Source organism: Mustela erminea, chromosome 17, assembly GCF_009829155.1.
Source record: "Mustela erminea isolate mMusErm1 chromosome 17, mMusErm1.Pri, whole genome shotgun sequence".
NCBI classification, from domain to species: Eukaryota; Metazoa; Chordata; class Mammalia; order Carnivora; family Mustelidae; genus Mustela; species Mustela erminea.
Window position 1 is genome coordinate 44396482 of NC_045630.1, and position 63350 is coordinate 44459831.

Sequence of the window (63350 nt, forward strand, 5' to 3'; positions counted from 1 at the left end):
GTGGCTCAGTCTGTTAGGGGCTGCCTTTGGCTCAAGTCATGATCCCAGTGTCCTCGGATCGAGTCCCTCATTGGGCTCCTTGCTCTGCGGCAAGCCTGCTTCTCCCTCTGCCTCTGCCTGCCTGTGCTCTCTCTCTCACTCTAATAAATAAATAAATAAAATCTTTTTTTTTTTTAAATGTTAAAACAGTACTGATAACAGAACCAGATTCCTGGCCTCTCCTGTCCCTATCATTTTAAACCCATCATCTGAGCTCTGGCTTGACTTACGGCCTTGATTTGTTATTGTGTTTGTGAACCAGTGTTCAGGTGTTAATTTATGCATCCCACTGTTGTGGGCAGTGCCTCTGGGCTCTACTCAGGGATGGCTTGCTTTTTCTTTCTGCATCTGGCTAACCGAGGTGCTGTGCTCCATTTTCCCCTAGTTGGTCCCAAAGCGTCCTCCTCAAAGACTTTTTCCCAGAGCCCTGGGGAAAGGCTAATTGGCAAGAAGATCCCCACTTCACACCAGCCACGTCTCTTCCAGCATAGGAGCCATTCCATGGGTTGTGATTGCGTTCCACTGGGAGACACTCCTCTGGGTGGCTGCCTTTGTTTAAGATGCAGGAACTTAAGCCCACAAGTTGCTCTGAAGGCTTTTCCAAACTTCTCTTCCGCACGTTGGGTAGGGACATTTTTCTAGGCTTCCGAAGGTACTTCCTACTTTCTGGAAATAGTCTCCCAGATCTGGCCACAGCTAGAAGGATGAAACTAACAAAGCATCTGAGCTGGAACAGAACTGGGGGAAAGAGGGACGCCTGGGTGGCCCAGTGGGTTAAGCATCTGTCTTTGGCTCAGGTCATGATCACAGGGTCCTGGGACGGAGCCTCGTTTCAGACGCCCTGCTCCTCGGGGAGTCTGCTTCTCCCTCTGCCTGCCGCTCCCCTGCTTATGTTCGCTCACTCTCACTCTCTATGTGACAAACAAATAAAATAATAAAATAAAAATCAGCAAAATTTAGAGTTGAGGTTGAAGGAAAACTTGACCCCAAAAAGTTGAGAGTTTAGTGTCTAGGACAAATGTTCAGGTAGGAGGGTGCTAAAGCCAGTGACTAGCAGGAGCTATTTGAATAGAGTTAATTCTTCACACTCTCTAGCCTCTGCTTGTGGGAAAGAGACCCTTTGGATGGGGACAACTCGTGGGCTGTTACAGTCCTGGCAAGGTGAGTAAAGACAGTTACTTAAACAATTTTCTTCCACTTTGGCAAATCATGGTACCGGATTTGTGGGGTTCTAGTGGGCTCCCAAGATGCTAACCTTCCGGAGGTGGTTGTTGCCATATACCCCATACCTGGGATCAGGCTACTTTGAAGGTTAATTGTCATGTCACCAATCTACAGCTCAGAGGGCCCTTGCAGATCTGGGAAAAGAGATACCATCAGCACTGGTTTCTGCAGAACATTGAGCCCCAGAACACTGAGTCAAGCTGGAGAGGAAGGCAAGCAGAGGGGGCTCCTGCAGGAAGCCGGGAGAGTATGTTTTTATACCCTTCAGAACCTACATCTTGGTGTAAAACAAGGAGCATAGGGGCACCTGGGTGGCTCAGGGGGTTAAAGCCACTGCCTTCGGCTCAGGTCATGATCCCAGGGTCCTGGGATCGAGCCCCACATCGGTCTCTCTGCTCAGCAGGGAGCCTGCCTCTTCCTTTACTCTCTCTCTGCCTGCCTCTCTGCCTACTTGTGATCTGTCAAATAAATAAATATTAAAAAAAAAAAAAACCAGGGAGCATAAGATTGATGCCAGTTACTCAACTGCACACCATGCCATAGACAAAAGCAGGACCTCAATTATTCTGGATCCGCCCTTTACAAGGTGACCCCTCCCTCCCCAGTCTTTGCCCATAACAAGGGAAAGTCCTTGGGATCTGACCGGCCGTGGAACTAATAAGAACTTCCGGTCCTCCCTTTTGGCTTGCATGCCTTTCCACGCCTTTGAACAATTTATTTTATATTATGAATCATATGTAATAAACAAGAATAAACAAAAATTATTTATGAAATACCCCCAACAATATGTAGATATTATACTAGACCTTGTAGGAGATGCAAAGAAAATTATGAAATGGGTACTTTAATAAATCTTAATACTTTCCAAAGTACTTTCAGATCCTTGCAGGGTCTCACCCTTATAACCTCTGCTTAGCCTTCCTAAGACACTTTCTCCCATTAACTTTACTTTGCTATATTTATTCTAATAGCTGTGCGTATCAGTTGTTGAAGTAACGTGCATCTGTCCTTGTCAATCTTTCATTTACAGGTGTGCACCTAACATTTGCCCGTTCCTTAGAGCGGGCACCTTCATTTCACCAGCTGCACTAAAATTCCCCCGAGGGTTGGAACTCTGTTTTATCCGAGAGATGGTAGAGACAGAACATTTTTTTAAAAATTATTTGCTTTTTAAAATTTACATGTAATAAAACTCACTTTTGTAGGTGCCTATGAGTTTTGACACATGCATAGCTACGTCAACAGCACCGCAATTACGATATGGAACTTGATCCGCCCCTTCCCACAAATCCCTTCCTGCTGCCCATTCCTAGTCAGTCTGCCCTCTGCCCGCCCTCTCCCCGAGCCCCGGACAACCGCTGATCGGCCTTGTATCCCTATCATTTTGTTGGGTGAGTGGAATCACACATATGTAGGTTTGCACACGTGACTTCCCTCACTTACCGGAACGCCTTTGGGCTGCATCCGTATTGTTGCTCGTATCCACGGCTTTTAATGCTTGGTGGTATCTCATTCCGCAGAGGTATCATCGTCTGTTTATGCTTCTACCCACTTAAGGATTCAGGCTGTTTCCAATTTTTTGTCATTATGAATAAAACTACCATAAACATCTATGTACAAGTGTTTTTGGTTTTGTTTTTGTTTTAAGATTTTATTTATTGGGACGCCTGGGTGGCTCAGTGGGTTAAAGCCTCTGCCTTTGGCTCAGGTCATGGTCTCAGGGTCCTGGGATCGAGCCCCACATTGGGCTCTCTGCTCAGCGGGGAGCCTGTTTCCTCCTCTCTCTCTGCATGCCTCTCTGACTACTTGTGATCTGTTAAATAAATAAATAAAAATCTTTAAAAAAAAAAGATTTTATTTATTCACAGAAAGTGAAAAAATCTTTTTTTTTTTAAAGATTTTTATTTATTCACAGAAAGTGAGAGCACAAGCAAGGGGAGTGACTGGCAGAGGGAGACATGGGCTCCCTGCTGAGCAGGAAGAGGGACATGAGGCTGGATCCCTGGACCCTTGATCCTGATCTGAGTCAAAGGCAAATGCCCGACCAGCTGAGACACTCAGGTGCCTCCATCTTCAAGGTTTTGTGTGAATATAAATTTTCATCTCTCTTGGATAAATACCTAAGAGTGGGATTGCTGGAACATATGGTAATTATGTTTAACTTTAAAAGAAGCTGTCTGTGAACCTAAAACATCTCCAAAAATATAGTCTTTAGTAAGAAAAAAAAAAAACCTGTCAAACTGTTCTCCAAAGTGGCTGTTCCGGTTTGGATTCCTGCCAGCATTGTGTGAGAATTCTAGTTGCTCTGCATCTTCGTCAACACTTGGTATTGTCGGTTTTTTAATTCTAGCCATTCTAATAGGTGTGCAATAGATTTTCACTGTGGTTTGAATTTTCTCCTGATAACTAATGGCGTTGATCATCTTTTCTTGTGCTTATTTGTTATCTGTATATTTTCCCTTGTGAAGTGTCTGTCTCTTCAAGTCTTTTGCCCATTTTCTTAATTGGGTTATTAATTATTCTATTGTTGAGCCGATTATATATTATGCAATCAGGTCTCTTGTTGGATATGTGTTTTTTGAGACAAAGGAAAAACCTCAAAACAGGCTGAAATGATAAAGATGATTTATTGGGTCACATAATTGTAAGATGCAGAGGTATAATGCACAGTCTTTGAGACTGGTGGAATTTGGTTTCTCACTGTCTTCCCATATCTCCACCCTACATCCTGCTGTGCTAGCTGTATCTCGGACACAGCTTTTCCCCTAGCATCAGCATTGCTGCAGTAATTCCAAACCTCACCCATAAACCACACTGTCCAGAAAAAGAGATGGCTAGATTGCAATACACCTTTAAAATGAGACGTCTTCTCTTACAACAACCGTTGGAAATCTCTCCAACATCATCTTGGTGTGAAATGGGCCAGGGGCCTATTGTAAAACAATCTCAGTGACCAGAGAATGCCGCAGGGATGACCAGGTTAAGCCATGATGTGGAGGCTATACTTTGAGGTTTCCAGCATCTTTGATCACTCTTCCCTTGTGGGGTTTTTTTTTTCCCTCCTCTGACACTATGAGTCCTACCTTACTAAAACAGAGGCCACCTCCTCACTGTCTCAGTGACTCTTGTAACTAAGGCACAGGCATGAAAGCAGACTCACCAATTAGATGCTCCTGTGTGATATTTTGATTAGGAAAGGAACAGGATGAAGAAGCAAGGGACATGCAGAATCACTTTCTTACCAGAGCGGCAACAGAGGTCCAATCATTTATTTGTTAAGTTAAGTTTGGGCCCTATTGAAGTCATCCCATGTAAAATTAAGTCAATGTGGTACTTTTTTTTTTTTTAAGATTTTATTTATTTATTTGACAGAGAGATCACAAGTAGGCAGAGAAAGAGAGAGGAGGAAGCAGGCTCCCTGCCGAGCAGAGAGCCTGATGCAGGGCTTGATCCCAGGACCCTGGGATCATGACCTGAGCGGAAGGCAGAGGCTTAACCCACTGAGCAACCCAGGCGCCCCACACGTCATGTTTTACAATGCATGGACCGCATCCAAGTTTGAGACTTAGGCTCCAAATGTGAGTAGTGATGCCATTTACTGTGATGAGGAGCCCTGAAGGCAAAGGTTTAAGAGGAAAGACGATGACGATTTTGAGGTGTCTTTGAGATATCCTGTCAGGCAGTTGGATCTATGAATGTAGGTGCTCAGGAGATACAGAGTCACAGGCAACTTGTTAACATGAAAAGGTGCGTGCTGAGAGTTTCCGGGCCCTTTTCTTGGCTTGTTTCATATATACCTTATAGGAATGCATAATAAGTTTTATTTTAGTTATTAATTTTCAGATAGGCTCCACACCCGATGTGTGGCTTGAACTGAGGACCCTGACATTGAGAGTCACATGCTGTACCGACAGCCAGCCAGGCAGGCCTCTTGGTTGCAAGAGACAGAAACCCTACTTTAACTAGCTTGGACAAAACCAAGAATTTATTGGTATAGTTCTCTTGGTCAAGGAAGAATTGATGAACCAAATTTTATAAGAAATGCAAAAATGGGGGCACCTGGGTGGCTCAGTTGGTTGAACAGCTGCCTTGGGCTCAGGTCATGATCCCTGAGTCCCGGGATCAATCCCCACATCAGGCTCCCTGCTCAGAGGGGAGCCTGCTTCCCCCTTCGCTCCTCCCCCTGTTTATGCTGACTCTCTCTCTCTCTCTTTCTGTTGAATAAATAAAGATTTTAAAAAAATTTTTTTTTAAGATTATATTTATTTGACAGAGAGAAACACAGCAAGAGAGGGAACACAAGCAGAGGGAATGGGAGAAGGAGAAGCAGGCCTCCCACCAAGGAGGCTGCCCAATGTGGGGCTCCAACTCAGGACCCCAGGATCATGACCTGAGCCAAACGCAGATGCCTAACGACTGAGGCACCCAGGTACCCCCATAAATGAAGAGCTTTAAAAAAAAGGGGAAGGCAAAAATGCAGTTGGGCTGCAGGAACAACCAAAAAGACAGAATTTCTATAGCACTCATCCTTTCTTCCCTCTTCCGTGTTCTTTCTTAGTGCATACTGACTTCTTTCCTATGGAAGTATGGAAACACAATTGTAAAGAGATAAAATTGCCAGGAGATCCCATGCTTCACAGCTTAAAGTGCAGGTAACCAAGGAGACTGACTCTATAGTCCCAGTTCAAAGATCATGGGCGAGGAGTTATTGGTCTGGCCTGTGTCAGGCCTTCCCTGGGTCAGTTGACTCTGGTGGTGGTGGTCTTGTATGCCCATGGCAGAATAAAACTTCAACATTCTGTATCACTTCCCCCTCCCTGGCTTGGGTAGGATCTCAGGGTCCTAGGATGGAGTCCGGAGTCAGGCTCTCTGCTCAGCAGGGATCCTGCTTCCCTCTCTCCCTCTGCCTGCCTCTTTACCTACTTGTGATCTCTCCCTCTCTCTGTGTCAAATAAATAAATTTTAAAATTTTTTAAAATAAAATATTAAAAAAACTGTAGCTGCCACTCTGAGGTCAGATCCTTACTACTTAAAGAAATTTCTGATGAGATCAGTGGTAATGTAAATGAAAGAGATTTTTTTAAATATTGATTAATAATATATGTTAACATTTGGAAGACAGGCATAACTCAGTAGACCAATAATTTCCAAATGACCAAATGCATGATGTTGCAAAATTATGCCTGGGTAAAAAATTCATTTCATGTGAAAGATAGATCAATAGATTCTAATTTAAAAGAGTATGAATGTTCATTGATATGGTTTTAGATTCCACATTGAAATTAATCTTTAGGAAACGACCATTTGCTGACTTCTGGTACAGTATTAAAGAAGAACATCCAAAATTATCTGAAAAGATTATTAAAATACTCTCCCTCCTCAAAATACTTTTCCCTTTTCCAATTGCACATTGGTGTGAGGCCGGATTTTCTTCCTATATTCTAACTAAAACAACATATTACAACAGGATGCAGAAATGTATGAGCTTCTATTAAGATAGACATTAAACATATTTGCAAAACAGTAGTTTATAACGAAGCAAACAAATGTTCCTGAGTAAAGACAAATGTATTCTTAGATATGTAAGGATTCAGTAAATAGACTTACCTGCCCTGCCCTTCTAAAGTAAGTTACTTGGTTTTTTTTTGTTGTTTTTTAGATTTTATTCATGTATTTATGTATTTATTTGAGACTGTCATCATGTTGCAGATGGGGGCTGGTGGCACCTGGGCAGAAGGGGAGGGAGAGAAGAATCCCACAGCGACTCCTTCGGAGTGCAGAGTCCATTTGGGGCTAGATCCCAGGACTCTGAGATCATGACCTGCGCTGAAACCAAGAGTCGGATGCTCAAATGAGTCACCCAGGCGCCCCTTAAAAATCACTTGAGGTTTATTTCTGCCATTAAATATGTGAATAGTTATGACCACAAGAATGGAGAAGTTGGGTGATAAAGAGATTGCTTTCTGAATTATAAATTGCCTCCAAATTATATGTACTATGGTTGTAAAGGAGCAGTTCCTCAGAAGAGGGAAGATCCCCTTTGGGTAGACAAACCAAAAACTAGGAATCAGTGCATCACCTTATCGAAGCCCCTCCCTTTAGAATGTCCTCCTCCTTCTATGCTCATCCAGTTCCCATTATATTTCAATATAAAGCTCAGACCCCAGGTAGAATTGTAGAAGGTCAGTATTGGAAAGGAGCAGGATAGAGGAAAATCATTTATACTGAGATCTATGATTATGTACTGATCTGGGAGTTCAAAATTCATTCACATTTGGTGTGCCTGGGTGCCTCAGTGGGTTAAAGCCTCTGCCTTCGGCTTGGGTCATGAACCCAGGGTCCTGGGATTGAGCCCCGCATCGGGCTCTCTGCTCAGCAGGGAGCCTGCTTCCTCCTCTCTCCCCACCTGCCTGTCTGCGTACTTGGGATCTCTCTCTGTCAAATAAATAAATAAAATCTTTTTTTAAAAATTCATTCACATTTACTCTTTATAGAAAATCGGAGGACTAGGTTTTGCTATCCCCATTTTATAGACAAAGAAATTGAGGGTCAGAGAGAGTAAACCACTTGCCCATGGTCATCCTACCAGCTAGAGGTAGAATTTGGATGCAAACCCAAATCTTTTTACTTTGAAGTTCACGACCTTTGCATTTCAGTATACTATCTTAAGGTTCATCTAATCTAAGTAAGCCCTGCCCAATCTGGTGTTTAAATCCTCATCAAGACATCCCCATGAATGGTTAACAGCCCAATCCCCTCCAACAGCGGAATTCCACACATTCTAATGCTGTCCATTATATCCATTGACTGCACTAAAAGTTTCTTCTCAATAATAAGCTGACATAGTTCTTCTGAATCCCTTACCCATAAGTCTTAACAATACCCTTTGGGGTTATGCATAATGAGCTAGTGGGAGAGACCATTAATGGGATATTGATTCTCTTCTTCTTTCAAATGTTTTATTTCTTTATTATTATTTTTTAAAGTAGGCCCCACACGCAATGTGGGCCTTGACCTCACCACCCTGAGACCAAGAGCCACATGCTCTACCCACTGAGCTAGTCAGGTGCCCTTTTCTTTTACATAGGAATAGAATTTTTTTGCCTCAGCGCAGAAGCAGATGTACCATGAAGCTAACAAAACTGAAGCTTTAGAGTCCCTCACCTTCCAGGGCTCTGACAGTTGCTGGGAGTTGTGGAGTGTTCTAGATGGAGAGGGGAACAGACTGAAACATTTCTGATGAATTGGCTGAACAGATCGTAAAAGAAAGGCACCTGAAACTCCAATTATTTGTTGTAATTTCTTTCCTCATACTTAACAAATATTTTTGTACTTGATTTTATTATTTATTATAATTTCTTTCCTCATACTTAACAAATATATTTGTACTTAATTTTATGCTGGAAATCTTGAGAGGCAGGCAGAGAGAGAGAGGAAGCAAAGCAGGCTCCCTGCCGAGCAGAGAGCCAGACGTGGGGCTTGATCCCAGGACCCTGAGATCATGACCTGAGCCAAAGGCAGGCCCAATCCACCGAGCCACCCAGGCGCCCCTCTAATATTTTAATTTTCACTTGAAATCTCAGATTTTGGGGGGCACCCGGGTGGCTCAGTCATTAAGCGTCCTCCTTCAGATCAGTGGTCCTGGGATCAAGCTCTGTGTTGGGCTCTCTATTGGGGGGGGACCCGCTTCTCCCTCTCCCACTCCCCCTGCTTGTGTTCCCTCTCTCACTGTGTCTCTCTCTGTCAAATAAATAAATAAAATCTTAGAAAGAAATAAAGAAAGAAAGAAAGAAAGAGAAATCTCAAATTTTTAATGGCAAAATATAGTCAATTGTTTTCCTTGAAGAGATAAGCTTGTTTTGTTCATTTTCAAGAAAATGTCTGCCAGTACCTAAGTCTCAATAGCAATGGTTTGTCTGTCAGCCTTTCTTTCAAGTAGCGAGGGTAGAACGCAGAAAGGTAGCTGGTTCAGCTTGTGACCCAGATGCACAAATGCTTTTCCTCAAGACAACCCTCAGACTTCACCAAACAGCAGCAGTGCCTTATATGTACTTCCTCTGTGCTGCACAGAATATTTTAAAATGTGCATTTAATATTCAAAAGATTTAGGGGCACCTGGGTGGCTCCGTGGGTTAAAGCCTCTGCCTTCGGCTCAGATCATGATCCCAGGGTCCTGGCATCGAGCCCCACATCGGGCTCTCTGCTCAGCGGGGAGCCTGCTTCCCCCCTCTCTCGGCCTGCCTCTCTGCCTACTTGTGATCACTCTCTGTCAAATAAATAAATAAAATCTTTAAAAAAAAAAAAAAAAAGACCACTTAAAAAAAAAGATTAAAAAGATTTAGTAAAATTAATATTTTTTATTGTTTCATCAAGGACACATGGGAGGATGGGGCAGTGAAGAACGCTGTTACTAGCACACTTGGTGCCATGACATTGATTTGTGCTGAGCTGCCTGCAATTTTACCCACTATTGTTTTTGCATCGACAGTGCAAATATTAACAAAGTAGAAAGCCAAATAATGTCTTAGTATTATTACAAAAATAGCTTTGACCTTGTAGGTACCCTGAAAAGATTTCTAAGACCCCAAGGAGTCGGGGCATCTGAGTGGCTTCATCCATTAAACATCTGCCTTCACCTCAGGTCATGATCTCAGGGTATTAGGATCGAGCCCCGTGAGCAGGAAGCCTGCTACTCTCTCTTCTCTCCATTTATGCTCTCTCTTACTATCTCTGTCTCTCTCTCTCTCTCAAATAAATAAATCTTTTTTTTTTTTAAGATTTATTTATTTATTTGACAGACAGAGATCACAAGTAGGCAGAGAGGCAGGCAGAGAAACAGGAGGAAACAGGCTCCCTTCTGAGCAGAAAGCCCGATGTGGGGCTCGATCCCAGGAGCCTGGAATCATGACTGGAGCTGAAGGCAGAGGCCCAACCCATTGAGTCACCCAAGAGCCCCTCAAATAAATAAATCTTTAAAAAAAAAAAAAAAAACCCCAAGGAGTCCATGGACTAGACTAAACTTTAAAAATGTCTGTTCTTGGGGCGCCTGGGTGGCTCAGTGGGTTAAGCCGCTGCCTTCGGCTCAGGTCATGATCTCGGGGTCCTGGGATCGAGCCCCGCATCGGGCTCTCTCCTCAGCGGGGGGCCTGCTTCCCTTCCTTTCTCTGACTGCCTTTCTGCCTACTTGTGATCTCTGTCTGTCAAATAAATAAATAAAAATTCTTTAAAAAAAAAAAAGTCTGTTCTTGTGCACGTTTTTTTTTTTTTTAAGATTTTATTTATTTATTTATTTGACAGAGACCACAAGTAGGCAGAGAGGCAGAGAGAGGAAGGAAGCAGACTCCCCGCCGAGCAGAGAGCCCGATGCGGGGCTCGATGCGGGGCTCCATCCCAGGACGCTGGAACCATGACCTGAGCCAAAGGCAGAGGCCTTAACCCACTGAGCCACCCAGGCGCCCCGTACATGTATTTTGTAGACTCACGGCTATGTCAGATAGTTTTCCCCTAAAAATTCTGTATCTGTTGTTCCACTGTACTTAGTATTCCAGAAAAAAATAAAATCAAACATAATTTTTTTTCTTTATACCTAAACTATTTATTCGTTTTAGGTTGGAGCATTTATTTTTTTGTAATTAAAAAATTTTTGCTAGAGTATGTCTGTGTAGGTCTGTTTGTTCATTTTTATTCAACACAGTGATCCCCTTTAGTCTTAGTACTTAGAGTTTTTTCTAGCTCCTAAAACTTTCAATTTTGACTTCTTTTTTCTTTTTCCTCCCTTAGGGCCAGCAGTAATTCTTTTCTTTTCTTTTTTAAGATTTTATTTTAAGTAATCTCTATACCCAGTGTGGGGCTCGAACTCATACCCCCTGAGAACAAGAATCACATGCTCCACCAGCTGAGCCAGCCAGGCGCCCCAGAACAGCAGTAATCCTTGATTTAAATCTGTTCTTTGTTAGGTTGCCTGGCTGGCTCAGTCTGTATAGCATGTGACTCTTGACCTTAGGGTCATGAGTTGGAGCCCCATGTTGGGTGTAGAGATTACTTAAATAAATAAAACTTTTTTTTTTTAATCAGTCTGTTCTTTGTCCTCTATTGCTATCATCTTTTCTCTTATTATTTCATCCTTTCTCCTTTTCCTCCACATTTTAAGGTACTTTCTCATATTTATTATTGCATTGTCTATAATGTGACTTCTTTGCCTCTTTTTGTTGTATATTAATGCATAGACTTCCTGTAGCTCTCCCATATCTTACACAACTCCCTTTTCATCTCTCTTGTGGCTTTGTATTTCATGTTCTGTCCTTTCATCTCCTTTGTTTCCTCTTTATGACCTTTTGCTCCCTTTCTGTAAAGAACATGACTTCTTATATCCTAATAAAGACCCAGCTATTTTCAGACAGTAGGAAGCGTGGAATTTCCTTGCCTCCATTACTGCTTGCTTCTAGATTTTCTGAGCACCTTGTCAGAGCTCTAGCTTTTTGGCAAGTCAGGTGCGTAAGTCCTGACTCCCTTCCCTGGGTCTGGTACACATTCTCCTAGAGGAATTTTGTCCTGCTAAGATGAAATTGACTCCTCACTTCCAATGCATGGTTTTTTGTTTTTTTGGGGTTTTTTAAGATTTTATTTTTTATTTATTTGACAGACAGAGATCAGAAGTAGGCAGAGGGGCAGGCAGAGAGAGAGGAAGGGAAGCAGGCTCTCTGCTAAGCAGAGAGCCCAATGAGGGACTCGATCCCAGAACCCTGGGATCATGACCTGAGCTGAAGGCAAAGGCTTAACAACTGAGCCACCCAGGCACCCCAATACATGGTTTTCTGATACTTTGAACCAATTGGTTTGGGGAGAGTACTTTTCTCCATCACTTGGTGTTCCTTCACTGTGAGGAGAGGTTCCCTAGGATAATTTTCCTGGCCTCTCTCTTCTCCTTCACTCTTAGCTTCCGTGGAAGGAGGAGCAGGGGGTACCTAAGTGATAAGTTTGGGAAAATAGGCATAGATATCCCTTCATCTAGGAAGCTGCCTTGCTGGGAAAGAGTAGAATCTTCTGATTTCTATTGTGTTCCATGCTATAAGAGATGCACGGGCAGGCCTTGCCTCTGGAATAAACAGACTGACATTACTTCAAAAGACCCCAACATCTGAAATGCTGGGTGTGAACATCGGGAAATAAATAGGGATTTAATTTCTGGGTGACAAAATTTCTACAGAAGAGACATTTGTGAAGTGGAGTAAGTATCTTTGAGCTTTAGACTTTAGAGTGTACTTAGTAGGTTTTGACTGGGACAATTTAAGAGGTTATGTTAAAGCCAGGTAAGTTCTGAGTTGTGCAGATAAAACTTTTTAACTTCTGCAAGAGCTTTGAAGTCATAAGGCGCCTCCTGTTCTGATCTTGGCAGGTGACTACAGCTTACGTCAGGATATTACAGCTTATACTTCTATAGAGCAAGGCTGCACACATGGGACCTTAAGCAAAGATGTGGTCCCTAGCAAGACCCTTCGGCAAAGCCGCTTCAGTGGCCTCAGTGGCCTCAGTGTGTAGGCGACTGCCGCATCCCCAGACTTCCACTGTGGCCCTGGTCTCAGTCCACACGCGCAGACCTCCTGGAAACCTCCGTGCACACTGGTGGATCTAGAGAACGCAGTTAGCAGGCATAGCTGAGGCCAGAATGTGAATTTTAGGGGCCAACGAACATTTCAGTTCATAGCTCTGTTAGGATTTAGCGGGGGCAGGAAAATGTGTGTGCTTTTAATGTACAAGCCAGAGGCCCCTGGGTGGCTCAGTGGGTTAAAGCCTCCACTTTCAGCTCAGGTCATGATCCCAGAGTCCTGGGATCGAGTCCCGCATCAGGCTTTCTGCTTGGCAGGGAGCCTGCTTCCCTTCCTCTCTCTCTGCCTGCCTCTCTACCTACTTGTGATCTCTGTCAAATAAATAAATAAAATCGTAAAAAAAAAAATACAAGGCAGTTGAATCCACATGGACTGAAAGAACATTTGAGGGTTAAGCTTTAAATAATTACTGCCACAGGAGGTTTCTGTTTTATAGAAATGTCCCCTATTTTGATCTGGGTGATGGCTACTTGGTTGTGTTCACTTTATGAAAAAACTATATTGAGATATATACTTGATCTGTGCACTTTTCTTTATATAATGTTTTACTAAAAAAAAAAAGTAGGGGCACCTGGGTGGCTCAGATGGTTGAGCATCTGCCTGCAGCTCAGGTCATGATCTCAGGGTTCTGGAATCAAGCCCTGCATCGGGCTCTCTGCTCGTCGAGGAGCCTGCTTCTCCCTCTCCCTCTGCCTCTCCACCTGTTCATGCCCTCTTTGTCTCTCTCTCTCTCTCTCAAATAAATGAATAAAATCTTAAAAAAAAATAAAGTAAAGAAAAAGTTGTATGAAAAATAATTAGTTCCGGGGCACCTGGGTGGCTCAGTGGGTTGAAGCCTCTGCCTTCGGCTCGGGTCATGGTCTCAGGGTCCTGGGATCGAGCCCCGCATAGGGCTCTCTGCTCAGCAGGAAGCCTGCTTCCCTCTCTCTCTGTGCCTGCCTCTCTGCCTCCTTGTGATCTCTCTGTCAAATAAATAAATAAAGTATTTTAAAAAATAATAATAATAATTAGTTCCAAACCTACATGAAAGCATTTGTCTGTCTGCCCAGATTCGTCTTTATTTTAATTAAATATCTTATTGTTCTGGGGCGCCTAGGTGGCTCAGTGGGTTAAGCCTCTGCCTTTAGCTCAGGTCATGGTCTCAGGTTCCTGGGATCAAGCCCCGCATTGGGCTCTCTGCTCAGCAGGGAGCCTGCTTCCCCCTCTCTCTCTGTCTGCCTGCCTCTCTGCCTACTTGTGATCTGTCAGTCAAACAAAAATAAATAAAATTTATTATAAATAAATAAATAAATAAATGTCTCATTGCTCAAAAAACTATCAAACAGGTATTCTCTTACGTGAAGCCAAGTATATTCTCTTACACTCCATTTCGCTTAAGTTTACTGATTTATTGACATAAAGTTGTTTTTTTTTTTTTAAAGATTTTATTTATTTATTTGACAGAGAGAGATCACAAGTAGGCAGAGAGGCAGGCAGAGAGAGAGAGAGAGAGGAGGAAGCAGGCTCCCTGCTGAGCAGAGAGCCCGATTCAGGACTCCATCCCAGGACCCTGAGATCATGACCTGAGCCGAAGGCAGCGGCTTAACCCATTGAGACACCCAGGCGCCCCTATTGACATAAAGTTCTTAATAGTTTCTATAATGTTTAAAGACTTTTTTTTTTAAGATTTTATTTATTTATTTGATAGACAGAAATCACAAGTAGGCAGAGAAGCAGGCAGAGGGAGAAAGGAGGAAGCAGGCTCCCTGCTGAGCAGAGAGCCCGAGGCGGGCTCCATCCCAGGACCCTGGAATCACGACCCGAGCCAAAGGCAGAGGCTTTAACCCACTGAGCCACCCAGGCGCCCCTATAATGTTTAAAGACTTTAAGAGAATTATGTTCCCCTTCCCATTCCTGGTATTATTCATATGTAATCTTTTTTTTTTTTTAAGATTTTATTTATTTATTTGACAGACAGAGATCACAAGTAGGCAGAGAGGCAGGCAGATAGAGAGAAGGAAGCAGACTCCCTGCTGAGCAGAGAGCCGGATTCGGGGCTCGATTCTGGGACCCTGGGACCATGACCTGAGCCGAAGGCAGAGGCTTTAACCCACTGAGCCACCCAGGCACCCTAATCTTTTTTTTTTTTTTAACAATTGATAATGAATTTATTAAAAGGCTGATTGAAGCATCTACATTGGTGACTTCAGCCTCAACTTCTGACTCAATACTGATGGAAGTCATCTGCTTAACAATCTCAGAAGGGGGGGGCGCCTGTGTGGCTCAGTCCTTAAGCATCCACCGGGTCATAATTTCAGGGTCCTGGGATCGAGCCCTACATGGGGCTGCGTGCTCTGCAGGAGGTCTGCTTCTCCCTCTCCCACTCCCCCTGCTTGTGTTCCCTCTCTCGCTGTCTCTCTCTCTCTCTGTCAAATAATAAATAAAAATCTTTAAACACACACACACACACACACACACACACCCCATCTCAGAACAACTGTGCAAATCAATGAGTCTCTTGTGGATCCTCATCTGAAAACGAACCTGAATCTTAGAACCTTCACCAACAGAAGCTTTTCTTATAGTGATTCTCAGAGTCTTGATAAGCATCCAAACTGGTCTTTCGCTTTGAGATTCTTTTCCTTTGAGCCTCTGACCAAGTCAGCACATACTTTCTCCCAAGATTTTATGTTGCAGCTGCTAAGAGTAATTCTAATTTGGTCAATTACCATCTCTGAATCCACCAGTGTCTTTTCAGTGTGTTTCTTTCTTTGTCTCTTTTTTGAAGATTTTACTTATTTATTTATCTATTTATTTATTTAACAGAGAGGTAGAGCGAGTGCACAATTAGGCAGAGCAGCAGGCAAAGGGAGAAACAGGCTCTTTGCTGAGCAGGGAGCCAATGTGGGGCTCTATCCCAAGACCCTGGGATCATGCCGTAAGCGGATGGCAGATGCTTAAACAACTAAGCCCCCCAGGCGTCTTTAGACGCCTTCCCAGAGTCTTTAAAGCAGCCTGGCTTCCTAACTGACTTGTTCCTCTGTGCAAGCGAGCTGCGGCGAGTCAGGAGCAGGATAGGCTGCTCTAAACCTCCACTTATGCTGCTATAGCATCTTCCTCAAAGAGCCCTATGTAGGGGTGCCTGGGTGCTCAGTGGGTTAAGCCTCTGCTTTTGGCCAGGTCATGGACCCCCCAGAGACCTCCCATTGGCCTCTGCTCAGCAGGGAGCCTTCTTCCCCCTCTCTCTCTGCCTGCCTCTCTGCCTACTTATGATCGCTGTCAAATAAATAAATAAAATCTTGAAGAAAGACCCATGTGTAGTCTTATTTATTTATTTATTTATTTATTTATTTATTATTTTAAAGATTTTATTTAAATCTTTGACAGAGAGAGAGAGAACCGGAGAGGGAACACAAGCAGGGGGAATGGCAGAGCAAGAAGCAGGCTTCCGGAGAAGCTGGGACCCAATGCTGCACTGAATTTCAGGACTCCGAGATGGTGACCTGAGCTGAAGGCAGATGCTTAACAACTGAGCCACCCAGGTGCCCCTGTAATCTTATTTATTATATATCTTGTTATAACTTTGTCTATTTTAACACCTGCTTTGTTTTTAGAGATCCCTCTGTGGCATCATTTTATCTCTATTTCATTAATTTTTTTTTCTTATTTGTATTATTTCCTCTCATATGCTTTCTTTAACCTTACTCCACTTTTTAAATTTTTTAAAAGATTTTATATATTTATTTGCCAGAGAGAAAGAGCACACAAGCAGGGCAGAGGAAGGCAGAGGGAGAAGCAGACTCCCCACTGAGCAAGGAGTCCAATGATGTAGGACTTGATCCCAAGACCCTGGGATCATGATCTGAGCTGAAGGCAGACGAGCCAACTGAGCTTAACCAACTGAGCCACCCAGGCATCCCTTACTCTACTTTTTAACATCATTTCTTGCTCTTTTCTGATTTGTAGTTCAATTGTAATATGTTTCTGTTAAATTTCATCTTATTTATTCCTTTGAGACTTCATTGGGCTTTCTGGATCTAAAAATTAATCTCTCTCAACAACCCTGAAAAATTCCTAGTCATTTTATCTCCAAATATTTCTTCATCCCCAATCTCTCCCTTATCTTCTTCTGGAACTCCACTGAGCTATAGGTTTGACTTTTTCATTCTGTCTTCCATTTCTCTTAACCCTTCATTCATATTTTCTATCTTTGAATCCATGGATAGCATTCTGGATAAATTCTTTGGATCTATTTTTTATTGCTCTGGTCCTCTTTTCAATTGTGTCTAATCTACTATTTAATCAGTCCTTGACTATTTAATAATATGATGTATTTTTTATTTATAGAAGTTCTACTCTGTTCTTTAAAAAAATCTACTTGGTTGTTCATTATGGTTTCTTTTCCTGCTCATAGTTTCTTTTTCCTGCTTTTATTTCTTGAAGCATATTAAACGTAATCATTTAAGATTATTTCATTGATAAAAATTCAGTATATGGAGTCTTTGCATGTCTGCTTCTGCTGCTTGTTGGTTTTCTGGCTCTCACTCATGATATCTTTTGCTTGTAGGTGTTTTGTGATTCTCAGTGTGAACTATTACTTACCTTGAAATTTACCCTCAGAAATTCTTTGAGACCTGGGTTAAAACTAAACGCTTCCTTTTTTTTCCTTTCTTTTTTTTTTTTTTTTTTTTGGTTTATGAGTATTTATTATTGGATATTTTCACCATCAAAACTTACAATCTTGATCTTTCCTTCCTGCCCTTGTGTAATGCCAAAGGAGAGAGAGTGGCTACTTTGACAACCTTAAAGCAAACTCCAGGAATGTCACCAACAGCATGACCTTTACGACCAAATCTAGCAACCAGAACCTCATTATTTTCCTCAATAAAATTCAAACAACCATCACTGGGTACAAAAACTGTGATTTGGGGGCACCTGGGTGGCTCAGTGGGTTAAAGACTCTGCCTTCAGCTCAGGTCATGATCCCAGGGTCCTGGGATCAAGCCCCGCATCAGGCTTTCTGCTCAATGGGGAGCCTGCTTCCTCCTCTCTCTCTCTGCCTGCCTCTATGCCTACCTGTGATCTGTCTGTAAAATAAATAAATTAAATCTTTAAAAAAAGAAAAAACTGTGATTTTTTTTTTTCCATTCTTGATCAGCTGGACCACGACACACTTCCTGATGGCAGAATTTGGCTGCTTGGCTTCAACCCCTACTTTTTCCAGCATAATTCCTTTTGCCTGCGAAGTGCCTCCAAAAGGGTTAGCCTTCAGGACTGTGCCCAAATGGGCTTTCTTACACTCTTCATCACGTGCTTCTGATCTCATCAGTGGCTGCAGAACTTCCTATTAGTACGGAGACGGTGACACTTGCCCATCCTGCCAGCACTACAGGCCTGAGCTAAAGAGCAAAGCAGGGCAGCGGAAATACGCTCTTCCTGAGAAAGTATTTGCTTCTTCAGTTGTCAAATTTCTACTTAAAACTTTTCTAACCACACAGGCAACAGAAATTCAACCAAAATCTTTGTGAGGACTAGCGTACTAGTTATTGTGTAACAAATTACTAACTTGACAGCCGAATGCTATAAACATTTATTATCTTTAAGTAGTCTCTGTAGAATCTGGGAGTAGCTTACGTGAGTGGTTTTAGCTCAGGGTCTCACTTGGGGCTGCATTTAAAATGTCAGCAAAGACTGCAGTCATCTAAAACCTTTACCGGAAATCAAAGATGAAACATGTGAAATGGTATTCAGTGATGTTTCCATCCTATATGACCTATCCCACCTACATGGTTTATACACTCCCCCAATACAAATGCCCAGTGTTAAATTTTAGAGGTATATTTCCAAATAATTTTTATATGTACCTGCAAATACATACACATGACTGTAATATATGATTACATAAGTGGTAATCATGTATTAAACAATACTCACTATCTTGAATTATTAATTCCAGCTATGTACCTTGTTCTTTCCACAGAAGTCTGTAGAGATGTGTTTTAAGTTCTCCAAATGTGTGCATTTAAAACTTATGTTTTTGGGACACCCAAGTGGCTCAGTCAGGCTTGGGTGGTGATCCGGGGTCCTGGGATTGAGCCCCACATCGGGGTCTCTGCTCAGTGGGGAGCCTGCTTCTCCCTCTTTCTCTGCCTACCACTCTGCCTACCCATGCTCCCTCTCTCTGTTGGGTAAATAAATAAAATATTTTTTAAAATAATAATTATAGGGGGGCTCTGGGTGGCTCAGTGGGTTAAGCCTCTGCCTTCAGCTCAGGTCATGGTCTCAGGGTTCTGGGATCGAGCACTGCATTTGGCTGTCTGCTCAGCAGGGAGCCTGCTTCCCCCCCCCCTCTCTGCCTGCCTCTCTGCCTACTTGTGATCTCTCCCTGTGTGTCAAATAAATGAATAAAATCTTTAAAAATAATAATAAAACTTTTTAAAAATCTTTATTTATTTATTTGAGAGAGAGAGAGAGAAAGAGTGGGGCAGGGAGAGGCGGCAGAGGGAGAAGGAAAGAGAACCTCAGGGAGACTCTTCGCTGAGCACAGAGACCAATGCAAGGCTCAATCCCATGACCCTTAGATCATGACCTGAGCCAAAATCAAGAGTCAGGTGCTTAACCAACTGAGCCACCCAGGCACCCCTAAAAGTTATATTTTTATTATTGGTTTCTAATTGTATCTCATTATGATCAGAAAATGTGGCCAACACAATAGTAAGGTTTTTTTGGTATTTGTTGAGTCTTGCTTCCTAGCTTGGTATGTGCAAGGATGTTGATATCTAAAATATCCCCCATTCAAGTACCTCATTTAGCTTGTGATCCTAGAGAATGACTGTGGGTCATAAAATGTATCAGAAAATGATTTCAAACAGCTATTGTTCTAGAAATGGTATATTACCTGGTATATATGCATGTATTGATCTTGCAAAAGATTTTTAAAAAATCAGTATCAGTTTGTTAGGATCATCCGATGCTATTTGCTTTGACCTAGAAGGGCATATAATACACCTTCACAGATTTACACATTTACTAGCTTTACAATCTAATATAATCCAAAGAAATTTTGCTGGTGCTGACATCTCAAGATCATCACACTAATCACACATTAATGCTATATTACTATTTTTTGCACCTGTTCAAATGGAAGGACAAAGTACTTAAGCACTTTTAGGGAGACTTCCACTTCTAAACATGGAAATAACAGGGACCAGATTAAATGACTAAAAACACACACAAGGGGCATGTGACTGGCTCAGTCAGTAGAGCACACAACTTTCAATATTGGGATTGTAAGTTCAAGTCCTACCATTGTGTATAGAGATTAGTTAAAATCTTTTAAAAATTTTAAAAATGAAAAACATCCATAAATACAGAAAACAAACTGGACGTTGCCAGAGGGGAGACCCATAAATACAGAGAACAAAGCAGTGGATGTTAGAGGGGAAAATGGGTGAAGGAGAGTGGGAGAAGAAAATTTTCAGTTATGGAGCACCTGGGTGGCTCAGTCAGTTAGAAGTCTGACTCCTGATTTTGATTCAGGTCATGATCACAGTGTTGTGAGATCAAGCCCCAGGTTGAGCTTCATGCTGAACATGGACACTGCTTAAGATTCTCTCTCCCTCCACTCCTCCCCCGTGTTCACGTGCTCTCTCTCTCTAAAAAGAAAAAAAAAATCCAGTTGTGGAATGCGTTAGTTATGGGGATAAGAGGTACAACATAGAAATATAGTTAATGATATCATAATAGTGTTGTATGTGACAGATGGTAGCTAAACCTATGGTGAGCAGAGCATAACATATAGACTTCCTGAGTCATTATGTTGTACATCTGAAACCAATTAACATTGTGTGTCAATAATACTTCAATTAGGAAAAAAAAAGAAAAGAAAAGAAAGAAAGGATTTCCTAAACTGGACAATGTGGAAAAGTGGTCCCAGGGAGAAGAAGACAAGAAAATGAATCATCTACCCACATAGCTGGAGATAGCTTCTAGATTTCAGCACAGTGAATAGAAACACAGCCCAGGGTCTCCTTGAGTTGAGTGTAGATGAGAAATTGGACAGATCAGGGCATCTAATGTACAGGGTAAAGTGTTAGAGAGGAAAGAGCTGCAGAGATATACTAAAGACTGAAGACTGAGACTGAAGGGGTTTCCCTTCAGTCTTCAGCTGAATACTCATCAACACATATTATGAGAAAACTGCCATAGACCAGTGAAAGAACCACTGGGTAGAAGATGCAGAGTAACTCCCAGAAAATATACAAGGTTGAAAATAGTTCATATTCCCAACAATCAGAATGGAACAACCTTGTAATACACAGGGTTATTGTAGAATTCTGAGAAGGACTGCCTCAGTAGTAAGGCCAATACAACTCACAGCTCTGATTTTACCTAACAAGGCTGAAAAGCAACACATTAAAGGACCAAACTGTTTCCAAGTGATTTAATAACAGCCCAGAATAAACACAATGTTTACATATTTAAACCACACACAAAAAAAATCAGCTAAGAATGTAAGATTCACAATGTCTGTTGTCCAATAAAAAATTATTAGGCAGCAAGTACACAGGAAAATACAATCCATAATGAGGAGAAAAATCAAATAATAGGAATAGATTCAGAGGGGCGCCTGGGTGACTCAGTTGGTTAAGTGTCTACCTTCAGCCAAGTCATGAAATCGTGGTCCTGGGATTGAGTCCCACATTGGGCTCCTTGCTCAGTGGGGAGACTGCTTCTCCTTCTGGCACTCCCCCTGTGTACAAGCGTGGGTGCTCTCTTGTGCACTCTCTCTCTGACAAATAAATAAATAAAATCTTAAGGAAAGAAAGAAAAAGAAAGAAATAGATTCAGAAATGACACAAGGGGTGCCTGTGTGGCTCAGTCAGTTAAGTGGCTACTTTGGCTCAGGTCATGATCTCAGGGTCCTGAGATGGAACCCTGCTTCAGGCCCTCTGCTCAGTGGAGAACCTACTTCTTCTCCCTCTGCCTGCCACTTTGCCTTTTTGTGCTGTCTGTCACATAAATAAATAAAATATTTTTTTAAAAAAAGAAATGACATGAATGGGGGGTGCCTGGTGGCTCAGTTGGTTGGGTGTCTGCCTTCAGCTTGGTTCACAATCACAGGGTCCTTGGCTCCAGCCCTACATTGGTCTCTCTGCTCAGCAGGGAGCCTGCTTCTCCTTCTCCCTCTACCTGCCTCTCCCTCTGCCTGTCACTCTCTCGGCCTTTTGCTCCCCCTGCTTGTGCTCTCTCCTTCTCTGTAAAATAAAGAAAAACCTTAAAAAAGAAAAAAAAAGAAATGTCACAAATGATATGCATATATTCCATATATTTCAAAATAGTACATAATTTCAAAATAGTACAAGAAATTATGAGAATGTTGAAAGACATGGAAGGTATTTTTTAAAATTCACATATAATTGGGGTACCTGGGAGGCTCAGTCAGTTAAGCATCCACCTCTTGATTTTTGACTCAGGTCGTGATCTCAGGATCATGAGATTGAGCCCTGTGTGGAGCTCTGTGCCCAGCACAGACTCTATTTGTCTCTCTTCCTGCCCCTCCCCAAGCTTGCACACTCTCTCTCTCAAATAAATTTTTTAGAAGTCTTTAAAATCCATATAAAATTCACATATAACTTTTTTATTTTTTAAAAAAGTTTCTTATTTTATTATTATTATCATTATTATTATTTTAAGTAAGCTTTATACCCAAAGTGGGGCTTGGATTCATGACCTCATGCTTTACTGACTGAGCCAGATGCCCCCACATAGAACTTTTAGAGATGAAATATACACTGGATGGTATTTGTATTGATGTGTTAGGGCCTCCACAACAGAACCACAAGCAGGATGGCTTAATCAACAGAAGTTTATTTTCTCAAAGTTCTGAAGGCTAATGCTTAAGATCAAGTTTCCATCAAAGTTTGCTTCTAACAAGGACTCTTCCTTTGGCTAACAGATGGCTACCTTCTTGCTCTGTCCTCACATGAGCTTTTCTCTGTAGGCAAACACTTCAAACTTCCCTTCTTCTTACAAGGATATCAGTCCCATTAGATAAGGGCCCCACCCTTATGGCCTCATTTTACCTTAATTACTTCTGCAAAGGCTCTATCACCAAATGAAGTAATACTGGGGGTTAGGGTTTCAACATATGAACTTTGAGGAGGACACAATTCAATTGATAACAGGATTAATAACATATTAGACACAACAGAAAAATGATTAGAGAACTTGAAGATGTTGCAATGGAAACTGTACAAAATGAAACAAACAAAAGGAAAAAGAACACCAAAAAATATAAGCAAAACATGGTGAGATGTGGGACAACCTCAAGTGGCCCAACATACATAGTCCCTGAAAGTTAAGGAAGAGTTAGGCAGAAGAAGTATTTTAAAGCTTAATGGATAAAAAATTTTCCAACTTGATGAAAATTATTAATCCACAGATATGGGGCTGGCTCATTTGGTAGAGCATGTGACTCTTGATCTCTGGGTAATGAGTTCAAGTTCCACACTGGGTATGGAGCCTACTTAAAAAGAAAAAAAAAAAAAAAGTTTAACTTAAATCCACAGATCCACAAATATCAGCAAACCTGAAGCCCAAGATACAGGAACAAAAGTATATCACAATCAGATTGCTTAGAACTACTGATAAAGAGAAAATCTTAAATCTTAAAAACATATTTAAGATTTAAAAAGACAACTTATTTACAGACTATAAAGATAATGCAGCAGATTTCTCTGTCAAATAAAACATAAATAAATAAACAAACAAACAAACAAATAAAAACACAAGCAAACAAAATACCAATGGCCAAATAAAGAAATTTTCAGCATTCAAAATCTGAAGAAATTCATACAAGCACACCTGAACTACAAGAATGTTAAAGGAAGCCTCCAGGAAGAGGAAAATATTATCAAATGGAAATCTGAATCTACACCAAAAAATGAGGAGCTCTAGAAATGATAAATATGTGGGTGAATGTATAAGACATCTAAAGTTATTTAAATTTATGGAGTGCCTGAATGGCCCAGTCAGTTAAGTATCTGCCTTTAGCTCAGGTCATGATCCCAGGGTCCTGGGATCAAGCCCTGAATTGGGTTCCTTGCTCAGCGGGAACCCGCTTCTCCTTCTCCCTCTACCTACCGATCCCCTTTCTTGTGCTCATGCTCTCGCTCTCTCTCAAATAAATAATAAAATCTTTTTAAAAAAATAAATAAAATTATTTAAATTTAAATTTCTTTAATAGAAAACTGACAGGGCACATGGCTGGTTCAGTTGGTAGAGTACATGACTCTTGATCTTGGGGTTATGAGTTTGACTCCTGCATTAGATGTAGAGATTACTTGAAAATAAAATCTTAAAAAAAAAAAAAAAAAGAAAACTGACTATTAAAGCAAAAATAACATCTGTGCCTGAGCGGCTCAGTCAGTTAAACATTTAACTCCTGATCTCAGCTCAGGTCTTGATCTCAAGGTTGTGAGAAAGGGTGGGAGAGAGAGAAAGAAGAAAGAAAGAAAGAAAGAAAGAAAGAAAGAAAGAAAGAAAGAAAGAAAGAAAGAAAGAAAGAAAGAAAGAAAGAAAAGAGAGGGAGGGAGGAAGAAAGAAAGGTGAGATTTATTACATATATAGAAATAAATTATATGCAGCAATAGGACAAAGACCAGAAGTGGAGAAATGAAAGTATGTTGTTGTGGGTTCTGGCACTATTTGTGAAGCAGTATAATGTTACTTCAAAGTAAACAATGATAAGTTAAAGATGTATACTATAGGTGTGCCTGGGTGGCTCAGTCAGTTAAGCATCTGCCTTCCGCTCCAGTCATGATCCCAGGGTCCTGGGATCATCTCAGTGTTGGGCTCTCTGTTCAGTGGGGAGCCTGCTTCTCCCTCTCCCTCTGCTGCTGCTCGCCCTGCTTGTGCTTTTTCTCTCTGTGTCAAATAAATAAATAAAATCTTAAAAAAAAATGTATACTATAGACTATAAAGCAACTACTCAAAGCAAAACAAAATCCAAAGCCCTTGAGCTAAAAGGCAATGAAAAAGATAAAATAGAATCATAAAAAATCCTCAGTCCAAAAGAGTTTTTTTACTTTTTTTTTTTTTTTTTTTAAGATTGTATTTACTTAGGGGCGCCTGGGTGGCTCAGCGGGTTAAAGCCTCTGCCTTCGGCTCAGGTCATGATCCCAGAGTTCTGGGATCGAGCCCCGCATCGGGCTCTCTGCTCAGCGGGGAGCCTGCTTCCTGTTCTCTCTCTCTCTCTCTGCCTGTCTCTCTGCCTACTTGTGATTTCTGTCAAATAAATAAATAAAATCTTTAAAAAAAAAAAAAAAAAAAAAAAAAAAAAAAGATTGTATTTACTTATTTGAGAGAGAGATGAACAGGGGAGGGGGAGATCGATAAGCAGACTCCCTGCTGACTGGGGCGCTCAACACGGGGCTCTATCCCAGGACCCTGAGATCATGACCAGAGCCAAATGAGATGTTTAATTGACTGAGTCACCCAGGTGCCCCAAAAATAATTTTCTTAAAAGAGAGACAGGGGCGCCTGGGTGGCTCAGTGGGTTAAAGCCTCTGCCTTCAGCTCAGGTCATGACCCTGGTGTCCTGGGATCGAGCCCCACATTGGGCTCTCTGCTCAGTGGAGAGCAGGGAGCCTGCTTCTCCCTCTCTCTCTCTGCCTGCCTCTCTGCCTACTTATGATCTCTCTCTGTCAAATAAATAAATAAAATCTTCTTTAATAAATAAATAAATAAATAAATAAAAGAGAGACAAAGAGAGAACGATGAGCAGATGGGAAAAACAGAAAGAAATTAGCAAACAGGTAACTTTAAATTCAACATTATTAAACAACTTTAAATCTTCTTAACATCCCAATTTAAAAAGGAATTTTCAAAAGGGAGCACCTGGGGCGCTCAGTCAGTTAGGCAGCTGACTCTTGACTTTGGCTCAGGTCATGTTCTCAGGTTCCTGGGATGAAGCCCCATGTCAAGCTCCATGCTCAGTGGGGAGTCTGCTTTAGAATTCTCTCTCCCTCTGCCCCTCCCCCCACTCTCTTTCTCTCTCCTCTCTAAAATAAATAAATGAAACTTTTAAAAAATAAAAATAAAAAAATTTTAAAAGCAATATCCAACAAATACAACTATCAGGAAACTCATTTTTTAAAATTTATTTGTTTGTTTATTTATGTTTTGAGATTTTTACTTTTAAGTAATCGCTACACCTAATGTAGAGCTCAAAGTCACAACCCAGAGATCAAGAGTCACATGTGCCACTGACAGATCCAGCCAGCACCACAAGAAACTCGTTTTATTTATTTATTTATTTTTAAAGATTTTATTTATTTATTTGAGAGAGAGAGAGAATGAGAGTGGAGAAAGTCAGAGGGAGAAGCAGACTCCCCATGGAGCTGGGAGCCCGATGTGGGACTCCAGGATCATGACCTGAGCCAAAGGCAGTTGCTTAACCTACTGAGCCACCCGGTAGCCCAAGAAACTCATTTTAAAATAAAGACACGGGGCTCCTGGGTGGCTCAGTGGGTTAAGCCTCTGCCTTCAACTCAGGTCATGATCCCAGGGTGCTGGGATGGAGCCCCACATCAGGCTCTCTGCTCAGCGGGGAGCCCACTTCCTCCTCTCTCTGTCTGCCTCTCTGCCTACTTGTGATCTCTCTCTCTGTCCAATAAATAAATAAAATCTTTAAAAAAAATAATAAAATAAAGACACAAATAGGGGCAACTGGCACTTAAAAAAAATCAACTGGCTTTAATGAAAACTTTATATATATATTATAAATACATAAATATATAAACATATATAGTATGTTTACATATATAATATACACATATATAGTATATCTATATATATTTAAATATATAAACATATATAATATATCTATAATAAGGACACAAATAGAATAAAACTAAAGGATATAAAATGATACACCATGCTAACATAGCATTAAGGAACTCAAAAGATCTGTTCCTCCATAAAAGCAATGAGAAATTTAGATTAAAAAACTTCCAAAAATCAACTTTTTCAAACTCTTGAAATTAAACAGTCTTTTGATAATCTGAGAGTGATTATTCACAAAAAATATCTGATTCTCAGCAAGAACAATAATCTTTGGGGCATAATAACTTTACCCAATACCCCTTCTCCCACCTTCCAAGTACCATTTAAATCTGATAGCCTTACAGGTACAGTAGCTATGAAAACCAGCAGGCTAGCAGCTGTTGTAGAGGGGAAAATGGATTTAGAGTTCCCCAAAAGCCCCAATCCCAGAGAATTGTCACTATTTGACTTGTCCGGCAGCTCACTGAAAAGTGCCATTCTCGGAGCTTGTCTTTATTTGACCTGAATCAGAACTCAATCTTTAAGAATAGTCCTAACCACCAGCCATTTATCAAAAACAATCAGTGGCAATTGTTTAACATTGAAGCTGCCAGAGGTGTTAACAGCTGGGGCTAAGAATAGGCTGATGAAAAATCTTAAAAGGAAAAGTTGGAGAGTAAGAGGTCTACAGGGAGAGTTGTGAAGATCTGACAGAGAACTGGGAACCTAGGAATTTATAATGCCACATGAGTGGTGTATGCACACCCAAGAAGGGCTTAAGAAGACTATAAATTCTCAATGCTGGCTGACTCCAAGGTTTTGCTCAAAGAAATAAAGGCTAATAACAGGTGTAAACTGCCTGACAAATCATTGAAACCATATCTCAATACACACAGTCATTTAGCAAAACCTGGAAGACTTATTTGTTTAAGATATTTAAGGAAGTCTCTATTTAATCATTAAACTGGCTACTAAGCTAACTTAGCAGAGATTTCATATAACAAAAAACATGCACTGTAGAGAATTAGTCCAGGAAACTCTTTAAACAAATCCTGAGGAAAGGGTGAATATCTGATTTACAAAGTTAACACATTGTGTAATTTAAAGATTTTATTTTATTTATTTATTTTATATACAGATTGAGAGAAAGGGAAAGGGGAGGACCAAAGGGAGAGGGACAAGCAGACTCCACAATTGAGCATAAAGCCTCAAATGGGACTTGACCTCAGGACCCTGAGATCATGACCTGAGCTGAAATCAAGAGTTGGATGCTCAACCAGTTGAGCCACCAAGGAACCCCACCACATTGCAAAATTTAAAATGTACAGTTTATGAGACACCTGGTGGTTCAGTTGTTAAGCATCTCTTTCTGGCACAGGTCATGATCTTGGAGTCCTAGGGATTGAGCATCGCGTGGGGCTCCCTGCTCAGCGGAAAGTCTGCTTCTATCTCTCTGTCTCTGCCCCCAACTTGTGCTTGCTCGCTCACTCTCTCTCCCTCAAATAAATGAATAATCTTTTAAAAATAAATAAATAAAATGTCCAGTTTTCAACAAAAAATTTATGTAGATATGTGAGAATTTATGAGCCAGTTTCTTAAACTAGAAATTGTGTCCAGTAGATGGACTGAACAGTAGATTTCAACAGGCAGAAGAAAGAATCAGTGAACACAGAGAAAGGTCAATTGAGATGATCCATTCTGAAGAACTGAAATAAGAAAGAATGAAGAAAACGAACTGAGGTCTGAGACTTGTGGAACACCATCCAGTGAACCAGCACAGGCATGACTGAAGTCTCAGGAAGAGGAGAAAGAAAATGGACAGAGAGAATATTCTAAGAAATAACAGCCAGAAATTGAGGAAAAACGATTAGTTGGTATGTCCGAGAAGCTCCATGAACTCAGGGTAAACTAAATGGCATCCACACCTTGATATGTCGTAGAAAAACAAAAGACCAACAATTTTGAAAGCAGCCTGAGAAACACAACTCATCACATACAAGAGATCCTCAATAAGTCACAGCTGGTTTCTCATCAGAAACAATGGAGTCCAGAAAGCCGTGGGGTGATCCATTCAAAATGCTATTGTCGACCAAGAGTTCTATATCCCTCCACAAATGATGGAGAAATTATGCATTCCCCTATAAAGAAAAACTGATATAATTCAGGGATGCCTAGGTGGCTCAGTAGGTTAAACATCTGAATAAATTAAAAAAAAATAGATAGATAAAAGACAGAATATAGATTAGTGGTTTCTGGCAAATAGTAGGAAGTAGGGAGTGATTGCTGGTATGAAATTTAATTTTGGGTCTATGAAAATGTTCTGGAATTTCAGAGTGGTGTTAAATGCACGACTCTGTGAATATACTAAAAGCTACTGAATTATACACTTCAAAGGAGTAGACATTATAGTATGTGAATTATATTTCAAAATGGGTATTACAGAAAAGAAAAGAAATCTAGGTTATCAGACAAAGTATATCTTAAAGTACATCTCAGACAAAGTATATCTCAAATAAAAGAATATTACCAGGGCACCTGGGTGGCTCAGTCGGTTAAGCCTCTGCCTTTGGGTCAGGTCGTGATCTCATGGTCCCGGGATCAAGCCCCCATATCAGGCTCTCTGCTCAATGGGGAGTCACATCTTCCTCTCCCTCTGCCCTTCCCCCTTGCTCCTGTGCTCTCTCTTTCTCTCAAATAAATAAAATCTTTAAAACAACAACAACAACAACAAAAAGGAAACAAATAAATGAATATAACCAAGGATGAGGAGAATCATTCCATAATGATAAAGATGTCAATTAAAAAAAAAATAAAAAAAAAAAATAAAAAAAAAAAAGATGTCAATTTACTGAAAGGACATAATAATCTCAAGCACATTATAGCAGAGCACTGATGAAGGTAAAACTGATAGAACTGATAGAACTATAAATAGACAAATCCACAGTTATAATTAAAGATTTCAAAACCTGCTTCCCAATGATTGATACAAGTAGACAGAAAATAGGAAAATATAGGGGCGCGTAGGTGGCTCAGTGGGTTAAGGCCTCTGCCTTCGGCTCAGGTCATGATCTCAGGGTCCTGAGATCGAGCCCTGCATCGGGGTCTCTGCTCAGTGGGGAGCCTGCTTCCGCCTCTCCCTCTGCCTGCCTCTCTGCCTACTTGTGATCTTTCTCTCTGGCAAATAAATAAATAAAATCTTAAAAAAAAAGAAAATAGGAAAATATATAGAAGATGTGGCCCATACTGTTAACCAATTTCACCTAGTAGGCATTTATAAAAAAACCAACTCAGCAACAGAACTGTGTAGTAAAGAATTTGGTTCGAAGAGAATTCTGGCTTTTGCCCTCAGCTTCTGGGAGGGAATCTGTCATACCTGATAGGAGTGTCTTTGTTTAGGAACTGGCCACATCAGATTTTTTTTTTTTTAAGATTTTATTTATTTATTTATTTATCAGAGAGAGAGAGAGAGAAATGGGTCAACTACATAGAAGTCACAGTCCTTAACACGTTCTCACCTCTGACACCAAGTGTAAGTTCATGGTGTTCCCAAAATGACCCTCAGTTTTGATAATTTGCTAGAACTCACTGAAATTGTATTCACAGTTACAGTTCATCAACCAAATGAAGAAACACAATGGGCAGGGGTGCCTGGGTGGCTCCATGGGTTAAAGCCTCTGTCTTTGGCTTGGGTCATGATCCCAGGGTACTGGGATCGAGCCCCACATCGGGCTCTCTGTTCAGCAGGGAGCCTGCTTCCTCCTCTCCCTCTGCTTGCTTCTCTGCCTACTTGTGGTCTCTGTCTGTTAAATAAATAAATAAAATATTAAAAAAAAAAAAAAAAGAAAAGAAAAGAAACACAATGGGCAGAATCTATGTGTACCAAATTCAAAGCTCCAATTTTCTCTCCCTGTAGAATCAGAATTCAGTTTTTCTGATATTGGTGTGTGACAATCCACAAAGAAGTACTGGCAATGATGTAAGCACACCCGTTCAGTGTCCAGAATTTTTGTTGGGGCTTTTGTTGTTGCATGAGAAGGACTGATTGCTCACATGGTTGAATTCAGTCTGTAGGTTGACTGATAGTGAACTACCCAAAGCCCGTACACTAAGATTGTTGTGTGTTGCCATACCCACCTTAAGATCTGCCATGGCCTGGGATGCCTGGGAGGCTCAGTCTGTTCATTGTCTGCCTTCTACACAGGTCCTATTCTAGGGTCCTGGGATCGAGTCCCACATCAGGCTCCTTGCTCAGTGGGGAGTCTGCTTCACACTCTGCCTGCTGCTTCCCCTGCTGGTGCCCTGTCTCTCTCAAATAAATAAAATCTTAAAAAAAAAAAAAAACATATAAAGGAAAAGCCAATCCTGAAAAGTTAGAAATCCAATGTCTACAGAATCCTGTGAGACTGAGAAATCCTTGACATTATTATTTGGTAATTGGGTGGGGGCAAGTCCCACATAGCTTCCAATGAATGAGGAGACGGGACTTTCCACTTTGTGTGATGTCATGGCCTAAATAATGCACTTGGATCTGAAAAAGCTGAAGCTTCTTCTTCTTTTTTTTTTTTTTTTAAGATTTTATTTATTTATTTGTCAGAGAGAGGGAGAGAGAGAGAGCGCACAAGCAGGAGTGGCAAGCAGAAGGAGAAGCATGCTCCCCGCTGAGCAAGGAGCCAGACGTGGGACTCGATCCCAGAACCCCGGGATCATGACCTGAGCTGAAGGGAGACACCTGACTAACTGAGTCACCCAGAAGCCAGAGGGCCTCTGACTCCAGATTTCAGCTCGAGTTGTCTTCTGCACACAGGGTGGAGTCTTTTTGTCCCCCACTCCCCTCTCTCTCAAATGAGGAAAGAAACAAAATCTTAAAAAAAAAAAAAAAAAGGTAAGCTACTAAGATATTTTGTTTTATTTTTATACTTTTAAATATCCATCTATGCTTAAAATTTTATGAGTATGGTATTTAAAATGATTTAATTTGGTAATTAGTCCATCCTGCATTTTCTTTCATTTTTGTTTTTTTTTTTTAAGGTTTTCATTTATGTATTTGACAGAGACGCATCAAGAGAAGGAACACAAGCAGGGGGAGCGGCAGAGAGAGAAGCAGACTTCCTGCCAAACAAGGAGCCCGATGCGGGGCTCGATCCCAGGACCCTGAGATCGTGACCTGAGATGAAGGCAGAGGCCTTAACACACTGAGCCACCCAGGCGTCCCTGTTTTTTGTTTTAAAGATTTTATTTATTTATTTGACAGAGAGACACAGCAAGAGAGGGAACACAAGCCCAAAGAGCAACAGAGGGAGAGGGAGGAAGCAGGCTTCCTACGGAGCAAGGAGTCTAATGTGGGGCTCCATCCCAGGACGCTGGGATCATGACCTGAGCCTGAAGGCAGAGACTTAACAACTGAGCTACCCACCCGCCCCAAGTTTAACTGGTTTTGAAAATAGTTGGTCAAAAGTAGTTCTTGGAAGAGGGAGGTACCATTTTTGGAGTTTTGTAGCCATGGGTTGGCTCTGCCCACTGAAAGAGACTAGCATGCATAGGTAGCAGGCCACCTGGTATGGTCTGAAGGGAATGGGACGATGTAGAGCCTCTCAGAGGATAGAATTTTTGGCAATTTAATTCTTTGACCAAGAAACTCAAACCCAATCTCTAATCAAGGAAACAAATGCTTAACCGAATACTGTTGAGATTGTAGATGTTACCTTTCACCTCAATATCCCTGTTCAGCGGGTCCTGCCATGCGCTTGCCTGGTGACCCATGTCTGAAGCTGTCTTGGAAGTTTCCTTTCCATTCTCCTTTCCTAAGAGGAGATCTTTACTCTTGCTTTGCTGTTTTTTTCCAATAGTGTAAAGCAGGCCTGCTGGAAGTGTTATTTTGACTACTTAATCCACTGGACGTCCTGGCTCTACCACTTTCTAGCTGTGTGACCCATCTCGTGGTTGTGTGTGTGACTCACAGTTGAAATTTTAAACTTTGTCTTTCAGTGTGTATATATGGTTCTATGTCTATAAACCAGGAAACTTTACCTCTCTTTCTGTGAAGGTGTGATATTTTCCTACCTTCAGATGGTATTACCAAATTAGATTATAAAATCTGTTAGAGGAGCACTAGTTTGATTGGCTTAGAGATAAATAAGCTCTTATATAAATTAAGCATTCTTAAAATTCCCAGAAACTAAAGAAACTGAACTGCTAATACTTTCAATGTGAAAAAAGGGCATTTTTTAATAAAATAACTCAAACATTTTATTTTATTTTATATTTTAAAGATTTTATTTATTTATTTGACAGACAGAGAGAGATCACAAGTAGGCAGAGAGGCAGGCAGAAGGGAAGGGGGAAGCAGGCCTCCCGCTGAGCAGAGAGCCCCATGTAGGGCTCCATCCCAGGAGCCTGAGATCATGACCTGAGCCAAAGGCAGAGGCTTAACCCACTAAGCCACCCAGGCGCCCCATAACTCAACATTTTAAGATTTCAAGTTAACATAATGTGAATAAATCTAAAACAAAACTAGTGGGAAAATTAAACATTTTGGTTTAATAAAAATAGCTTTGTTTCTCTGAATTATAGACAGTATAGAGAAGTAAATTATAAATAATTATAGAAGTAAAATATTAGTGTACATTTTTATTCTACTTAGATATGTTCTTAAACTTAATTGGTTTACTGATTGAATAAGTTAGCATGACTTCTACTTAATGTTTAGGATTACAAAAAGCATAAATTTGTGTTTAACCAAATAGAATAATTATTCTAACAAACTTCATCTTAACAATAATTAATTTGAAGTTAGTTGGTTTTTTTTTTATCCCATTTGAAGTTAGTTTTTCAAGATCTTTGGGTAATTAAAACATTGAACAATAAATTGAGTTACTTAATGGATATTCATTAGGCAGCTAGACAATTTCCAAGATAAAATACTGAAATACTGATTAGTATAATTTAAATTCTTATGCTTATTTTTTTATGCTACAGAAAGAGTGTGTCTTTGGGTTTTTAATTTTTTTTATTTTTTTAAGATTTTATTTATGTATTTGACAGACAGAGATCACAAGTAGGCAAATAGGCAGGCAGAGAGAGGAGGAAGCAGGCTCCCCACGGAGCAGAGAGCCCAATACGGGGCTCGATCCCAGAACCCTGGGATCATGACTTGAGCCGAAGGCAGAGGCTTTAACCCACTGAGCCACCCAGATGCCCCTCTTTGGGTTTTTTTTTTAAAAAGACTTATTTATTGGGGTGCCTGGGCGGCTCAGTCCTTAAGCATCTGCCTTTGCCTCATGTCATAATCCCAGGGTCCTGGGATTGAGACCTGCATGGGGCTCCCTGCTCAGTGGGAAGCCTGCTTCTCCCTCTCCCACTCCCTCTGCTTGTGCTCCCTCTCTCACTGTGTCTCTTTCTGTCAAATAAATAAAATCTAAAAAAAAAAAAAAAAAATTATGTACTTATTTTTGAGAGAGAGAAAGTGTGTGCATGTATGTGCACCAGGGGCGGGGCAGAGGGAGAGGATGCTAGGCAGACTCCCACTGAACAGGGAGCACCGAGCTTGGAGCACGGAGCACAGAGCCCGAGGTGGGGCTCTCAGGCTCAATCTTAAAACCTTGACATCAGAGCCTGAGCCAAAATCAAGAGTCAGGTGCTTAACCAGCGGAGCCAACCAGGCAGCCCTGTAGCCTTGGGTTTCATATATACACTTCTAAAGTGTATAACGCTGTGTGACTGACAGTATGTAATTATCCCACCTCTTACTTTTCTCTGTCAAATACAAATCACTTTGGTTAATTGTCCAGAGCATTTTGTTCTTCCCACTCCAAAATCTCTACTATCTCCTGAACCCATTCATGTCTTTTTATTTCTATCACAGTCATCCCTTGCACTTGTGGAAGCTGTGATAATCTTTCACCTGGACGACTGAGCTAGCTTTTAAATTCTCCCTACAGTTTACAGTGCTATTTATACAATTAAAATCAGACTATCAGAGTCATTGCTTTATAGCTGTGGGTGTCTGTTCACTGCGTGGTCTGACTTCATCCTGTCTTTTCGGCTTTATCTTCTATCCTTTTCTGCTCAGGCTCACAACTCTTGAGCCACACCGGCTTCCTCTGGTCATCCTTTCCAACCCTGCACCTCCGTGCTTGCTGTTCTGTCCACCCGAATGTTCTCTGCATGACCGGCTCCCTTTCATCATCCAGCTCTCAGATGGAATCTTACCTTCTCCTAGAGGTCTTTCCTGCCGACCCTGCCTAAAGCACCCAACGCCACGGCATTTCCACTTTTATTATCTTCTTAGTGCCTACCAAGTACCATGATCTGAAATTATCTATCTATCGTGTTTTACTTGATTATTTTCTGTTTCCCCGACCAGAGCATAAGCTTCATGAAAAGAGAGACCTTATATTCATCACCACTCTTTTCCTTGAGGCCAAGAATGTGTCTGATACAAAAAAGGAGTTCAATAAATATTTGTTTATGGATGAAGGAATGTCTGTAACATTGCCGGGTCTTGCCTTGTGAACCTCCATCCCTACCGAGCTGAAAAATCAAGCCGGGGCCAGGACGGCGGGTCTTCCGTTTCTTAGCATCCCCAATTGTTTTCTGCTTAATGGCGTTAGCCTCCAGGCATAGACCCAAGACAAAGAGGTAGAAAGGAGTTTGCAGTGAACCTATCTTCTTTAATCTCCCAAGGAATGCTGCCTATGCTCCCCGACTGCATTCCAGTTTTAGTCTTGGAATGGGAGCCCTCTTTCAGCCAAGGCATGCCTGAAAAGAGACTATTTGGGGGCCGGGTCAGGGTTCCAGGAATTCTTGATGCTTTCCGCATATTCCCAATGAGATTTTCAGGATTCCACTCCTTCCCAAGCAAGTGGAGCCTCCTGTCCCAGAGAAAAAGGAGGCGCAAATCAGAGCATTTGATTGGCTGCTTTTGGGCCTGGTGAATAATTGATGTATTGATCTGAATTTCAGAATCTGATTTGTGGTTCTGCTTTTCCTTTGTGCTTCCAGCTTGGCCACCTGGAGCAGGAATTTGTCTTACTGCACCCGCCTACTCTTGAGATTAGCCTAACATTCACTCGACAGATGCTTACTGAGTGCCCACTCCGTGCCACTGTTGTAAGCATTTGGAAGGCATTAGGAGACATCAAAGACACGTTCTTTGCCCTAGAGGAGCTCCCGCCCTAGTGGTAAGGGCGGCAAGTGGGATGACAATAAGCATCTTAAATTTTATAGGATACTGGAATGTGATAAGTAGTTTGGAGAAAAGTAAAAGTAAATGAGAGGAAAGAGAAGGGGAGGTGTAGATTACAGGTTTTTTTTTTTTTTTTAAGATTTTATTTATTTATTTGACCAAGAGAGATCACAAGTAGGCAGAGAGGCAGGTAGAGAGAGAGAGGGGGAAGCAGGCTCCCCACTGAGCAGAGAGCCCGATGCAGGGCTTGATCCCAGAACCCTGGGATCATGACCCGAGCCGAACCGAAGGCAGAGGCTTTAACCCACTGAGCCACCCAGGTGCCCTGGATTATAGCTTTAAACAGGGGAACCCCTTTATTACATGATATCTGAACAAAAGTTGAAGGAGGCAAATTAGATATTCAGTCATGGGACTGCCTAGGAGCAGGGCATTCGAGGCAGAAGACACAAGTAATTCTAGGGTTGTAAGGCAGGAATCTGCCTGCATGTTAAGAACAGCCTTGTGGCTGGAGCAGGGGGACGGGGGACGGCAGGGGACAAAGCCGGAGATGTGATGGAGGTCAGAGATGTGCAGGGCCCTTAGTCATTGGGAGGACTTCAGTTTCTACTCTGAGTGTCATAGGGGGTCAAGGCAGGATTTTCGCAGAGAAGCACTCATTTAAAATTTAAAGGGATTCCTCAGGCACTGTGTTGAAAACAAACTTACCAGCTCAAGGGTAGAAGCAGAGGGACCTGTTAACATTAAACAGGGAGACCTGTTACTTACCATGCCAGTAATCCAGGCCAGAAATAATGGCTGTAGAAGGGAAAATAATTGTAGGGAAGGAAAGTTGTCCTAGACTCTCTTAGGGTCCCTGGTTAGGTATGAAAATTAATCTGATAAAGATGAACAGGAGAGGGGCAGCTGGGTAGCTCAGTGGGTTAAAACCTCTGCTTTCAGCTCAGGTCATGATCCCAGGGTTCTGGGATGGAGCCCCACATCAGGCTCTCTGCTCAGCGGGGAGCCTGCTTCCCTCTCTCTCTCTCTGCCTGCCTCTCTGCCTACTTGTGATCTCTGTCTGTCAAATAAATTAATAAACTCTTAAAAAAAAAAAAAGATGAACAGGAGAAAAGCATATGTATTTATTTTGCACGTCATAAGAACCTTCAGAAGGTAATTAAGGCACCCCCCCACCCCGCCGCCAAATGGTTAAACATGAGTGTTTTTATTTTTTTATTTGTTTAAATTTTTTTTTTTTTTTTTTTTTTTAATTTGTCAGAGAAAGAGAGAGCACAAGGAGGGCAACAGCAGGCCCAGCACCAGAGGGAGAAGCAAGCTCCCCGCTGAGCAAGGAGCCCCATGCGGGACTTGATCCCAGGACACTGGGATCATGACTTGAGTGGAAGGCAGCAGCTTAACTGACTGAGCCACCCAGGTCCCCCTGTTTAAATTTTTTTTTTTTTTTAAGATTTTATTCATTTATTTCACAGAGATCACAAGTAGGCAGAGAGACAGGCAGAGAGAGGGGGAGGGAAGCAGGCTCCCCACTGAGCAGAGAGCCCGATGCTGGGCTCGATTCCAGGACCCTGAGATCATGACCTGAGCTGAAGGCAGAGGCTTTAACCCACTGAGCCACCCAGGCGTCCCCCCTGTTTAATTTTTTTTTAATAAAGATTTTATTTTTTAAAAATCTCTATACCCAACATGGGACTCAAACTCACAACTCCGAGATCAAAACTCACACACTCTTTCAACTGAGCCAGCCAGGCACCCCAAACCTGAGTGTTTTTAGTGCTAGGTTTGATGCAATGTAAAGTCATGGAAACATATGATGGGGAAAAGAGTATGAGCTAAATGTAGCAAAGTGGGGAAAACATCGCGAGGCTTTTTCATTCTGTTGGAGATAAGTTTATTTTTTTCCTCTGGTGATAGGGAGGGTGCCTCTTACATGAGGGTCTTAGGACCTGTTCTAGGACAGAAGGTCAGGGGGAAGGTCAATGACCTTCCTGCTTCTGCTGTTTTCTCAAGCTCCTTCAGCTTGAAATACTCAGTATGGCAAGGCACTGTGTTTTGGGATGGCGCAGCTAGAACCCCATCATAGTGAAAAATACACTCCTGATATACTTTGAATATAAGCCCAGGAAGAAACAGCTGCGTCACTTGAGAGAAAGAAAAGAGTCATAGATGACGCCAGAGTTTTCTCCTGAACAAGTGGAGTTGCTGTCGGTGGAGATTGGGGAGACCAAGGGAGGAGCCGGCTTGAGATGTGTATCAGATTTCTAAGTGGGGAACTTAGCAGGCAGTTGGAGACACAGGTCTGTGAGTATATATGAAGTATACGTATGAAGTATTTAAAGCCTATATGAGTATTTAAAGGCATATATGAAGTGTTTAAAGCAGTAAAACTGTGTAAGAGAGTGAGAGTAGAGAAAAAAAAAAAAAACATCAAAGGAGGAGCCCACATTTAGAGCGCTGACAATAGAAATATCATGTGAGCCACATTAATTTTAAGTTGTTTTATAGCCACATTCAAAAAAAGAAAAAGACAAAGAAACCGGTGAAATTAATCTGAAACTACATTTTAATTAACCTAAGATATCCAAGATGTTATCATTTCAACGTGTGATCACTATAAAAATCATTATTATTTTTAAAATTTTATTTATTTATTTGACAGAGAATACGAGCAGGGGGAGTGGCAGGGAAAGGGAGAAGCAGGCTGCTGCCAAGCAGAGAGCCCCAAATGGTATAAAAATTATTAATGACATATTTTATATTCTTTTTTTCCTAACAAGTCTTGGGAAATCTTGTTATGTGTTGGGACACCCGGGTGGCTCAGTCAGTTAAGCATCTGCCTTTCACTCAGGTCATGGTCCCAGGGTCTTCGGATCGAGCCCCACACTGGGCTCCTGCTCGGCGGGAGCCTGCTTCTCCCTCTCCCTCTGCCTGTTGCTCCCCGTGCTTGTGTGCTCTCTCTGTCTCTCTGACAAATAAATAAATAAAATCTTCAAAAACAAATGAAACCTTACATGTGTTGAACACAGCGATTTCAGTTCACGCTCACCACACTGCTAGGACTCTACAACCACCGGAGGCTAGCAGCTGACGTGTTGGGCAACACACATGGAAAGGTCTAGAAGAAAGACTGGCGAAGGTGATGGGGAAGGGGGAATATGTGAGGCAGAAAGGAAAGAAGACACCACGATGTCCTGGGAGCTGTGTGCGTGAAGTAAGGATAATCTACAGAAGCTTTCTTACAATAGTTCGGTTTTCTCAGGGAAGAAAGGAGCCAGGTTTACCGCCAGGGCGTGGACATAGGAGGAGCTCTGGGGGTATGAGAGAGGCGAGCCCTGGACAAAGAACAGAGGAGGGAAGTAAGGGTTGATTGCTGGACAGTGTGAAAACTCAGAGAATGACAATGATGGACTTGAAGGGAGAACAAGTCAGTGAAGCTGGGTGTGTTTTTTGTTTGGGGGGTTTTTTGTTCTGTTTTGCTTAATCTATTTGAGAGAGAGCACACAAGCAGGGGGAGTGGCAGGCAGAGAGAGAGGGAGAAGCAGGGTTTCTGCCAGGATAGCCCAATGCAGGGCTCAATGGGGGGGCTCGATCCCAGGACCCTGGAATCGTGACCACAGTAGACGGCATATGCTTAATCAACGGAGCCACCCAGGCACCCCAGAAGCTGTTTTTATCCAGATCAGATAGACAGAGACTTGGATTCAACCAGGGGAATGGTCTTACTTTTTCCTTCTTGGTGTCACTTTGTTTTGGTTAAAGTTGCTTGATTATAAATAACTGAAATCAGCTTATCTTAGATAAATCAAAAAAAGGAAATTAATTGGAAGAATTCTGGTTAATTTTCAGACATCAAAATTTGCCAAGAGAGTCAGGAAGCAGGCAGCAGGGGGGAAAGCAAGCTGTGGGCACCGCTGCGTGTCTGCCGCCTCCTCTCCCGCTTCTGCATCCACCAGCCCACCAGTGACAGCTAATCTGATAGAGTAAGACTGGGTTAACTGGGATGCGAATCAAGGAAAAACTCATGAGCAAAAAGCAACACTTAATAATTCAAAATATTGTTTTATAACGTATGTTTGCACAAACATACAGCATGAGGGGCTGATACCCTGTAAGTGTTCCGAGGAAGGTTTTATTTGTTTGGTTGTGTTTTTTTTAAAGATTTTATTTATCTGTTTGACATAGAAAGAGATCACAAGTAGGCAGAGAGGCAAGCAGAGGGGTTGGGGAAAGCTGTCTCCCTGCCAAGCAGAGAGCCTGATGGCAGGGCTCGATCCCGGGACCCTGAGATCACGACCTGAGCCAAAGGCAGAAGCTTAACCCACTGAGCCACCCAGGTGCCCCCCGAGGAAGTTTTATGGTACATTCAGTGTGCAAGTGTAAGATAAAATCATGATGCCCATACAAATATAAAGCGAACACATCCAAGATTTTATTCAACTCATTAATTAATGAAGGCATAGGATGTTTCAACCAGTTGAAAAGAGAATTCAAAGACCGCACATATATGTAGTCATAAAACAAATCTATAAATAGATGGGAAACTAGTTGTTGTTTGGTGGGGGGTGGGAGGTCAGAGACATCATTTATTCCTATCCTGACTACACAGGATTCATTTGCACGTGTATAAGACAGAATTATTTGCATTGCTATGTTCTCTACATCTTACAGTGCTGTGAAATAGCTTAAAGATGATGAGAAGTGAAACTCCCATAGAACCGGGTAATTTAGATGGTGTGCTCTAGATAGTGCATAGATTTCCACTGAAGACATCCAATAATTTTTTCTTTAAGTTTTATTTATTTATTTATTTGACACAGAGAGAGAGAGAGATCACAAGTAGGCAGAGAGGCAGGCAGAGAGAGGGGGAAGCTGACTCCCTGCTGAGCAGAGAGCCCAATGTGGGGCTTGATCCCAGGACCCTGGGATCATGACCTGAGCTGAAGGCAGAGGCTTAACCCACTGAGCCACCCAGGTGCCCCAGACATCCAATAATTTTTTGATCCATCTCATGTCTTTCACAATTTTCCCTGATAACTGAAAAAAAGAGGAATTGTTGGTAAACACATTTCTTTATGATTCTCTCACTGTCCAGTATTTTTATGTGTTCAGTATTTTGTGCCTTCTCATTTTTAAAAATGAGGTTTTATGTTTAATTATTTAAAGTTGTATAGCACTCAGAGTCATTGTCACACATAATAAAACACTAGATATCTGGATTCCTTGGGAAATGTGCATAAATTTTATTTCTTTTTTTTTTTTTAAGATTTTATTTATTTATTTGAGAGAGAGAGACAGAGAGAGCATGAGCAGAGAGAGGGCTGGGGCCGTGGAGCGGGGGCAGGAAGGGGAGAAGCAGACTCCCCATCCAGCAGGGATCCAGGGATCATGACCTGAGCTGAAGGCAGACCCTTAATCCTCTGAGCCACCCAGGCGCCCCAACACGTTGGTTTTTCTAAACCATATTAGATCTCTGCCTCTTACAAAAGAAAATGGGGAGGACTACTAGTGGTATGAACAAATGCTCCTGTAAAGGATCAGAATATGCCACTCCCAAAACACACCATTCTGGCATAAGAATGATTTTGAGCTGCCAGCAAATGAAAATCAACAGTTGTAGAAAGAAGTGTCCGCAGAGCCCTCCCTAGGTAACTGAAGGCAGAAACTTCTGGGAAATGAGGACACCATATATCTCCTCTCTTGGGGGAGTTTTATGGCCAGAAAGAAGAGAGAAAGTCGGCACTGACGTGGGTCTGCAAAAACAACTTACTGAAATCACAGTCATCTCCTATTAGTTTACTCCTCCATATTCACCTTCCTTGTTTGACACCTCCACAAGCTCAAGCTCATTTTCCTTTATCCTGTCACTCCGCTACAATTTTATTGTTCTTTGTTAAGATACTATATAAGTTGCAGGGTGCTTGGTGGCTCCTTCGGTTGAGTGTCTGACTCTTGATTTTGGCTCAGGCCATGATCTCGGGGTTGTGAGATTGAGCCTCCTGTTGGGTTCTGTGCTGGGCATGGGACCTGCTTAGGATGCTCTCTCTCGGGGTGCCTGGGTGGCTCAGTGGGTTAAAGCCTCTGCCTTTGGCTCAGGTCATGGTCCTAGGGTCCTGGGATCGAGCCCCTCATCGGGCTCTCTGCTCAGCAGGGAGCCTGCTTCCTCCTCTCTCTCTGCCTGCTTCTCTGCCTACTTGTGATCTCTCTCTCTGTCAAATAAATAAATAAAATATTAAAAAAAAAAAAAAGGATGCTCTCTCTCCCTCTGTCCCTCCCCCGACTCTTAAATTTAAAAAACATGCTCTATAAGCTCCAAGTTTTAACCATCCCTTTGAGTTACTCATCATCAGGTGCCCTCCCCTTCTGTCTTCTGTCAGTCTAATTCCCAGGGCCCCAGCAAGAGAAATTTTTTTCTCCTTCCCTACATTCTCAATATTAATAGTCAACTTGAAAAAGCAGGATGCAAATGAGTTTATTCTGTTTGGTAGATTGTATTTCTGTTCCCAAATTATTCATACCCTTTTCTGAAAAAATTCTACACACCCCCTCCCACTGCCACGTGATTTTCAGGACACATTCCATTGATGGCAGGCTTAGCCACCTGACATGGTTTGTGAGTTGAAAGGCTCTTTACTACTTCCTAGCTGATGCTTTAAGAACCATAGCTTTCCACTTTTCTTTCCCATCTTCCTAATAGACGCTTTTGCTTCCACTTAAATCCCAGAATAAAGAAGGCATATAGAGCAGAATCTTAGCAAGTCTGCAGCTGAGCTGACATAAGCAGAAAATACACCTTTGGGATTACAAGCTTCTGGGATTTGAGGATGTTGTTTGTTACCGTAGCATGACCTACCTATGTACTTCCTTTTCACAAACTTACACCCGTGCTGTATGTAAAAACCTTCTGCTAAACTTTGCATCCCCCATTTTCTCCTTCAGGATTCACCATTCTTCTTGTTGAAACAGTTCTTTTGGTAAAAGTCTATGATTACTAAAATTTCTGAGTTCTTGCATACTTGAAGATGTGTTTATTCTACTCTTATTCTGGAATAATAGTCTCACTGGGCAGAGAAATTTACATTCACCATCATTTTATTTCACCATTTTGAAGATTTCATCCTACTGTCTCTTAGCATCTGCTGTTACATAAGAGAAAGTCTGGTATCAATCTGATTCTTGTTTCTCAGTACATAATCCCTCCTCCCTCTTTGATAACTTTGATAAATTTCCCTTTCTTGTTTTCAAGTGTGGCTCTGAGTTTTTTAAGTCTATTTTCTCCCTCATTTTATGTATTCGGAGAAGGAGGAGGAGGTTTTAGCATCTATTCCACCTGCTGTCTTGACCCAGAACTTGGCTTCTGTATTCCTGGGAGAGGACTTGCTTTAATGACATGTGCTCATCATTTTGAATTGTCCATTTTGTCTAATGTTGCAAAAGCCTGATGCCCCTCAGGCTCCTGATGAGGCTTTCAGAACTATTTGGATTTACCTCGAGTGTTATTAATAAACTTCTGTGTTTTTGTAGTTCTGTGTCTTTTTTTAGGGTTTCCGCCTCCCTCTTCCACTTCGTCCTGATGCCCGTCCATCCACAGCAATCTTCTGCAGGTTGCTTGGCCTCCTCCCTGCTCCCCAGCCACCTCAGATTCATTTCTTCTGCTTTGTTGTGCAGAGCAATTGTGTTCTCGCTAGCTCTGGCCTCCAAACTCAGCTTGCAACTCCACTTTGAAAACCCATAGGATTATTCATGTGCTCTAGTCCACAGTGGGAGATATCTTCTGACTCTTTTTCTTTTTTCTACCAGTTCAGCAAACAGAAAGAAAAGGTACAGAAATGTATTTCTTTATTGATATAAACCATACGACTGTGTTAGTGAGAATCGTGTCTGACGCCTAATAATAACGACCCAAATTAAAGGGCTTAATCTAATAAAAGTTTTTTTGGTGATTCCACTTAAATAAACTTGATAGGTTAAGATTCATAGGCAGTTTGAGGCTAGCACTGTGGCTCTTTGGTCTTCAGGGACCCTAGCACTTCCTCTTTTTCTGTTTGGCCTTCCTTCACATAACGTTTTCAAACTCCTTGCCCCTTCATGGTTACAAGATTGTTGCTAGATTGCCAGCCATCACAACCACATTCCAGTCCAGACAAAGAAAAAGGTGAGAAGGGCATGCTCCCCACCTGAGTCATCCCCCTCCCAGAAGTTCCCAGACACCCCACCTCTTCCACTTATATTTCATTGGCCATCCCTAGCTACAAGGTCAATAGAATATATCGCCATTATGCCACCACTTTCGGTTGCTCTTCACTATACATTAGCTTACTTCCAGGTTCTCAATTATATTCTAGTTAGATGGAGTATGATTCAATATTTAAAATAAATATACATGTTTTGATTTTCATGGCCCTTGGCTATTTTCAAAGATCAAATCAATAGCTATAAAATGGATAAAACATTAAGTGTCAAAGTCATCGACTGTACCAACCTTGAAATACCAACCAGGGAGCACAGTAGAATTGGCAGAATTAACTCACACAATTGCTGGTTAATTCAGTTCCATGTTTACTGGGTGGTTTCAGTGCTGGCTAGGTGCCAGTTACCTGTGGAGGGTACTGGGAACAATCAACGTGGTCCTGTCTTCGAGGGGTTCCAATTTCACTGACTCACAGGTGCCTGGAGGCAGGGGGAAGCCACCAAATGGTTTTACCCAAGGGAGAGATGTGATCACATCTGTATTTCTGAAAGATAGTTCATACTAAGTAGGAGGAACAGGAAGAGAAAAGACACTTGAGGCAGAGAATTTCACTCTGGAGGCCAAATATCGTTCTGCATTGCTGTGCATTTTTTGTTGTTGTTGTTGTTCTTAAAATTTTTATTTTCTTGAGTAATCTCTAAATCCAACACGGGGCTCAAACCCATAAACCTGAGATCAAGAGTTGCAAGCTCTACCAAGTGAGCCAGCCAGGTGCTTCTACATCGCTGGGCCTTTTTTGTCTAATAACCACAGCTTGCCTTCTCTGCCTTGTAACTTGTGTATCCCCAAATTCTCATTATCCCTATCTTTACATTTTTCTCCCCTTAAACTTTCTTTAAAAAAAAAAAAAAGATTTTATTTATTTATTTGACAGACAGGCAGAGGGGGAAGCAGGCTCCCCACTGAGCAGAGAGCCCAATGTGGGGCTCCATCCCAGGGCTTGAGATCATGACCTGAGCTGAAGGCAGAGGCTTAACCCACGGAGCCACCCAGGTGCCCCTCACCTTAAACTTTCAATTCCATGCCTACTCTCCTGGAAGCCCAGGGATAGTCAGTGTGACTTCCTGGAGTCAAGAGTCAACAGCCTTCATTCCTTCATTCTCCACACATTTCCTGAGCTTGTACTATGGTCTGAGCTCTGGACCAGAGTTGCAAAGGTAGAGCAGACTCCATTGTTGTCATCAAGTCAGGGACAAATTATTTTGGCTTCTCTTTATGCTTACGAGCATTAAGAATCTAGAGCTAATTGTAGCTGGAAAAGGGGGAGAGATGAAAAGGGCAGAGCAAGAATCAGAACAAACAGGAGCAGTGTGGACCCGAGAACAGTGAGATCCGGAGGGCACATTTGTCCTCGGGGCCTAGTGGTAGTTTCCCCTAACCCCAGACTGCCCCCTCCCCTTCCTTTTCCCCTTCCTCCTCCACTTCCTCCTCCTCCTGTCACCTCACAGCCAAGCTTGGCTTCCATTCAAACTTTCCGGAAATCCCCTACCCAATTTCCAGCTTTTGAAACAATGGCTCTCGGGAGACTATCCCCATTGTCCTTGGAACTAGAACAATGAGAGAGTAGAGCCTCCTCCTTGGCTTCAGGCTACATCCCAGCTCCCAGCCTTCCCCGCCAAAGTAAAAGCTTCCTCGACTCTCCAATCACTGTTCCCATCTGTCTAGAGGCCGGAAGTTGGGGGACGTCGGTGGAAAAAGCACTTTCTATTAACTGCTTCTGAAACCCAAAGTGAGCCCCAACCTCTAAGTATACCTGGGGCCTGCCCTCCCAGGCTGGAACGAAGACGGAACCTCTCCACAGGACTGCAGTGGGACACCCGAAGGTGCTAAGGGTGGGCAGAAAAGCTCAGGGCTTGATTCCTGTATTTTCTCAATCTCTTTTGATGCCTTGGTTTCCCCCTGCCTTGGCGGTGAGAGGGCCAGAGGCCATTCTGTAGGGATAGACAGTCTGTTTCTTTGTCACCACAGGGCTCCTCTTCCACTCCCAACTCTGACCCTAGGAGACCCCTGTCCCCTTCCTTGCCCAGTTCTGCCAAAAGGGCTGTTAGATGGGGGAGGGGGTGCAGGCGGGCTTCTCTTTACACCATCCTGGCGCCTGAATGGATCGGGTTACTGGAGGCAGTCTGGATTTGAATGTGCAAATAAACAGAAGTGGCTTTGATCCGCCAGGCTGAGAGGGAGGGAGAAGAAAACTGAGTGCCCTGGTCAGAGAAGTGCATGCTGGGCACTTGAAAGAGGGTTTGGGGGATGCGGAGCGTGAGTTGTCCCTATTCCTTTGACTAGACAGAAAACCTATTAAAAAAAAAAAAAAAAAAAGGAGATCCAGAAAGAAGCAGGAACACACTTTAGGCATCGCAGACTTCCTCTGACTCCATGGGCCCTTTCTTGATCTTCCAGGAGGGGAGTGGTAGCCCGGACCCCACCCTCCTTCAGAGCTGCCTCGCCTTTGGGACCCATTGGGTGCTGCTGGGAGAGGGAGAGAGGGAAGGGCAGTGTGGTTGTGTGAGATTCAGGGTGGGACCATAGGTTGAGAGGGGGTAGGGCCTATTGTGTCCCTGGGCACCAATCCACAGCCACAGGCAGGCTTCGAGAGGGAGAGACAAAGGAGGGAATGGGAGAGCACAAAGGCAGCGAGGAATGAAATGGTAAGTAAAGGCAAACAAAAGTGAACCGGGGGAGACAAAAGCTGGGAACAATATTCCCCAGGCAATAGGCTCGGGAACAATAGGGACACTGACAGCCCCACAAAGACACCAGTGTCTCCAAGTAGACGTTATCTCAGGCAGTGGTTGGCAGCCCCGCTCTGGCTGTAGCTATTTTCAGTGCCGCTTTTGTGCCATGCTGAACAATATTCCTTGCATGGCTGCTGATAGAAAGATGAGAAGGTTTCTGTTTGATTCTCCTCTTCCTTCCCTCCCCCTTCCCCCTTTCCCTACCCCCACCAGCTCCAGCCATTCTGAGCTCAAGTCACTGGCCTGGTTAGGGGTGTGTGTGTGTGTGTGCGCGCGCGCGCGCGCGTGTGCACGTGTGCAGGTATGTGGTGTGTGTGTGTGTGTGTGTGTGTGTGTGTGTGTGTGTGTGTTCGTTGGAAGGGGACCAAGAGACCCAGCAGGGAGGGTCTCTATCAGACCTTCCAGGGGCTCTCAGTCTCCCTAGGACCTCCTTGGAAGGAAGAAAGAGGAGGTTAGGACTGGGCAAGTAGGGGCTGGAGAACTAGGTGTATGAGGATTGTTTAGGGAAGTGGATTCTGACTTCAACAGTCACAAGACAAGCGAGAGCTATTTATTGTGAACAGATCTGCTCAGCAAGTGTTTTGCCTGTTGTGGGTGGCTCTTCATTTAATAGCCAAAGCCATAAAGGATCCTACCCAGCCCCCTGCCCCCTTCCTCCAAGAAGAGTTGCTTTCTTCCATCTCGGTATATAGTTTTAGCAGTTCTTTGACTAGCTCCCAACTCCGCCTGCATCCCAACACATCTGCCGCTCCCAGTTGAACCTAAAGATCAGGGTAACTAGTCCTAGACTGAGAAAAGACTGTTGGATAGCACGGGCCCTTTTATAGGTCCAATGGCCATTCCCATCAGGGCACCTGTGACCCCAGTGGTAGCCATTCCCCACCAAGTACCTCTACCATTTTCCTTCCTAGAAGAACTCTGACCCTAGACTACTGGTTCAGAACTGTCCTTTCTCAGGGCCACCTTGTGCATGATGCTGTTTCACTCTTAGTTTTCTCGGGGTCGTAACCCACTACAGCTGCCCCCATGGATTAAGGAAGAGCCAACCCTACACTTTTTCATCTCACTGATCTTTTTGTTATTGTTCAGATTCTTCTATTGAGGCTATTTTTTTAGGTGACTCAACTACTACATTTCAGGTGTGTGACTTCTATAAGAAAATTGAGAACAAACTTCTTAATAAGACATTGATATAAAAATTCCAGGGAGAGTGGGGCGCCTGGGTGGCCAGTGGGTTAAGCCTCTGCCTTCAGCTCGGGTCGTGGTCTCAGGGTCCTGAGATCGGGCCCCACATCGGTCTCTATGCTCAGCGGGGAGCCTGCTTCCCCCTCTCTCTCTCCCTGCCTCTCTGCCTACTTGTGATCTCTGTCTGTCAAATAAATAAATAAATTTTAGAACAACAACAACAACAAAAACACAAAGTGTTGTCCCTGGACCAGCAGAATTAGCAGAATTAGCATCCCCTGGGAATTTGTTAGAAATGTGTAATCCCAGGCTCTACCCTCCTACAGCTTTTCCCTCTCTGCCTCCCCATGCTCCTGCCCATTTCATGACAGTATTGCCAATCATAGACCCAACCATTCAGAGGGCATCAGCAAGAAGATCTGTGTAGAGATGAACTCACCACCTGTGGCAATAGCCTATACCATCGTTGGAATCAAATCAAATTGAACACAATTACAATGACTTTCCAAAGACTTATGAGTGGGACCTTGCACTTAGCGTATGGTCATTTAAGGCATGTTGAGAGAAAGCTTTAAATCACCCATTATAACGTCCCTGGGTGTTCGCTGTGATGGGTAATTTTATGGGTCAAGTTGACTGGGACAAGGATACCCAGACAGTTGGTCAAACATTATTCTGGATATGTCTGTGAAAGTATTTCTAAATGAGATTAACATTTGAATTGGTAGACTGAGTAAAGCAGCTAGCTGCCCCTAATGTGGGTAAGCCTTATCTAATCAACTAGAACAAAAAAGGCTAGCCTAGAGGAAGTTTTGTCTGCCTGATTGATGAGCGGAGACATCAGTCTTCTGTCTTTGGAGTCAAACTGAAACATCAGCTCTTCTTGGGTCTTAAGCTTGCTAGCTTTTGGAGTGAAATTCACAACATTGGCTCTCCCTGTTCTCAGGCCTTCAGACTTGGATTGGTACTATATCATCAGCTCTTCTGGGTCTCCAGCTTGCTGACTGTGGATCTTGGGACCTATAATCATGTGAGCCAATTCTTATGATAAATCTCCTTGTATTTGTGGTGCTGTTTCTCTAGAGAACCCTGACTAATACAGATTTTGGTACCAAGAAGTGGGAGTGCTGCTCTAACAAATACCCAAACATGTGGAAGTGGGTTTAGAACTGGAAGCTCGGCAAAGGCTGGCAGATTTTTTACCTGCCTAATGATAGGAGAGAAGGAGAGGGCTCTAGGCCTACACTGGGTGGACTAAAAGGTTCTGGAAGGGCCTCAGAGCACCAGACACAGAATCTCATTATTCTTCCAAAGTAGAGATGGTAACATCTCCTCCTCTCTTCTGATGTCCTTGGTGCAAAGTAGTGGGGAAGGGGAGGAAGGGTGGTCAGGAGGCTGCTGCCTACCTTACAACTCCAAGCCATTCCCAGGCAGGGACGGGCATTCAAGGCTCTTACGGTTATACCAATTCAAAACTCTTCTCTTGGACTGAAAGATTTTCCTGCTATTATTCTGACAATGGTGCTATCTTCCCAGTTGGGGGGCGGGGGGCGGCAGGTGCGGGATGTTATCAATGAACAGAGTCAAAATTTTACAATTACAGTGAAATTTCTTTTTCCCAGAGGTTAAAACAAGACAAAACAAAACAAAGTACCTTTGTTGGTGTTTACTTATAAAAAGCTTTATTCACGTGGTTGTTTTAATCCTAATATGTTCAATTTCATCAGCTTCTATTAAGATCATCATGACTCCCAAGATCAACCAATCTATACAAATGTATAAATCATTGCAGGGTTTATTTGACTGTCCTTCCTTATCAAACCAGTCCATTCTCTCCAGGGAAATAAATTGCAGGGTAATTTCTGATCTGTGGGCAATGTCTGGGGGGAGGGGAGAGTATCTGGGGCTAGCAACCTACTGACCAGCCAAACTGGAAAATCAGCTTTTTACAAGTTTCCTCCTGACTCCTCCCCAGCCCATTTATCTCAGATTATCCTCCACCTCCACTCCCCAGATTAGGGAAAGGCAGAGGAGAGAAAAAATACTATGGTTTGGGATAGAATACCATTCAGCATATTTGTAATTAGTTCTGAGTTCTCAGCAGCAGAGGACAGGGATGGAGGTATTATTGTGCTTTTTCAACACTCAGCAAGCAGCAGCAGCCGCAGTGGCAGCTTTGTTCTTGCTCTCCTAAACCACAAGGTACAGCCATTGGACAAGACTGGGATGCCAAGAGCCTTAAATGATCTCCCACCACTTCGGCATCTTCTTGTGTGTCTCCTGACATAATGTAATCATCGTCCACCAGCTACCTCTGCTCTGTGGGAAGGTCCCCTGGCCAATACAATATATATCATTCGTAAGAGGATGTGGGCATCAAGGATGGGACCATTTTCTAGAGTCAAAGAATATAAGATCCAGGCAGCTAGTGCTGGGCAATGGCTCAGAGCTCCCAAGGAAGTTTGACAAAGTAGATATTACGTTATTGCAGACATGACTTGTGATGGGGAGTTGGGGAGCCTACTCACAGAATGCGAACAAAGGGTAGCAGAATATGCAACCCAAAAATGTGCTACTATATTGAGCTGAAGGCAACTGAGAAGCAGCAGACACAAGAAAAGCTCTCATAATCCCCTTATTTACCTAAAAGTAGGACATAAATCTGTAAAGGTGTCCCCCATCCCTGCTCTACCAGGAAGAACAGAGGCCAATCCCTGGAGACAACTCTAGACGCTTACCAGCCCAGAGCTGGCACCAGAGAAATCTACTTAACAAACTTTAATGATTAACCACTATCAGCCATTAGTTCTCTCATATATTTACCTTCCTACCAATTGCTGTCTTAGAGACTCGAGAGTCCTTTTCCTATGCAGATGCTCATGTTAGTGTTACTAAACTTCTGTTCTTCTCTTGTTAATCTGTCTTTTGTCAGTCTAATTTACAGAGACCAGCCCGGGAACCTAATATGAATGAAGGAGAAACAGCTTTCCCTCCCCTATGTTAGGGAAATGCAAGAGTCTCTGGGTGGGTTAGCAAGGTGGGAGGTGGGGGTGACCCCCTGAAAAAGAGCCTTCTGGGTTGTGGAAATTGAAGAAGGGCTTTCAGCTTTTGCTGATGAATATGTAATATACATGTAAAATACCTGTAAAGTTGAGCTCTCATTTTAGAGTTAATAATGCAGGGTTTTGATTGTCTGTCTTGCCATAGACCCTAATTAGACCCCTAGAAAGAGATGTAGCATTATGTACTAACTGTACCACTCCCTGGCCCCACTTTCTCCCCCAATCTGAGGCATACTTGCAAGCAGGGGGATCATAGTCTTTCTTTTAAGGAGTCATTTCCAGTTGGCACACAAAAAGTTTACAGAGGGGCACCTGGCTGGCTCAGTCAAAAGAGCACACATTTGAACCCCACACTGAGTGTAGAGATTACTTAAATAAACTTAAAAGAAAGAAAGAAAGTTAGTTCACAGAGACTGCCCTCTGAATGAAGCCTCTGGAATGAGCAATCATGTGGCCCAACCCATTTTTGCTTCTTAAGTCTATGCCCCTTCAGTGAGGCACCAAAGTCACCCCACTCCCTTCCCCAATGCCTAACCTTCGGTACCTAGATCACGCTCATCACCCATCCCCTGGCTCTGCCTGCTGAGAAATGTAATTTCAACCCATCCTTCACTTTTCAGGAGGCATTTAGGCTGTGCTTGTGCACTTGGTGTCCAATATCAAGGGCAACTTGCCTTCTAGGTAAGATGTTTTAAGTGCCCAGTCAAAATTATCCTTTGTTTCTTCAAAAGTCTGTTCAAGGGGCACCTGGGTGGCTTAGTGGGTTAAGCCTCTGCCTTCAGCTCAGGTCATGATCTCTGGATCCTAGGATCCAGCCCCCCAGTTGGACCCTCTGCTCAGTGGGAAGCCTGCTTCCTCCTCTCTCTGCTTCCCTCTCTGCCTACTTGTGATCTCTGCCCGTCAAAAAAAACAAAAAAAAAACAAAAAGTCTGTTCAAAACTCAGGCAACCCTAGGATTAAGTTCCTGATCAAACCAGCCAAGCTGTGGTCATTGAACACTGCCCCTTTCTTGGGACTCATTACATACTTAGAACATTCATCTTTGCTTTCAGACTTTGGTTTCTCTTACTCATTCTTGGTCTGAGTTTTCTCCATAAGTGACCTTACTGCTTTCATTAGGCATCAGGCTATGAGACGAAAAAGGCCTCACATAGCCCTGCCTGGGGATTAAATCAACAAAGAGTTTTTCCAATATCCATTATATGCAATACACAATTCTAGGGTTAGTACTGGAAGATGAGCAAAAAGATGCAAAGATCTGGAGGCTACCCCTGCCCTCAAGTAGTTTACCGCTAGCTGGAGAGAGACACATAATCATATGTAGAGTGAACTGATAGGAGGTTCCAAGATGACATAAGATAGGATTGAGAAGGAAGTATAAGAATGTTCAAAGAAGATAAAGTCAACACAGGTAATAAAAGAGTCAAGGGAAAGAAAATAAGGCTTGAAGTAAAGGTGGAATTCGTTTGGGGGGGGGCGGGAGGAGAAAGAATGACCTTAGAAAATGATATCAACAAAGATACGGTTGGTTCTCTATGAGGCTTGTTTTGAAAACACGAATCTCTTCCAATCTGATTCAGACATTAGGGAGCAATTTGAACATAATGTGATTTTTGCATTTTGCTTATGCTTGATTTTGCCCTGGAAAACATCAGGTGGAGAAAAATGCACCCAGCTGAACCATGCAGGGTAGGAACACACACAATGTACCCAAGCACACCCCTCAAGTGTATACCCATACCTGAGTTCACAGTGTTACAGTATAGTCTATGGGCTGCTGAAGTGAGCACAGTTCGCAGAGTCATCGACCATACCCGTCTATACCTAGTGTTAGAATTTTCTTTCCAGTCTCAGATAACCCCCTGCTTCCACCACTTCACAGTAACCCAGAAGTTTTGCCCCTTCCAACACCCACTTCCATGCGCAAAATTCAAGTCTGTTTCAGGCTATAGTGCTATATTTATTGTAGTGTTTACATATTTCTCAACGATTTAACATGTATAAACTGTGCTACGATTTTATTAGGCTCTTGTCTTTTGTTGTTACTAACAAAGTGTTTTGAGTATTGTGACCTCTAACCCTGTTTTTCCCATAAGCCCCTGGTTTTCATTGCACGGCTTTGGCATAGTGTGGTTATTTTTAGTAGCATATATTGTGTTATAGCAGAACTGACTGTACGGGTTTTGGTAATAAAAATAATAATTGAGAAAATGTGAACAAATGATTAGGATTATAACTGCATTGATTTTATTTTATTTATTTATTTTTTAAGATTTTATTTATTTATTTGACAGAGAGATCACAAGTAGACAGAGAGGCAGGCAGAGAGAGTGGGGGAAGCAGGCTCCCTGCTGAACAGAGAGCCCAATGCCGGGCTCGATCTCAGGATGCTGAGATCATGACCTGAGCTGAAGGCAGAGGCTTAACCCACTGAGCCACCCAGGCGCCCCTGATTTTATTTTTTTAAAAAGATATTATTTATTTATTTTTGCGAGAGAGAGAAAGAGCGAGCAAGCACTAGCACATATGGGGGAGGGGCAAAGAGAGAAGCAAACCCCCCACTGAGCAGGAAGCCCAAGACAACTGGATCCCATTACCCCTGGATCATGACCTGAGCTGAAGGCAGACCCTTAACCGACTGAGCCACCCAGGCGCCCATAACTGCATTATGTAGGAGAATTTCAGATAGAAAGTTGATGTCAGATTCATTCAATCTTTTATGTATGCAGCTGACAAATATTTGTTGAGTGCCTACTGTATGCCAGACTCTGTTCCAGGTGCTGTACTTATGGCAGTGAAGGAAAGGGACAAAAATTCCCTGCCTGCCGGGAGTTCACATCCTAGTTGAGGAGAGAGACAAACACAAGGTAAATAAATAAAATATGTAGTATGTTAGATAGCAATCAATGCTAAGACGAAAAAAATAAAACAGTTGATAGAATGTCTTATTTATATATTATTAATTAATATATTATTGGTTATTATTAATATATAATATTTATTTAAAAATTAAAAAGTGGATATAGAGTCTTAGGGGCTAGGTTTGGCTATAGTATCAGTATTATTTACTGCTGCATAACAAACTATCTCCAACCTTAACAGCCCAAGACAATAAACATTTACTATCTCATACAGTTTCTGAGGGTAGGAAAGTCAAGAGTAGCTTAACTGGAGTGGTTCTGGCTCAGAATCTTTCATGAAATCACAGTCAAGGGACAGGCTATCAGCTTCCATGCTCCACTCACATGGCTCTTGGCAAGAAGCCTCAGTTCCATGCCTCGCTCCGTCTGACTGCTTGTGACATGGCAGCTTGCTTCACCTAGCGACAACAATTCAAGAGAGAGAGAGATTGCATGCCCAGGTGGAAGTTGCAGGCTTTTATAACCCAAACTCAGAACTTCTGCTACCACACAAACCAACCCAAGAGCAATGTGGAAGGGGACACCAGGAGCACAGGAGTAAGAGTATAAAGATATGATCACTAGAGGCTGTTTTGGAGGCTGTCCTCATTAGGAACTTGACTTCTGGGGCGCCTGAGTGGCTCAGTGGGTTAAAACCTCTGCCTTCGGCTCAGGTCATGATCCCAGGGTCCTGGGATCAAGCTCCACATCAGGCTCCCTATTTAGTGGGGGGCCTATTTCTCCCTCTCTCTCTGCCTGCCTCTCTGCCTACTTGTGACCTCTCTCTCTCTGCCAAATAAATAAAATCTTAAAAAAAAATAAAAAAATAGAACATGAGCTTTGAGGTGCCTGGGTGGCTCAGTCAGTTAAGCATCTACCCTAGGATCAGGTCCCATGATCAGGTCCCATGTTGGGCTCCCTTCTCCCCTCTTCCTCTGCTGCTCTCTCTCTGTCAAATAAATAAGTGAAATCTTGAAAGAAAGGAAGAAAGAAAGAGAAAGAACGAAAAAGATAACCTTTGGATAAGCCTTGAAGGAAGTGAGGGAGGCAGCCACTAAGATATCTGGGAGAAGGTCATTCTATGTAGGTGAAGCAGTCTGAGCACTCATGGTTGATGTGTTGGAAGGAAGCAGAGTGAGTGAGAGGGAGAGGGAGAGAAGATGTCAAAGAGGTGACAGACAGGAAAGGGGGATGCTTTCATCTTTACCCTGAGTGACGTAGGAGTTTTGAGTAGAGAAGTGATAATGATCTGACTTAGGATTGAACAGACTATATCTGGTTGCCATTTTGAGTACAGACCAAAGGGAAGCAAGAACAGGAGCAAGAAAATAAGTTAGGAAGTGAGAGAGGGCGGTAAGAAGTGACGGTTAGGAGGTAAGAGGTGATGGTGGTCTAATTCTGGAAACATGTCGAAGGTAGAATGCTCAGGATTTGCTAATGGATTGGCTGTGAGATGTAAGAGGAAAAGAAGCCAAAGATAACACTTTTTTTTTTTTTTCATGTAAGTGGAATAATGGATAATATATTTGTCTATGTCTGGTAAGACTTAAAAAGGAGCTGTGCTAGGGTAAACACAGGAATTCAATTTCGGACATGTTAAATTTGAAATGCCTGTTAGACATCCAGGAGAGAGATGTTGGATAGATAACTGGATAATCAAGACTAGAATCCTGGCAAGAGGTTTAGGTTAGAGATGCAGGCGGAGGAATCATCAGAGACAGATGGCATGGAAAGTCCTGAGGTTGAATGAAACCCCTTAAGGAGTGAATACAGATAGAAAGCTGAGTACCCCAGAGTACTCCAGCATTTAGGGTAGAAGGTAGCAAAGAGGACTGTGAAAGAGGGCCCAGAGAAGTAGGAGTCAAGCTAGGGAGGCATATATGAAGCCAAGTGAAGGTGTCTTTCAAGGAAGTCTTGGAAGATGCTCTTTGTCAAATGCACTGGGAGAATGAGAAATGTCCCTGGGCTGTGGCACGTGGAGTTCATTTGCTCTCATGACCAGAGCAATTTGGTGGAGTGTGGTGGAGGCAAAACCCTCACTGGAGTGATTGAAGATAGTAGGAAAGGAGATAAATAGGTGACTGAGTAGTCTTTAGAATAATTTTGTGTGAAGGGAGGAAATAAGTGGGGGTCTTAACTGAAGGGGGAAATGGAATCAACAGATGGGCTTTTAAAGACTTAGTTATGGGGTGCCTGGGTGGCTCAACCAATTGAGCATCTGCCTTTGGCTCAGTTCATGATCCCAGAGTCCTGGGATCGAGTCCCGCATCAGGCTCCCTGCTCAGTGGGGAGTCTGCTTCTCCCTCTGCCGCTCCCCCTACTTGTTCTCTCTCTCTCTATGATAAGTAAATAAAGAAAATCTTTACAAAAAAAAAAAAAAAAAAGACATTTATTTGAGAGAGAGCAGGGGGAGGGACAGAGAGAGAGAATCTTCAAACAGACTCCCTGCTGACAGGAGAGCCTGATGTGGGACTTCATCTCACAACCCTGTGATCAGGACCTGAACAGAAAAAAGAATCAGACACTTAACCGACTGCACCACCCAGGCACCCCAAGAATGATTTTTTTTTAATTATTATTAAAGATATTTATTTATTTATTTGTCAGAGAGAGAGAGAGAGCCCAAGCAGGGGGAGCGGCAGGCAGAGGGAAAAGCAGGCTTTCTGCTGAGCAGAGAGCCCCATGTGGACTCGATCCCAGGACCCCGGGATCATGACCTGAGCTGAAGATGGACTCTTAACCAGCTGAGCCACCCAGGCGTCCCCCCAAGAAAGGGTTTTTTTAAAGACGGGAGATAACAGCAAGCATCATGTTGGTGTGCTATGGAAGTGACTAGAAGGGAGACATGAATGAAACAGAAGAGACAGTGGGGGGAACATCGGGGGCAGAATCCTGAGTAGGTGAGAGTCGATAGGAGCTATCGTGTGAGTGGAGGGCTTGTCTTCATCAAGGAGCACGGGGTCACCACACAGCTGGGGCAGTGGCGGAGTGTCATGGGCCCAGGAGCAGGGAGGTGGGTGAGAGCAGGGGTGAGACCTTCAGCGCTCAGAGTGAGGAGGAAGGAAGACGGTTGGAGTCTGGGAGGGAGGGGGGAAGAGATGTGAAAGCATTGTCCAGGAGAGCGGGAAATTTGGCATGTTCGCTGTGCAGCAGTAAGAGTCATGTGTGATACATGACCATGGATTTAAAGTCAACCAGTCCGCGTAGCTGTGCATTGTTCCCAGCCATGGTCAGCTGCGTGGGAACAGGTGCAGACTGGGAGAAGAGGTTGGGTTTAAACAAAGTTGAGATTTGACAATCAGTAAGAGCTGTTCTGGCTGTCCCGATTTCTGTTCTTGTGGCTCTGAGGACCACATGTGCTGGTTTGCCCAGGATCCTGGCAGTTTATGCCTGGTTTCCCGAGGTGATTAGTACTAGAGCTCCCTTTCACTTCCAAAACCGTTTTGATTTGGGTAACAAATGAAATGATCTTTGTACCTAAAGCGACAGGAGCCTCTTCGGTTTTCTCAATAGAGCGTTCATCATTGTTTGACTTTGAAAAACACACCAAATAGATTGTAAATTCCTTGAGGTCAGTGTCATGTTTCATGCCTTCTGTCCTCCATAGCTCACATAACTTTCATCTGTGGCATTCTTATCTCTCGGTTAACCCAGCAAAACACAGATGACTCAGGACTAGAAGAGCTGTTGAGGATAATACCAATTTTAGGCAAACACTCCTCAATCTCAAAACAAAGGAAGGGGATGGAGGCAGTTTATACTCCAAGAAGACCTTTTCATAATCCTGCTCAGGAGAAGGGAGCCTGGGTGGTTCAGTGGGTTGATGCCTCTGCCTTCCACTTGGGTCATGATACCAGGGTCCCCAGATCGAGACCCATATCGGGCTCTCTGCTCAGCAGGGAGCCTGCTTCCCTCTCTCTCTCTGCCTGCCTCTCTGCCCACTTGTGATCTCTGTCTGTCAAATAAATAAATAAAATCTTCAAAAAAAAAAAATCCTGCTCAGGAGAATTATGGGGGCAAAGTAGGTAAGAGTAGAAAGGAGGCCAGTCAAGACTGGGAACTATTCAAGGGGCAGGTTGACCTAAGGAAGGATTTCAAGCTCAAATGTTCTGGTTATCTGTTGCTGTGTAACGAATCACCCTAAAATTTAATGACTTAACACATCAGCAATAGTTTCACTCTCTCTCACTGTTTCTGTGGGTCAGAAATTTCCAAGGGGTTGGCTGGGCAGCTGTGGCTTGGGATCTCTTTTATGGTCGCAGTCAACTGGCTAGAGCTGGAACAATAGGGGATCTGGAAAGTTTGGGGACTGGTGAGACATCTTTCTGTCCTCATGTAGTCACAGAACCTTTCCCTGTGGTCTCCTGCTTGGGCTGGTTTCAGGTAGCTCCTAGCTTGGTGGCTCAGGGTAATCAGACTGCTTCCATGGTGGCTGAAAATCTCCAAGATGTATGTCCTGGTGACTTAGCAGGGAGGTCCCAGACTTACTTCTGTCCTGAGTCTGCTCAGTGTCAAAGGAAGAGGGCACAAAAATCACTTCTCCATGGGAGAAGTGTCAGAGTCACTGGACGAGGTCACATGGGATGGGCAATATTGTTTGGCCTATTTTTAGAAAGTATAGTTGTGATACTAAGTTTGGGTTCTTCTACTTTACTTCCTTCCAAAGAGTCTTGCTTTTTTTGGTTACCTTTAGCCATTTTTGTGTTAAAGATCCTTCCCAAATGGAACTTCTTACCTACTTTCCCTTCCTGATATGTGGTGGTATGTGTAAAGGGTTTGCTCAACGTCCAAAGGGTTTAGAGGAGGACGGAGATTGTAGGCTGTAGCTCCTCAGAAAGAAGCTTGACAGTATGATGGGAACAAACTGGTCCGTTCGAGCAGTTCAAAAAAGCTATCAATATGACATCGCATGACACCTTAGGTTTTATTGATGTGGAACAAATTACTGTACGTTTAGTGGCTTAACATAACACACAGGTGTTACTTACTATTTCAGTGGCCCAGGAGTCTGGCACGTTCTAGACAGGTCCTCTGCTCATCGTGTCACAAGGCAGAAATCAATGTGTCAGCTGGTTTGTTTTCACCTGGAGTTCACATACGGGAAGGTCTGTTTCCAAGCTCCCTCACGTTCTTGGCCAAGTTCATTACCTTGTACTTGCCTTACTGGAGTCCTCTTGTCATTGTTAGCCGTTCGCTGGGGACTCTGGTCAGCATCTAGTCTCAGGCCTTGGCCATGGAGCCTTCACAGGCCATTTAAATAGAGTGGCCCAACCCATGAACACAGAAAGCAAACTGTGTGGTTGCCAAAGGACAGACAGTGGGGGGATGGGTAAGTTGGGGAAAGAGGAGTGGGAGGTACAGGCTTCCGGTTCTGGAATGAGTAAGTCCACGGGGATGAAAGGCACAGCACAGGCAATCTAGTGCATGGTATCGTCCCAGCGGTGTGTGGCGACAGATGGCAGCTGCACTTGCGGTGGGCACGGCATGAAGTATAGAGCTGTGGAAATAACATGTTGTACACCTGAAATTGATGTCACGTTGTGTGCCAACTATGCTCATATATATCAATAAAAAAATATTTAGACGAATCGTTGCTCACTGTAAAAGTTTAACAAATGTCAGGTATCATTCAAAAAGGGAAACAAGACAAAAAGAAAGTTCAGCCACGATCAGCAAATAAGCAAACAAACACGGCAGCCTACCTCTTGAAGGCCAGCAGCAGAATCCCTGTCCTACGCCCCATCTCTGACTTCAGGGCAGGCCCTGTCGTTTTGAAGGGCTCACATAATTGGGTCAGGCCCATCGAGAATAAATTCCACTACAATTAACTCAAGGTCAGCTGCGGCACCTGGGTGACTCAGTCGGTTCAGCACCTGCCTCTGGCTCAGGGCATGATCCCAGGGTCCTGGGTTGGAGCCCCGCTTTGGGCTCTCTGCACAGCAGGGAGCCTGCTTCTCCCTCTCCGTCTGCCGCTAACCACTGTTTGTGCACCTGTACTCTCTTTCTGTCAAATAAATACATAAAATCTTACAAACAAAACAAAACAAACAAACAAACAAAAACAGAGGCACCTGGGTGGCTCAGCCATTAAGCTTCTGCCTTAGGCTCAGGTCGTGACCCCAAGGTCCTGAGATCAGGCCCTGAATCAGGCTCCCTGCTCAGCAGGAAGCCTGCTTCTCCCTCTCCCCCCTGCCCTGGCTTGTGTTCCCTCTCTGTCTCTTCTCTCTATGTCAAATAAATAAATAAAATCTTTAAAAAAAAAAAAAAGATTTTATTTATTTATTTGGCAGAGATGACAAGTAGGCAGAGGGAGAGGGAGAAGCGGGCTCACCGCTGAGCAGGGAGACTGATATGGGGCTCGATCCCAGGACCCTGGGACCATGACCTGAGCCCAAGGCAGAGGTTTTAACCCACTGAGCCACCCAGGTGCCCCAATAAATAAAATCTTTAAAAAAAAAAAAATTAAAACCAAAACCAAAAACCCAAAAACTCAAAGTTAACTGATCTGGAATCTTTTTTTTTTTCTTTAGATTTTATTTATTTATTTGACAGAGAGAGAAAGAGCACAAGCAGGCAGAGCAGCAGGGAGAGCAAGAGGGAGAAGCAGGTTCTCCGCCGAGCTGAGATCCCAATGGGGCTCGATGCCAGGACCCTGGGATCATGACCTGAGCCAAAGGCAGACACTTAACCAACTGAGCCACCCAGGCGTCCTCTAATTCTGGAACCTTAAATACATCTGCAGAATCCCTTTACATTGTCAGATAAAATAACCTCATCTGGGGAGTGAAATCCATCCAACGCACAATCCCACCGCACTCACGCACAGGGGACTGATTACAGGGTTACATATTCTGGGGATGGGACTCTCAGGGGCCATCACAACTTGATCTTGTGGGGAACTTCTGGATGGTGGGTCTTCTGTATTAATCAGGTTAAAGTTGTTGGAGCCAGGAAGGGATGTGGTATCCTTAAAGCGAGCTGGGGAAGTGAAGGAGAGGGAAGAACCCTCCGGCTTCCTTAGTTCGCTGCTGGTGTGGGTCTCGGAGAGCACGGCTCACCCTAGCACTGTGCTTATGACTCCCAGTCAGTAAACTAACAGAAAAGAAGTTATTTTTAAAAAAGCAATTAATAAAAAGATAAAGAAAAAAAATCAAAATAAATGGAAAATTGAAACTGTAATAAAACGCGATAAAAAGGGGGCAACTATAAAGTTAAAAGTGATAAAGAGAAATGAAAAATATGATTGAGAACAAGCACTTTATTTATTTATTTATTTGACAGAGAGAGAGAGAGAGGCAGCGAGAGAGTGAACACAAGCAGGGGGAGTGGGAGAGGGAGAACAGGCTTCCCAGGGAGCAGGGAGCCTGACGTGGGGCTCGTGGGACTGTGACCCGCGGCATCCCAAGAATGAGCACTTTATTATTATTTTTTTTTAAGATTTTATTCATTTATTCGACAGAGCTAGACACAGTGAGAGAGGCACACAGCAGAGGGAGTGGGAGAGGGAGAAGCAGGCTCCCTACAGGGAGCCCGATGTAGGGCTCCATCCCAGGACCCTGGCATTACTACCCTAGTCGAAGGCAGACACTGAGCCACTCAGTGAGACCACTGAGCCACCCAGGCATCCCAAGAACAAGCACTTTATTTTTTTTTTTTTTAAGATTTTATTTATTTATTTGACAGAGATCACAAGTAGGCAGAGAGGCAGGCAGAGAGAGAGAGGAGGAAGCAGGCTCCCTGCTGAGCAGAGAGCCCGATGCAGGACTCGATCCCAGGACCCCGAGATCATGACCCTAGCCGAAGGCAGTGGCTTAACCCACTGAGCCACCCAGGCGCCCAGAACAAGCACTTTAAATGGAATAAACGAAAGAGGTATAAAATAGCAAGAAAGACAAAGCATACTAAGAACAATTAAACGGGGGATGCCTGGGTGGCTCAGTCATTTAAATGCCTGCCTCTGGCTGGGGTGTGGTCTCAGGGTCCCGGGATCAAGCCCCGCATTGCATTGAGCTCCCTGCTCAGCAGCAAGTCTGCTTCTCCATCTGTGATCTCTCTCGCTTTCACGGTCTCTCAAATAAATAAATAAAATCTTTTTCCTTTCTTAAAGAACAATTAAACTGTGCCAATGATTAAAAGGACCCAATCACTTTTAAAAGCTAAAATAATAAAAGTAGATGAAACGTAAGAACCAAGGAGGTAAGGAACCATAGTAAATGTGTCTAAAGACAGAGCAACAAATTCAAAAGCCTAGCGACTTCATGCTAAGCTAGCCAGAATGCGTCGAGCAGAAGCAACCTTAAAATCCAACACTCGTATGTAATTCTCAACCAGGGCTCCTGATCCAAACCACAGAACACAGGCAAATTACTGGAGTGACTGTTTTCTCCACGCTTCCCCCAAATGGTACATAGTGCACAGAAAAGAAGTTAATTCCTGTACACAGTGGATGCCTGGAGAATTAGGCTTCATTCTCACACCAAACTAGCTGATCTATGTCCAAAAGTATGCAGCCGAGACAGGATTGGTCAATCTGGCACACAGTTCTGTGATGTTTCTGAGAGACAAGTTGTAGGTGAGATGTGGAAACTGAAGTCAGACTCCTGGGACGTTTTCTTCCTCAAGCGTTGCACAGTCACGTGGTAACTGAATGAAGCACAGAAGTCACTCTGGGTCATTTACTGAAAATAATAAGGCCATCAACAGATGTCTTGACTTCACCCAGAGGAATTCAGAGAGGTAGCAGAGGACATTCGTTTATTTGCTTTTACTCCATAAGCCTCCTGGCCAAAGGCCCAGGGAGGACTTGTGATTGGTACCTTTTTTTTTTTTTTTTTGGTACCTTTAAAAAAAAATAAATAAGTAAGACTTTTCCAAATTCGCATTGGGAAGGGCCAAAACTATCTTATAAGGGAGGACTAATGCCAAGGCAGCTCCCAGATGCTTCTTTCTTTTCTTCCCCTCCAGAATTGTATAAGTGATAAAACAAAAGGCTTGCCTGTTTCACCCAGTTGTCCTCATCCTGGCCAAGGGACTCCTACAGTCCCACAGGCAGGACACCCCAGAAGGTAACTAGGGGCACAGCCTGCTAAGTTCTGCTTGACTTCTAAGCTGAATGGACATTGATAGTGCTTTCCTTAAAACACTTATTTTTCCTTGTGTATTAGTTACCTGTTCTGTAACAAATTATACCAAAACGTTAGTCACCTAAAACAAGAAGTAGTTATCAGCTCAAGCTTTCTGACCTTCGGCTCAGGTCATGATCCCAGAGTCCTGGGATCGAGTCCTGCATCGGGCTCCCTGCTCAACAGAGTGTCTGTTTCTCCCTCTTCCTCTGCTGCTCTTTGTCAAATAAATAAATACAGTC

The 63350-nt window shown here is 42.9% G+C and overlaps 2 pseudogenes; both read right to left on the reverse strand.

Annotated features, from left to right (window-relative positions):
* Nucleotides 1-12841: 12841 nt before the first annotated feature.
* On the reverse strand, nucleotides 12842-17238 carry LOC116575932 (annotated as a pseudogene).
* A 343-nt stretch (nucleotides 17239-17581) lies between these two features.
* Nucleotides 17582-18262, reverse strand: LOC116575933 (annotated as a pseudogene).
* Between the last annotated feature and the right edge of the window lie 45088 nt (nucleotides 18263-63350).